The 72,089-nt window shown below is 42.2% G+C and overlaps 1 long non-coding RNA gene across 1 annotated transcript in view; it reads left to right on the plus strand.

Annotated features, from left to right (window-relative positions):
* Positions 1-71,574: 71,574 nt before the first annotated feature.
* Positions 71,575-72,089, plus strand: part of LOC115519426 — a 1,747-nt gene continuing 1,232 nt past the window's right edge. Inside the window, exon 1 of the long non-coding RNA XR_003970510.1 lies at positions 71,575-72,016. This is a non-coding gene — a long non-coding RNA (uncharacterized LOC115519426). The remainder of the gene's footprint in view (positions 72,017-72,089) is intronic.

Genomic DNA, 72,089 nt, shown 5'->3' on the forward strand with positions numbered 1-72,089 from the left:
GCCCCTTCCTCCATCTTTAGAGTTCATCCTTCCAATCTCTGCCTCCATCTTGACATTGTCTTCTCCTCTGACTCTTCCTGCATCATCCTTCTCCTAAGGACCCACATGATTATTCTGGGCCCATCAGAAACCCAGGAGAATCTCCCGGTCTCAAGATTCTTAATCACAACCGCAATGTCCTTTTTGCCATATGAGGTAACATTTACAGCTTCTGAGCATTAGGACATAGACATAGCTAAGGGCCATTATTGAGCCGACCACACTCAGTTAAACTTGAACTTCAGGTAACAAATATGCATCAGATATATTTACACTAAAAAAAAAAAAAATTATGCTCCGTATTCCTGAAATTCACATTTACCTGATGTGATGTATTTTATCTCACAGCCCTAGGCTCAAAACACATTTATGAAGTAGTTGATATTTATAGTTAAGAAGTGACAAAATTGATGTTTAAGTGATTAAATACCATGCCCAAGGTCACACATATTTTAGCGACAGAACCAAGTTTCAAGGCTAAATCTGTTTGGCCTGAAAGTCCATGTTCATTCCAGTTGTTTTTTGTTTCTTCCTGTATTTCTCCCCCGTTTCTTCCTTCTTCCCTCCTTCCCTTCCTTCTCTCCTTATTTTATTTTTTATTATACGGATACTTAAATATAGTCTCCCGATAAGATACAAACAGTTGTCTGTTTTCCTTTGGCCACACAAGTTTGAACCTGAAACTGACACTTCAGATCCCATTTAAGTTTCCATTAATTGATGAAACTTTAATGAAGTAAGAATTCCGTATGGCTGAAAATGTGTATTGTTTGGCATACAGAGAATGAAGCACTCTGCTTAACAAAATGCTATGGTTAATAGATAATCAGATATAAATCCCAAAGGAGAACTCATTTCCAAATATCTAGACGAAACCCAACATATTTAATAGACTTTTATGTGGGGAATAATTTAATCTTTTCTTGGTGATCCAAGAAATATTTGAGGATCATGGAGGATCTCTGCAGTTTCATTCTGAATATAAATATATTATAGGTGTGGCAATATCATAATAATAGTTAATAGAACAATATACTGAACTCTACTGTATAGAACTTCCTATCGTAAAGTTCTTAGGATCTCACACATTCCGACGATTTCTATCATCTATATCAGGGTCAGCAAACGTGTTCTGTAAAGGGCTAGATAGTGAATAGTAAATAGTTTTGTTGAAACTGTTCAGCTCTGCATTTATAGTGCAAAGCAGCTATAGATAATATGGAAACAAATGAGAACAGCTGAATTCCAATCAAACACCTTACAAAACAGGTGGGAGGCCTGATCTGGCCTGAGGGCCATAGTTGGCTGATCCCAGACCTATATGCTGATAATTCCCAAATTGCGACTGCATTTTTAAACACTTCTCTCTAATTTGACAATTCTACTTCTAACACTATCACCTTCAACTCAAAAGGTCTCGAATAAAACTCAGAATGTCTCTCTAAATCGGATGGCTGTACACCCAACCTGTTTCTCCTCTCATTTGTCTCCAATTTTTTGCTCTCCGCAATGCATTTCTCTTCCTCACCTTCCAACTCTTCCAACCAGTTCTCATTTCTCTCGTTTCTACCTTCACGAGGCACACTTCACATCTGTCTTCGTTCCAGCATCTCCTTTGTCGCTGTCCTTCCTGAACTCGTCTGGACTCTCCCTGTGGTCCCCTCGTGCCCCTCTACTTCTCTTTATCTTATCTTTTCTGGTTCTACCCATCTTTTCTGGTTCTTATCCTTATCTTTTCTGGTTCGACCCATCCACCACTGCCCGTTGCATCTACCCACAGCAGAGCGCTGGCCTTGCCACTTGTTAGCTTGGGAACCGTCATCAGCCCAAAGTGAAAATCTTCCATGAACCAGACCCAGTCAACTTTACTGAATATTATTTCTCCTTTCACTGCCTTATGGGCTCGATTCCACCAGAGGTAGACAACTTGCTTTATCTTTCATGCAAACCCCATGCTTTCCATTCGTCTCATCCTACGCATTTGCTTATGCCGTTTGCGTTGTTATTTCTCTAGAACTGCGATGGTCAAAATGGTAGACATTAGCCATATAGTTGTTGAATTAGCCACATTTCAAGGGCTTCGTACTCACGCATGGCCAGTATCTACCATGTTACACAGGAAGACAGAGAGCATTTTCATCATTGCAGAAAGTTCTGTCTGTCAGCACTGGCCAAAAAGGTCCCTTTCACATTGCCTCACATTTGGTCCCATAGGATCCATACTGCCTAGCTCAAGTAACATCTTCCCTATCGACCCACTCTTCTTTGCAGTAGTGTTTTACCTGTGTTGGTGTTATAGCACTCACCACTTTCCATCTTGGAATATAGTGACTCAAAAATATGTAATGGTCTGGGGCGCCTGGGTGGCTCAGTCGGTTAAGCATCCGACTTCAGCTCAGGTCATGATTTCACACTCCATGACTTCGAGCCCTGCGTCGGGCTCCGTGCTGACAGTTCAGAGCCTGGAGCCTGATTCAGATTCTGTGTCTCCCTCTCTCTCTGCCCCTCCTCCACTCATGCTCTGTCTCTGTCTCAAAAATAAATAAAAAAAAATTTAAAAAATGTTTTAAAATATGTAATGATCTAGACTACTGTTTCCATTTGTTTCATTCTTTTATTTCCTTGTTAACAACTAAGCCAATGCCATGTGCATAGTAGGTGTTCAGAAAGGATTCGTTGACAGGTCCCACAAAAACATTCTCTATAGTTTCGTAACTAGGGAATATTTTCATAACGAACAATGATAACTCTGCCTCATAAATTTACCAGATAAAATTAGCATAAAATTTGGGACATGGAAACTGTATTTGTAGAAATGATATATTTTAGAAAGCCTAATGATACGTCAACATGATTTCCATAAATTGTGATTGATTTTATCGGCTTGGGGAAGCTGCATAGTGCAATGAAAACAAAATTGATGTCAGTACCAGATTGCCCTATATTAGAATCCTGCTTCCATCAATTACTGGCTAGGCTTGGCCAAGTTGCTTAATTTCTCAGAGCCTCAGAGAGATCGCAACAGCTACCTGCATTAGTTGAAACTCCTTGATAGCAAATGCCAGAAATAGAAATCAAACTAGCTTCTTAAGAAAAAGGTATTAATGGACTCATGTAACTAAGAAAGTCCAGGGTCTTTAACATGACTGGATCTGTGTTCTCAAATAATGGTATAGTTCCATTTTCAGACAAGCTCTTGATACATAGCAGTGAGGTGGCCACTAGCAGCTTGAAGGCTCACGTGTTCCTTACAATCAGGATCCAAGAGGAAGAAGAGATCTTTCCCTTTCGCTCCAGAAAATGTCCCAGGGGTACTCTCATTGGTCTGAGTTTGGTTAAAAACGTCCTTAAGTTAACTGTGGATATGGGATGGAGAGCTGTATAGACAGAGCCTGGGTCAAATGACCAAAGTGAGGCAAGGAAAACAGGCCCGTTGAACCATGTGGATGGTGCAAGATTGTGATGGAATGGAGGCTGGTTCTGCAAAGAAAGGAGCTTTGGTAAATAAAGCAGGTTCTCTCCTCTAATTTAGGGGTGCTGCATTGTGTGGCTACGGAGACACTCCCCGCATTGTATTCTACACAAATGGTGCTTATTGGAATCAGGCAACATTAGGATCGCCCTCCCTTATAGGTTTGGAGCAGTGATGGCATGGTATAATACGGATAAAATGACTAGCAATTCGTAGATATTTTCTTCACTCTTTATTCTTTTTGTACCCATGTTTTCCCGCTTAAACTGAAAAAAAAAAAGCGTATTATTTAATAGTGGTTAAGGTCTGGATTAGAGCACTCTGGATTTACTAGCATTTGCTCTGAAGTAACAGATAAAGAAATTATACCTCCCTCCAATATTTTTGCCTTAAGGGCATTCTACAGTCAATATGGAGGGGCATGACTCTAACAAGATTAAATGATTTAGAGATGGCCCTTTATTTCATCATTGGTGCCTCCAGAAATGCTATATTAACCCAAAGTTGCTTGATAAACATCTTATAATTCAAATATTATGGTGGGTAAAACTCTCTCCATTTACCTGTACTTCAACCAGAGAAGTGTCCTATTTGTCAGTTTAACATTCAATAGGTTAACATTTAACCTATTAACATTAAATGGCCCTTTTTCTGTGAACGTAGAAACCTTTAAATAGGTAACATTAAAAAATCAATAACATAGAGAGATTTTCCTATGTCCCATAAACAAGTCCACAAGTAGGCAGTTCGGGGATTGGTCTGGTAGTTCCCTGATATCATTAGATACCTAAGTTCCTACGGCTTTCTGTTCCTACTTTTTAAGAGTATGACCCCATCTTCTTGTTCTCAAGAAGGCTGCCAGAGCCCCAGCCATTGCGCCCACAGCTCAAGCAGGCTAGAGGGAAATGGAAAGAACATAAAGGTACGCACCAGATGATTTAGCCCTCTTTCATGGCTTTTCTTGGACACCTCTATTACATGTTCTTTTGGCTAGACCTATGTCATTTGACAACCTTTCGATAAAAGAAAAGCTGGGAAATCTGGGCTTTATTATTTTAAGCTGGGTATATTGCTGCCCCAAATAAGAGTTGGGGCTTCCTCAACAAGAAGAGAGGGGAGGTGCACCCGAGTGGCTCAGTCGGTTAAGCATCTGACTCTTGGTTTTAGTTCAGTCATGATCTCACACTTCAGTTTGTGAGTTCAAGCCCACATCGGGCTCTGCACTGACAGTGCGGAGGCTGCTTGGGATTCTCTCTCCCTTCTCCTTCTGTCCCTTCCCCTCTTGTGCTCTCTCTCTCTCTCACAATAAATAAACTTAAAAAAGGAACAAACAAACAAAGAAGGGAAGACTGTATATTGAGTTGATAACTAGCAGGCTGTGTCTCACACAAATTAGCATTTTCTCTAAGATTTTGTCTGAATAACAAGGTTTCAATCCTTAAAGAAAATCTAAAAGCCATGGATGCAATTAAGCTCTAAGAAGTGAACAGCCATGTATGTTGAATTTAAAGGGATGACGCTCAAAGAAGCCAGGGTGGTTGTGACATTCACACGTTCAAAGCATTAATCCCAACTCTATTCATGGTGGACATTTTGAATAATAAGTAAAGCTGGTGGACGCTTTTCGCCACTTCCTGAAGAGGCCTTTGAAAACGGAGGTTGTAGCCTTAGGCATGTGTTCCCATTCGCCATTTCCTTCTCCCGGTGTCCCTGAACTCAAATGGACCAAGAGGGTGGTTGAAAGGCAGCCAAATGGGAAACGGGTGATGTGCACAGCTCCACACCTTGGAATTGTCCCTGAAGCCCAAACTGCCGTCTGGGGGCTCCTTGACTGGCGCTCTGGTTGCTCCCCAGCTACGGAACAGTGATTGTGTCGGCAGGGCAAATGGCTCAGAATGTGGTGGGGAACCGAAGAGAACATTTGGAAAACCCCCACGTATTTGAATAGACTAAAATGGGTTTTCTGCTCAAGCTGCCAAGCTGGTTTGCCTCTAACATCGGCTTGCTTAGAAGAGAAGAGGAAATCATTCCTACGAGGACTGATTCAGATTGGAAAAAAAAAAACCCAAAACTATGCTTTGCTTCGATTTTCGCAGTCTCTCCGGCGAAGGGTTTATTGCGCAATCTGCTTTCTTCAGCGCCTGTTTGAATTCTCCATGTTCTTGAAGAGCCAACTCTCGTCTTGAGGCAGTCTACCAGATGGCTGAAGTCCTCGGCAGCCTCTCCTCCTAAAATGTGGCCCCTTTCATGACGGCGCAGATCACGTATTTGACATTCATCACACCCTGCTTTGTTGTGTTTGTCGTCTTTTCCGGTTGGTGCCTCCTGTCTCCCTAACGGAATTTGAGGTCTCCCAGGTCTAGGGGACCAGATCATTTATTATCTAAATTGGGACACTTTGGGGGAGTGAAAAGAGATATTGTTAATAATTACACCAGGAAACCTGCCACAGACCTGAAGTGTCCAAGCGAATTACGATGTGTGGTCCTCTGCTAAGGTCAAAAGCCACTATTTACTGCTTCTCTTCACCCACAGGGCCCAGTGTAATTCATATACAAATGGACGTTAAAGTCTTAAAAACAAATACCTTAGCAAGGCAGCAGTTTCTCCCACAACAGCTGAGAAATAGGTGAAGGAGACGGGGCCTTACCGGCGGGAGATTTAATAGTTCCATACAGGAAGTAACCGCAAAGTAGAAGGCTTAAATAATTGGGTAAAGACGTTCGCAATAGAACCCGGCCTAGAATTTATATTCTTACCACCGAAAGCTGCGAGGTTCAAGTGGGCACTCTCACGACGAGAATAGTGAGGGAAAAGTGTCTTTCATGGGCATTTTTGTGGAGTGCGTTCTCGTTTCAGAAGCGTTACGCTTCCTACCCATCACACTGACGTCAGCATCAGTCTGAGCAGGAGGAGATAGGAGCAGAATTAGACAGAAGTGTAGATTCAAAGCCAAGACATTATGAATTCTCTGCAGTTAGTGCCCTGACTGACGTCAAAGTTTCGGATTTGTCTGGTGTGGCTCTGCCGAAGGACCCCAAACAAAACAGATCTTCCTCCATGGAGAATGACACCTGAACCACGGCTCTCAGTACCAGCACAGGGTTTGCTTCGATTCCGACATCTTTGATAACGCATCGTTGCCGTGGAACACGACATAAGGTGATGTCTTCCTCCCTCGTGAACCCCAACTAAATACGTATTTCTAAACTCCCAAAGCATTTGCTCGCTGTTGTTTTTAAAACAGCATTCGGAACATCCTGCTTTACTTTATATGTAGGAATCCTCTTCTTCTGCCTCCATCGTATTACAATCTTGAGGACGCTGAGTTTTTCTTGATTTTGTCCCTATTCCAACCAGGTTGACTGTGTAATTGTTGAAAGGGAAGGGGTCAGTGGCTTTAAGCGGACAGGACACTCCTGGCATAAATGAGGACTATTCTGGGCAAGACAGGATACATGTCCCCCCCCCCACCCCCCCACCCCCGCAACTTAACACCTACACTATGTCCTGCACATTCTAGGGACTATGTGGATATTGGTTGAGGTGACCTTACATCACATCCTCCTGAAAGTATTTTGGCTTAACTTAAAGCCCCAACTCCATAGCTTTGTCTACCACAACTGGTTGTCCTTAGTGACTCAGTGTAAGATAAATTCCAGGTCGAGTCCAGAACTAAAGGCATTGCTTCCTTCTACCCTTAACAAAGAGAAACCCAAGGCTGCTAATAAATGCCATGCTGTTTCTCCGGTCCCAAATAGTTCCCTATTGACATCCGACACACATGAGGTTCCTTTCAGAGAACTCCAGGCTTAGAATCTGACTTATGCACGTGATAGCTTGCGAGAGCTAAGCAACGTTGGCGTTTTGGTATCAACAATCAGACTGAAAACATGATTCCGACAAAGATTTATCCTAGCGCATGCTAGATTTTAGAAATGTGAAGTGGGAAAATACCAGGAATTAGAAGCAGAATACCTGTGCTTAAATCCTACCCCTATCACTTCTGAAATAGTATTTCATCCGAAAATCAAGGATAATAGTACTACCTCTATCTGCAGGAGCCTTGGGATAATTAAGTGATTTACTGTATGCAGAAGTTTTATAAAATTTAATGGGAAAAAGTCTGCAAGGATGCACATTCTTCTTTTCATTGCCTGCTTAAATCCACTCTATCAACTCTGTCTCTCTCGGGTAGCCTAAGGCTGGGGTCACCAGAACACAAACGTGCTGTTACAAGGTTTTAAAAAAATCAGCAAAACAACTGGTTGTTACATGATCTCTGACAACAGTTGGATGGACTTTTCCCCCAATTAAATGAAGTGTTTTGGCAGCCTGTAAGTAGAGCCGAAAGTGTAGCTAGAAAAGGGAATCATTTTCCTTAGGGAGAGTATAATTTTAACAGAAGTTCAACTTCCACCATTTTAAGATCTGTACTTTGGATGTCTCCGTTAAGTGCAAATGAATATAATTAGTGATGAGACACCTTGCCGTCGGCTATAGTATGCATTAAGCTACAGCAGAATATCACAACCTATCATGCTCTGTGGTGTATTTCGGAACTTCCTGCGCTGTCGTCTCTTAAAGCAAATACTGTCTATAAAATTTCAGAACCTAACAGTTGCTCCTTTGGAAGGGTTAGGAGCGGGAGCAACACATCTGTGGCCTTCAAACGGTCAAGCCAGATATATAAATCTCTTCGGGACAGGATCCATATCTTTTCACGCATGGGTCCCTCACGTGTAAACGAAACCCGGCCCAATGAAGGAAATGGGTGTAGAATAAATAGCAGAAGAGACAGAATCTCTGCTGAAATATTCCAGTGATATAGTACACAGAAAATGACCATTTTGAAGTGTCTGAGAGCCCCAAGTTACCTAGAACCTCCATTTCTCCCCCATTTATGCGGCACAAGGATGCGTGGTGGCCCAGCTGTGATTAGTGAACGACTATGGGACAGTTGTAAAAGGACATGCCCTCCAGGTACCTCCTAATTTTGTAACTATCATCCCAGCGTTTTGTAAAGCATAAAGGTCCCAAAGGGTCACTGGAGAAAGAGTGAGCATGTGGCCCAGAGCCTGCGTCAATGGGGAGCGGTTTCTTAATAATTCATGCTATCAAATATGTTTACACACTGGACCCACACACACACACACACACACACAAAGTTGAGCTTCCTCTTAATGTGGTTTTCCTGAGTCCTGCAACCTAAAGAGCTAATGTAAAGAAAAGTGAAGGGCAGAGGATGTGCGATGTTTTCTGTTCGTGAAGCCCTAACTCAGGAAGTGATGCTATGTCTGTCTCTAGGAAATGGTTAGACTTGCACAACTTGATAATTATTTAGATACGAGCCCAGAACGCAGCTAGCCTGGGAGCTACCCGAAGGTAGAGATGCGCTTCCCTGCCTTCTGTATAACACTACTTTGCAATTCCTCCAAGGCACGTCTTGGACACAATGAGTGCTCAAGAAATGTTGAACAGTTAAGTAGTTTTAAAATCTTAAGAAAAAAAAAAATGACACTTTTTCACTTGTGACTTCATGCCCGGTTAAATAATAGTTTTTAAAAAAGGAGAATCGGAGTTAAATATACTTCTTCACTGAGTAAAAACCGTATATCAGGGACCCCTGGGTGGCTCAGTCATCTGGCTCTTGATTTCAGCTAAGGCCGTGATCTCATGGTTCATGAGTTTGAGCCCCGCATTGGGCCCCGCACTGACAGCACGGAGCCTGCTTGGGATTCCCTGTCTCCCTCTCTCTCTCTGCCCCCCTCTCTCTCTCTCCCTCTCTAAATAAATAAAAAACACTTAAAAACAACAACAACAACAACAACAACATATATCAAGTACTATACCCCTGAAAGGGGTATGAAAGTTCTGAGCAAGTTACAGCTCCCGTCTCCAAGAAACCAAAGCTATCTGGATAACTGGAACAAAGCAAAACTCAAACAAAAGAACGTGTCACTTGACACCCTTTATACAAATATATTGTGTTCATTACAGCTGGACTTTACACAACCATGTCTTGTTATGATGGTGCACACTCTGTTTGATAATATAGGTCTAAAATGAACCTGTTTGGTATCTTATACATGTGACAGCAATTAACTTCTAGTAATTGACTTCTCAAATTATCTCTACCTAAATAGTCCCAGAAAAACGACCTGATTTCCCTTGTTTCAGTTCAGTAGATTAGGAGGTGATGGACTTGTTGGTCTTCAGCTTATGGGGGTGGCTTGTGGATGTAGCCCATAAAATCCCAACTATATATTTTTTAACAGTACCGAGTGATTACAGAAGTACACACACATACACGAATATATACGTGTATATAATTCATATGCATAGGTGCACACGCATGTCTGAAACTGCCACCATCTTTGTTCTCTCATTGCAACACTGAGCACAGATCTGTTGGTGACGCTTTTCGCCCAGACTACAATAGCCAGCTGTCTTTAGAAGAGTGTTACTGAGTCTCTGCCACGCAGACAAGAAGAGGAATATTGGAACGCGTAATGCCCGTGCCAATGCTCAGATATTCATTGCACATCGTGATGATTGCATCTGAGAATCTGTTCCTGCGTTATTCTGCTTTTTCTTAAGAAATAGTCTTATCTTTTGGAATGTGTGGAAGCAAAATGACTAGTTTATAACAGATGGTATTAAAAACTGTGAGTACAATGCAGAAATGCAACAGTAAAATTGCAAACTGAGAAGAGGAATCCAACGAGGGCAAAAAAAAAAAAGCGTAAGATTTGAGAATAAATTATGCACCGGACAAACTGGTAATCATTTTGAGAAGAAGAGAGCTGGGCTTGAGCAGTCAGATAATATAGAAATAACTGTTTGGTAGAGGCTGGCTAGCATAGCGTTGAACAGCACAGACCGCCCTCTGCTCCCGGAATGGAGTTTGAATGCTGAATCTCCACTTACCAGGTTGTACGACTTTGTACCGGGAGGTCAACTCTGGACATCTCTTTCCCCCTTGCACTCTGCAAAGAGGGAGAGGTGTGCACACTTAGTGGAAATAATGGCTCATGGCAACACGTAACTTTTCACAAGCGCTTACTATGTGCCAAGCACGATAGTAAGCATATTACATACATATGTTCATTAACTCTCACTATAATCCAATGAGGCAAGTGCTACTACTATTATTATTACTAATATATGAGGCTAGACTAGATTGGGTGAGTTGTCCAAAGGGATAAAGCTGGCAGAATGATTCTAAAGTCTGTGGCTTAAGAACCATGCCATCACATTGCCATATCGAGTGTTTATCCCAGCTTGGCACAGAGGAAGACTTCAACATATAATAAAGAGTCAACCACACAAGATCCATTAAAAACTCACCGAGAAGGAAAACCAAACCACCTTCCAGGTGGAAACAGAGTTGGCCCTTTCTTCCAAATTTATCGTGTGATGTGACAGATGGAGATGGGAGATGATGCCGAGATGGCTGATAGAGTCCAACCGGGAGTCACATGACGAGCTTACTCCCATTCAAATGAACCCACACGGTCCGCCACAGTCTCAGGCTCAGTTAGCTGATGCGTCCTGTCCCTAGCATACGAACACCCACCCCCTTCCACTGCGTATATTCCCTTGCCTTCCGTAGATCCTAGTGCATATTTCAAAGGTAGAGAATTGAGCCTAATGAAGTTAGGACAGGCTTGGGTGTTAACAGCCTCGCAGCTGATTCATAGTTGTTTTCATCTTGTTAGCAGGCTGTGAATGTGAACACCGAGTTAGAAGTTGAACTTGAATCCAATTCAAAGAGCAGATTCTGTTAGAGTATCTGACACCCTAAAAATGTTCAAGGGGAGGTGGAAGAGGAGAGGGACGGGTAGGGGGGTGCTGGAGGCTTTATTCTACCGCCACGGCCCCCTCTGCCAAGATGAAAGATGGCGTGGCTTAAGCTTTTTGCCCATCTCGTTCTCTCAGAAATATTCACACTACACCAATCAAGGAATGGACCACTCCTGCCACCTTGTCATCCTTCTTCCTCCCCTGAAACGGTGCTCATCCCTCACAGTTGCCCTGATGGCCAGGAAACCTGTTACCCCAAATAACTGTCACATTCTCATGCGCTCAGTCACAGGGAAGAATTTCGGCTTCTCTCTTCCCTACCATTGGAGAGGAGGCAGAGGTCGCACGACTGAAAGGATCCCGTCTTGTCTCCCAACAAGAGGGGTCTGTGCAGCTGCTGTGCCCACAGCAGACAGAAGGCATGCGGCAGCTGAGGCTGTTCAGAAGGCCCTTTCCAGCCACTTCCTGTATCTGGCTCTGATTTCTTAGAGGGCAGATGCATCTATTCCAGAGTCCCTCCCTGATTCAGCTGGAAAACAAAAACAAAACCAAAACCAAAACAATCAAAAGTCTAAAGCAATCCTTTCCTTTTCTGAAGTTTCTTCACTTTGTCTCAGATCCTCTTTTCTGGCTTCTCTGCTACCAACTCTCTGTCTCTCCGTTTAAAGCAGCACGGGGCTGAGTTTTGCTGAGTGTTTAGTCATCGCCGATCTTAATGGCAAACGGCCCTAGCTGAGAGGGATGGTTTTACCAGGAAAGCCAAGCCCAGGAAGCAAGATGGGTAGTAGTAAAATGGAACCCAAACTAATTTCCCAATAGAGAACAGAAAGAAAAGAAACAAAAAAGTGGAACCAAGATTCAATTCATTCCCCAAGTCGAAGAGCTCTGTGAACTGACTCCTGGCCCGTCTACTGCTCCGGTTCAGTCTTCCTTTACTTTTCCTTTCAAACTTGATGCTTCAGCAACAGGGCTGTTTTTACCTTAATAAACAGAGCTTTTTCATGCTTCTGAGCCTTTGTGGAATCTTTTCTCTGCTTGAAATGCCTTCTCACTCTATCTTCCTGGAAAGATCTTATTTGACTTTTAAAACCCGACACAGACATCACTTCATCTCCCCCCGGTGATTCTGATTTAATTGGTCTGGGTTGTGGCCTGAGCTTTGGGGAGTTTTAAGCACTCCCCAGGTGAAACTATTGTGCACCCGAGTTTGAGAATGACTGCTCTAGGCTAGTGGTTTTTGAACTCGAGAGCAAGCGTCAGGATCAGCTGGAGGGCTTGTTAAAGCACAGATTGCAGGGTTCACCCCCTGAGTTTAGAATTCAGTAGTGCTGGGGCCTGAGAATTTGCATTTCTAATAAGTTCCCAGGTGATGCTGTTTCTACTGGTTCTGGCACTGTATTTTGAGAATCGCTGCTCTATTCCAACTTGCTAACTTGCACAGACTCCCTACGTTGCCTGGATACTTGCACTATGTAAACTGCGCTCATAGCACGGTTACCGCACTGCAATGTTGCCGGAGTATTCACGAGTCTATTCCATCATTAGAAGGTAAGGGCAAGAGCTTTTTCATCTCCCCACCCAGCACTGCATCTGGTGTATCGTAGATGCTCCATAAATGATTACTGAATGAGTAAATATTCAACGTCTGGTTATCACAGAGAAACGAAGCCACGTGCCAGATTTCTGCCAGTCTTTTTGGAGTGTTGGATGGAACCACTCTTCAAACATCAGAATTTAAATCTAGAAGGCAGTTTTCTTGGTTTCTATGAATGACATCTTGGATTTTGGTGATAGGATTAGGTTGGCAAAGTCCTCCTAATACACTGGGATAAAAGGGCTTACGCAAAAGGGGATTATATTACATTACATCAACAACACCTCTTTTTAAACTGACACTTAATGAGTATCTCTATCAATAAAGGCCTTTTGAGAGCTCCCCGTAAAATGTTGTGAAAATGAGAACATTTTAAATACAGGCAAACAATAAGCCCCATTCATACAACTTCTTCACCTTATTTCTCTAGTATCATGAATCTCAAACAGGCTCACTCACCCTCTTCCAGTGAAGTTGGCACATGTTAGCCATATTGATTGTCTGATTACAAATATACACTGTGGCAGTGAGGAACCCATTTGTCCCTGGGGCTCATATGTAGATCTCAGACTTAACACACACTCAGTTACAAGGCAATGGAACCAGATAGTAAAATGTTACTCCCAAGGAGATCAGACTCTGATACGGAACAATGATTTCATTGTTACATACAACCTTATAAAGTAAATCCAAAGAGATGTCTGAAAAATCGTTTCCTAATCCTTGCTAATTTCTTAAATACCTACTCTCAGAAGAATAAGTTGGCTGTTATTCACTGATCTGTAGAACATAAAAAAAAACACAAAGTGTGTTGACACAGCCCTTTCTAAACCCCAAACCCAGAGCTGATGATGTGGTATTTGTGTGTGTGTGTGTGTGTGTGTGTGTGTGTGTGTCTTGCGTATTGCACATTTTAACTGCCTTTTACCTTGATGACCATCTGACTGTTCTGGAAAGGCAGTGCTATCCTTAGTGTGGAAAGTAATGCCATTTGACATTTGAATAGCATCTAGGTAACATTTTTCAGTGAATCAGTGAGGGACTCAAGATGGGAAATTTGTTCTTCCGAGTCTCTGGTCAGTCTCTCTTAATTGCAGTTCTCTGTCCCTGGTCACCTTCAATCACTATCTATGATTCTAAGAATGTCAAAGTACCTGGATATTGACTTTCTGAATTAAGTATTTCACCATTGAATTCCACTTCATTAGGTGGCCAACGGGTTGAACATGATCAGATCAGGAATGAAAGATTCTGTAGGCTGTTCCTGCCTTTCTTTTCAAAACCATAACATTTTAAAAAGGGCAAATTTGTCTAAAATTATGGGCGATGCATTCAGAGTTCAGAGCAACTAGGTTTCGGATGTAAAGGCCCTGGTGTGAGCAAGCAGGTGTGGCTGCTTTCTGTTGGTATCTGTTCTTTCTTCGGTTGGTTGATTGGTTGGTTGGTTGATCCCTTGGTTTCCAAGTTGGCATGACTGCCTTCATTCTTCCTGTTTCTGTCTTATTAACCTCGAATGAGAGGACTATACACCCCAGCAGGTGTATTTGTACCCAACCTTGTTCCCATTTGAGGAGTACAGATGGAAGCCTACCTACCATATGTCTAAACATTTAAAAGTGACAAACATAAAGTTATAAGTATACAGACTTCTCAATAAAATACATTTTCCCTCACCTTACCAAGTATATCTTCCTAATGGTAAAAAAAAAAAAAAAAAATTTAAGTATGTAAAGCTATTATCACATACAATTGAAAGTCTCTAAAATAACAAGGATGACTGAACTTAATATTGCACATGCCTGGATATTCATTTGATGGGTTGCAAGAGTTTGGGTGGGTGAGTAAGTAAAAGCATGCTTAATTTACAAATCATTATGTATTTATTTCATAAAATTCATTTTTACCTTCCTTTTGAATAAAATTGCTAATTAAATTATTTTTATCAAGCTTTTCACTGAGTTTGAGTCTATTAATAATAATGATCTAACGTATTAACAATGGAAATGTAATCATGTCCAAAGTACACAAAATTTGTATTTTAATCAAAAATATCAAATAAAGCAAATCTAAAATATAAGAAATTATTTTTCATGTGCTTTCAAAAGTGTTTTTTTGATCAAATATCCAAGTTACTTAGCAAAATGAAGAGAAAAATACAACTTACAATTAAGAACTATCAACAACATAAATGAAAATTATTAAATAAACCTTACATTATTTATTTCCTAAAAAGGTAATTAAATATCATTCAAAGCTTTTATAAAACGTACACCATCCACAATTCCACCTTCGGTCGCCAACGTAAAGAACCAATATTTTGCTTCACACGTACTTCATTCAGGAAGAATTTGAGAAGTTAAATACTTCGTTTTTATATTACCTAAATATGGCTGCCACTCCAATGCTTCCTTCCTTCCTAAGCTGTTTCTGACCTCCATGCCAGCAGCAGCATAGCCCACAAAGCTTCGTGGCTTGTGGAGGTAGTATCTTTTCTTCTGAAGACTTAGGTCAACTGAGTTGGGGAACTCTTTTCCTGGGGCCTTGATGGATGTTAGTAGCCATGGGCACGCGTGTTCTAGGGTTCCTGCCATGCTGTGCCAGCCCTCAGGTCAAGATTCCAAATCACAGAGGCCCCCATATGTTCTCTAATAAATGTAGTTTTTTTTTCTGTCTCTCTGACATGGAAGCTGCTCTAAAGCCCAAAAGCGATGTGTTTTGTTGTTGTTGTTGTTGTTTTGCCCTCACATGCCTCTTCTTGGTTCCAGCCTTTAGAGATTCTCCCTGAGATTATTGTAGTAGCCTGCCTGCAGATTGCTTTCCTTCTGCACTCAAATTTTTCTTTGTCGCCATAAAACTTTACCGACATAGATGAGCAAGAATGCTGACTGGTCACTTTCCCCTATTTTAAACCTGAATTCTGAGGTCACTTGTGAATAGATGAGATAAAGCAAGTAAATAAAAGCACACTCCACTGTAGGTGTGGCTAATGAGCCGCTCCTATTCCTTTACCCCAAATCCATCATGAAAAAGCGTGAACTGCCGAACTTGGCAGAAACAGTAGTGAACTGGTTCCGGCTACTGACAGGAGAGCAGTAGTCAAGACAGAAGTATCGCTTCATGATTAGTGCTTACCATTATTGTACAACTGGGCTCAGCAACAAAGCAGCAAAGAATTGCCAATATTAACTGAGCATTCATTATGCGCCAGGTACGTTGCTAAGAGATTTATATGTATTATCTCATGTGATTCCCCCCCATTGCCTTGGAGCTAGGTAATCCGATGAAGCTCCTTTTCAAGACAGAGGATCTCAGGCGTCAGAGGAGTTAAGTGGCTCACCTAAGGTCATGCGGTGTGGAAGCAATGGCAATGGAATTTAAACTCAGCCTGTGCAACTCCAAAGCCTGCATACTGAAAAACGATCACCTTAAGTTGCCCATGTCTTACGGCCATTGGGCAGAGGGATGGGAAGTTCTGGGACTAGGTGAGGCCAAGACAGGGAAAAATGAACCAACTAACAAAGTGTCCCCCAAGGGAAGCAACCACCAATCCAGCATAACAAGTCCAAAGGAATAAAATCACCATGTGTTTGTCTGGGCTGCTGTCACTTTTAAGGAGTGATGGAAGTGAACTCAGGTGGAACTCAAGTAATCATGTAAGGGAGCTGGTAGGTGGACATTGCAGTAAAGTGTAGATTCTAGTTAATTCTACCCACTGAGACCAGTGAGTCCACCCACTGGTGGGGCTACTAGCTCGGTACATGCAACCTGGGTCAAGATTGACTCACCATTTGGGCTGCATTTGAGTTTCAGAACAAGGACCTCGGTGATGGGGCAGTTAGGGACCATACATACTGAATTCTGTCCTATTGACAGGGACCGTACTGGGACACTTAACCTACTTGTCCTTCCAAAAGTGAGATCATTATGGTTCTTTCCTCCAACTTGGAAAATCCTCGAAGCCCTCGAAACCATGCCCCATGAGACCTCTGCATGATCGACCTTGCTGAAGTACTCAGGACTCAGAAGGTCCTTGGAAGATAAGGCCCTGCATTGTCAAAACTGTACTTCCTGGGCAGAAAGAGCAAATGGGGCGATTTCAAAGATACGACGCAAAGTGATGCATTTATTTATGGAACTGAAAAGAATTTGGACCGTCATTTCTAAATTAACCTCTCAAATGAATTCTACAAATATTTGTTGAACATGTACTAGGAGCTAGGCCATGCTAGGTAGCTGGTGCTATGAAAAAGAAAGGAGCAAGAGGAAACACATTCAAATACAAATCCAATTGCACACAGCGGGCTACACACACTATTGTAGGAGTGTGAGAGTGTGAGTCCAATGAGAAAAGGAGTTAATTTTTCTGGGAGGGCAGGAGGATGTTCTTCTAGGTCTTTGCAAGCCTTCAAGAGGTTTATAATCTCTGCCTCTCCACCAACACTGAATAATAGCTAGTGATTTTGCTGAGTGTGTGTTGAACGCTTGCTATGTGCAAGGCGTGTCAATCACTTTACTTGAATCAGCTCCTTTCATCCTCACAACGACCAAAGATGGGTGCTATTATTATCTGTGCCTCCTGGGTGAGAATTCGGAGCACTGGGGATGTGACAGGACCCTGCTACTGTCCCACAGCCAGTAACTGGCAGGGCTGGAGTTGAAACTTAAATCTCTTTGACCAAAGACTCCAGGTCTCCGTCTCCACATTTGAGAAAGTGAAGCTTGATAGGGAGCAGAACAGAAAAGGAAAACGAGAACTACCCACTCAACGAACAGTGAGTAGGCGTCAGGCCCGTGTGTGGCCAGGAGACACCATGTCTCATTTAGAAGCGCATCGCAGAAGACAGATAGATGCTGGAGCCCAAGGCGGCCTCCAGTATTGAGGAGACCATACATCCTGACCTGCCCAAGGCAGTTGGGGTATGCCTGCTATCCTAGGAATAGGATCCTTGGCTTGGTCAGTAAGCTCTGTGGTCACCCGGGCAATATTACCATGGAGCTCTGTAGCACTTGTGTCCGTCCGGGTGGGAAAAACCATCCTGAGAGTGAAAAAACAAAAAAAAAAAAATCAGGGATTTAGTTATTTAGCCTTTTTCTTTGTCTCCATCTCTCCATTCAATTTCCGTTCACTGAACAATGCTTCCTCCTGTGGTTTTCGTCACTTTGTCATTGTCCTCAACTGTTCTAGAATTTGTGTATCCCCAGCCTTGGTGTCAGCACCGTGGAGACACAGAGCCAATCCGAGTTCACTACAAAGCAGCACAGAGAGTTACCCAGAGAGTCTCCGTGGCTTCTGGGAATCACTACAATGCTGGCTGTTGCTGTTGGGAGTGACTCTCCCTTCAAACCAACCAGCAGCCACAGCAGTGACAAGGGAGTGTGAGACAACAGGATTTAAAATTACCAACACTTCAAAGAAGCAACCTAAGTGTCTGTGGATGGGTGAGTTGATAAAGAAACATTTTATATGGGAGAAAGACAAATACTGTACGATCTCACTATTTAAGTGTGAATCTTAAGAAAAAAAAAATGTCAAACTCATAGAAACATCCAGTAGAATGTTGGTGCTTGCCAAGGGCTGGCAAGTGGGGGGAATGGGGAGATGTTGGTCAAAAGGCACAAACTTCTGGTTCTAAGATGAATAAGTTCTTAGTATCTAATGTACACGTGATTACAGTTAATAATACTGTATTGTATAGTGGAAAATTGGTAAGAGAATAGATCTTAAGCATTCTCCCTGAAAACAAAAAAAAAGTGGGTGAGGTGATGAATATGTTAATTAACTTTATTATGGTAATATTTTCACAATGTATACTTACAGCAAATCATCATGTTGTGCACTTTAAATATCCACAGTTTTATTTGTCAATTATATCTCAATAAAGCTAGGGAAGATAAAATAAGTTAAATTAAATAAGGTAAAAATAATCAACACTTCAAACATTCAAGAGTTTTAACAGCAGATAATCTTTAAGAGAATGAACACTCCCCGAAGCGTAGGATTGTGCTGGAAGGGGATCTTGCCTGAAAAACTCTGATGCTTGGCAAGAGAGGAAGAGAGGGAGGGTGTGGCTCCTTGTCCCATCCTGTGGGGTCTCTGGAGAGCCCCTCACAGCGACTCTTCTCCCCTCTAAAATGTGGAAGTTGGGCAGAGACACAAGACAGGCAGGCTGGAAAAGTTACTGCGAGCTCCACGGCATTTCTTTTCCAGGGAGCTTCAGAGGATCAAGAAAGTTTCCCTAAGGACTTCACTTCAAGCTAACAATGGGCAGAAAGAAAGAAAGAAAGAAAGAATTTAGGAGGAGAGCAGAAATCCAGCAAAGACTACACACAAAAGCAACAATCCTCAGAGATCTAGCCCTCCACACTTTCCAAAACATTCCAAAATGGGAGCCTGCATGTGAATCTGAGCCGAAGGAGCAAAGATGGTGGTGTCCCTGGATTTGGGTTTTAGCCCTGGCTTTTCCACTCACTGTGTGGCCGAACCCTTCAAGCGTCAGTTTCCAATGTCTCTACCACAGGGATTTGTTGTGGGCAGAGTGAGGTAATGCACGTAAAGTACCGACAACATGGTATGTGCTTGAAGAACAGTACCTCTCCCATAGTTCATAAACTTCATCCATGGAAGTTTGTGGTAGAGATGTTTGTTGAAGGACTAGCTCCATTTTGCAGATGAGAACACTGAGACTCAGAGAGGTCAAGTGTGACCCAAGGTCATAAACTTCATCCATGGAAGTTTATGGTAGAGATGTTTGTTGAAGGACTAGCTCCATTTTGCAGATGAGAGCACTGAGACTCAGAGAGGTCAAGTGTGACCCAAGGTCACAGCTAGAAAGAGGATAGTTTGCCAGCTCCAAATCCTGAGCTCCACGCGATATTTTTCTAGGCAACCTTTGGGGCTGGAGTTGTATTTCTATGCAAGTCAGACACTGAATAAGGAAAGGTATTCAGAGGGGTCCTTTCTTTGAAATCAGCCTGTGATCTTAACAAAAATTGCCATACTATTTTCAAATAGAGGACTTCGCAAAACGCTTTTTCCTTGGAAGCCTTGGTTCAAGCCTCATACTCCTATAAAATAGTTGCTTTATGCCTTGAGACTGTTGATTTGTGTGAATTCAGACATTCGGTAAGTAGGTGATGTTTCTGAAGTTACTATCAGTCACCATGTCTTCCACAGCTGGATGAAAGTGTCGTATCACAGCCCTGCGGCTTTTCTAAAATGCACCATGTCTTATCTCTGACAGCAGCAGAGCACGTCAGGCAGGAGGGCACTGGCAGAACACTCCTGAATTCCTTCACCTATGCTAAAAACAGATGAAGATACGGTTGAAAAAATCTGGCCCAAGTATCTGAGAATCATTACCACATCAACTACTGTCACACGGAGAAGCTGAATTGGGTGATATTTACGGTCACTTTTAGCTTGAAAATACTATACCATTGTAGCCTACCCTGCCTCTGCCCCATGCCAGTTTTATTATCGACCTCTTAAACATTTGGCTGGATCTGGGCATCCTACCTCAGTGCTTCCCACTGGAAAAGTAAAACTGAGGTGAACCCAGATTTAGTCTGTCTAAAATATGTAGCCCCAAGTGTCCTGCTCCTTGTATAAGAGGACAGTATTGCTACCCTGGGGACAGGGTTTTGTTTGTGTGTAAAGCTTAAAATCTAAAATTCACTGGCACCACTTTTTAAAGACCGAAGCCAACAAAGTCATTCATCTTGCCATCCATCTGTCCCTCCATGTGACCCGTCTATTCATTTATTTACTCTTCCAATATTTATTGGCTACCTCTTATTTTCCAGGCACAATGCTAGATGCAGGTACTACAGCTGAAATTTAGACCTTGATCCTATGGAAGTTATCGTATGAAAGATGGACAAAAAACAAATAGTTTCGCAAATAATTATGAGGATAAGTGTTTCAAGGAGAAGGATGCCAGGAGTGAGCAGATAGGGTTTCCTAAGAGAGACTGTTTGTTTAGCTGAGTGGTTGAGAAAATCATGGGCTCTGGAATCCAAGAAGGAGGCCCACATCTTGTTCACCAGTCCTGCGAGAGTGGGCCAGGTGTTTATTCACTCATGCCTCAGTTTCCCCAGCGATGCCCTGGAACTATAGCAATAACTCCCCTCCAAAGGTTGTTGTAGGAATTAATGAGATCGCACATGCAACGCATTTACAATAGTGTCTGGAAATAGCAAGTGTTCAGCCTGGGGTCGGTGGCGGGGGTGGGGAGGACACACATGGCCTGTGCTGTTGGGGGGAACTAAGAAAAATATAAGCAAAGGCAGGAAAAATAAATAAGAAAGGGTGAAAAGAGGTTAGAGAGGAGAGGGAATGAAAGGAAGGGATGAGCAAAGAAATACAATGAAAAAGTGAAGATCCTGAAACAGAAAGAGCCTGGTCATAGTTCCCTGGAAATGACACAGAAGGCCAAGCGTGGAAGAGCCTGGAAAGCTAGACAGCAGTGCTGGACAAGGCTGAGAGGCCAGAGAACCAGACCCTGTATATCATGTTTTAGGCCAATTAGGTAAGGATTTTGGAATCCATCCCAAGAGCATCAAGTCACTTGACCAATCATCTGTTCAACTAGAAATCCCTAAACAGAAACCCAAACATTCCATTTCTTATCTTTAGAGGAAAATATGCTAATTGATAAGGAGTCAGCTGGGAAACCAGCAGTAAAATATCTTGGATTTCTCTGTAAATGATGTCCCTTCACACGTTTCTCTATCTGGATTTTTTTTTTCTCTGTCCCTGGAGGCCATCGTTGCTGTCCTTGAATATCAAAGTAGACTTGAAGAATTCCATTTCATTGTCAAATGATCACATCCAGATAATTACACTATGGCTTTTAGGGACACATGATCAATTTTTATAATACATCAAGAAGAATCTTGAAGAAACTAACATTTAATCCTTGTTCAGTTCTATTTTTCTCTGCTCTATCTTTTGCTTAGGGCTATAAAATATGCTGTATTCATGATTTATATTTTTAAAGTTTTTTACTTTCTTTTCATTAGCTTGAAAATTAACTTTTAATAACCTACAAAAGACATTACTGTTTTTCAACAATGATTTTTTTTTTTTTAATATCAGAAATAAACTACTAAAACGAACTGACTCTGGATCTTGGGGTCTTTCAGTCCTGGGTTTGAATTCTGATTCTACTGTGTTACCCTGGGCAAGTTATTTTATATATCTGAGACTCAGTTTCCCAAATTATAAAAAAAAAAAACTATAGTAATACTTATATTTCATTGTTGTAAGGTCTATATAAAATGGTTACGAATACATCTAAGTCTAGTGACTAATAGGAAGGAAGGAAGGAAGGAAGGAAGGAAGGAAGGAAGGAGGGAAGGAGAGAAGGAAGGAAGGAAAGAAAGAAAGAAAAGAGCTTGTAGAGAGGAATTAACTACATGGGCAACAAAAGATGCAAATAGCACCATGAGTGAAGTGATGTGTTCAAAGATCATTCAGATTCTGAAATTATATTTAAAAGTTATTTGGGGATGCCTGGGTGGCTCAGTCAGTTAAGCACAGACTCTTGGTTTTGGCTCAGGTCATGATCTCACAATTTGTGAGTTTGAGCCCCGAGTTGAGATTCTCTCTCTCTCTCTCTCTCCTTCTCTCTGCCCCTATCTTGCTTGCCCTCTCTCTCTAAAAATAAATAAATAAGCATTTTTTAAAGTTACTTGGTGTTAAAATTTCTTTAAATGTACTTTGATATTCTTCTAGGATGGGCACTGTAAACCTATCAACCCTTACTTTCCTGAAAGATTGAAAACTTCAACTCTTCTTTTGATGGACAAGTAGTAACTTGAAGAAGTCATCTTTTGGGAGTCATTTGAAACCTCTCTGATGTGTTTTTGTGACACCAGCAGCCAAGTTTCTTCTTTACATCTGTTGTCTTCTAGAACTAAAATCAGATTGTGGTGCTGGATGCATAATGTGTGATGTCAAAGGAAGTGATTATGCAGAGTACTAAGTGGAAGAGAGAAATTGACATCAGTTTAGATGTCAGTCATTAGTTCATTCATTCATTCATTCATTCGTTCATTCACCAAACATTTACTGGGCATAATCCTAAAAACAATCTTATTTTATTTTATTTTATTTTATTTTATTTTATTTTATTTTACTAACGTTTATATTTTTTTGAAAGAGAGAGAGAGAGCTCAAGCAGGGGAGGGGCAGAGAGGGAGGGGGGACAGAAGATCTGAAGTGGGCTCTGTGCTCACAGCAGAGAGCCTGATGCAGGACTCAAACTCACCAACTGTGAGATCATGACCTGAGCCAAAGTTGAACACTTAAATGACTGAGCCACCCTGGTGCTCCCAGAAAAATCATTCCTCAAGGAATGCTTTGCTCGTGATCAGAGACTGTAATGCTGATTAGATTAGAAGGTTATGTTTGCAGCCCTGGTAACGCAATAAATTATTCTAAAGTATAGGTTTAAATGCTGTATTTTCAGGAATTTGACATGCAAAGGTAATGACTTCAGTTGACTAAGGCTGTTCTTTGGAAATGATGGCACTGACTTCTAGATTTCTGACTTGCCTGCTTAAAGTTCATAAACACTATCGGTTGAACTCAAGAAAGTTCATGTAAGATAAATGAAGGCCACTAGCTCCTCTGTAGCCAAAGAAACAGAAATGTTAAGATAAGGTGTTACCTGACAGAAACAAGAGACAAGCAGTCACTTCCATGGTTGTGGCCAGGGGTCTGATCTTCCAGAATTTCAACAGTGGTTCCCTCCCAAGCCGGAAGCACATTGTCCCAAACTCAGCATGTAGGAGTCTCAGGACCTCCTACATTTCTCCTTTTTTCTCCACTGGTAGGACAACATGGGGTTGATAAAAGTGTATGGTCCCATTAAAACTTCTACCCTCCATTCAAAGATCTGGAACAGCAAAGAATGGGTGTGTTTGAATGGCTTCTTTTGCTTGGTGCTTTCCTACTTTCCGGGACACTGATGGAGCAAGATTTAACAGGGTTTTAATACAGTTAATAAAGAGAATCTTTCCTGATCCTTCCATATGGGTAGAACACCAAAATAACAACAACCTCATGCATTTGGGAATAAAAATACAAATAAATCTCAGTCTCTTCTCTTAAGGACACTAGTAGGGGGAAACATACAACATAGCATATATGATTAAGTGTGAAAAAATATTGTGTATAGGAGGGTAGAGGAGTAAGTACAGGCACCAGGTGATCTGAAGGAAGGAGCCACCAATTCTACCTGAGAAAGGGACAGGGGGTCAGAAAGAAATAAAATATCTGTTGTGGACTCCCCATAAAATAAAAGGGTTGTAGGGGTGCCTGGGTGGCTCAGTAGGTTAAGCATCCGACTTCGGCTCAGGTCATGATCTCATGGTTCGTGGGTTCGAGCCCCGCATCAGGCTCTGTGTTGACGGCTCGGAGCCTGTAGCCTGCTTCAGATTCTGTGTCCCCCTCTCTCTCTGCCCCTCCCCTGTTCATGCTCTGTCTCTGTCTCAAAAATAAATAAACGTTAAAAAAATAAAAAAGAAAAAAAGGGTTGTATAAAACCTTCAGTCTCCTCACTCTAGGTTAGGGGAGAGAGGGCAGTTGCAAAGTATAGTAAGAATGCCCAGGGCGTTTTTAGACATCTTGCCACAGGCAAAAGTGAGTGACCTTTTATGTATCCCACCAAGGGAATTGTTCCCACTCTGCGCATGTCTATGAACTCAATGCCCCTTTGGAGAAGATTCTCATTTCAGAGCTGACCGTAGAGCAAGGAGAACGGAAAGCAGACACCCGATTTGAGGGACCTGCCCAAAGACCTTTCAGTCTCTAGGTCAGTGTTTATTGACATCACTTCCCACCGCCTTAGAATTATACTTCCTTTCCGTTTCGAAACCTTTATTCTCTCCTTTTCGCCCTGCAATAGCTGGGTCATCTTTTAATAACCTACATTTTTTTTGAAGCTATCAGTATTTCAGATACTATTTGGCTGAAAGAGCAGCGAAAGAGCTGTAGTTAGAGACAGAGAATCAAGAGAACCTACACGCCTCTCTGTACTCATTGAGTAGAATGGAGATGTGTTTGATGTGGCTCGTTCGGAGCAAAGCCTATCCATCAATCACATGCGGGAGACGCCGACCCGCAGCCAGAGGAGAAGGAACAACGCTGAAGTTGTCAACGCCATTTTTAGACCCCAAATGGAATTAGCCTAAGAGCGAGTGCACTTTAAGTTCACTTAGAGGGAATTTTGAAGGCACCACTCGAAAGTACATGAGGAGCCAGCAGGACTTTTTTTTTTTTTTGAAATGGTCCATAAATTGAATTTTGGAAGAAAGACCAGGGATGAATATGGATGCCTGAAACCCCTTTCCAATAATGTCAGAATTTCTAAAAGGTCCTGAATTAAACCATGGGTGCCAATCAAAGTATGGATGTCTGCAATCCACTGATATTAGTATTAATATGTATGACCCTCATCTATTTTTATTTAACCTCACCGGTCTGAAGTGTGGGAATATTTGTGCTTCCCATTTAAAATCTTCGAGAGGATTACATTGCCTATCTCAGGGTTTTTTTATTTTTTATTTTTTTTGGGGGGGTAGTCTTAGTGAAAAGGATCGTGTCTGTGCATGTATGCTCTATCAATGCTAACACCAGCTGCTACTAAGTGCTAACAACATGCCCTCTGTAACATCCAAATCAACGCACCAAGACAAAATCGCTTGGTTCTATCCTTTTCAGACTATATGCTTCGTCGTCTTTTCTGTATTCTGAAACTCTCTCTTCAAACTCAGCCAAGGAAATGATGAAAAATTATTTCCTCAATCACAAGATAACTTTAAAAATGTCTTTTCTATATACAGTTCCATCCCTTCTTCATCATGCAACATTCAATTCAGCCTCTGCAGGCCTGGGACGTCCTTAGACATTTATTGGAAAGCCACCTGCAGAGAGAGACATAAAGGAAGATTTTAACCTTGATCTGCTGACAGTGAAGTCGTTACCAGCTTCACCGAAAAGAAATCTTTGTGTCCATTTTTCCCCTTTATTCATTCTCTAGGGTCTCCTTTTATTTATTTTCTATACTCTTCCATTCTTCCACTGATCACCCGTTTGGGAGACTTAGCTTTGATGGGAGACAATAAAACAACTCTGAACATGTTTATTGAGCATTTACTATGTGCTAGGCATTGTGCTAAGGGCTAGGGACATGGAAATAAACAAGTCCTAATTCTTCCTTTTTTTTCATCCCACCTTCTACAACCATCTAATCCCTTAGGGAGTCCTATTCCATGAACTCCAAAATATTTCAATTCTATTTGTTTCGCTCTTTTTTTTTTTTTTTTTTTTTTTTTTTTTTTTTTGCTGCCATGTGACTACAAACCAAAATCAGCTTTTGTGGGGAGAATGACAACAATTCTATAACTGTTTCTCTGTTTTTGTTTTGGGCCCGCTACAATTCATTTTCCCCACAGAACTCTGAGTGATTGTGAGTGATATAAATCACACTTGCGCCTTAACTTCTTCCAATGGCCCGCTATCAACTTTGGAATCAAATCCAGAAACGTGGCCCCTGCAGTTTCTTGTAAGATGTCACCCTTGGTCCCTCTTAAACCTTCCCGTTAGCTTCGCTGCCCCATTTACCTCACTGCAGCTGCAATCTTTCCGTTCAGCTTCCATTTCACCCCATAGGCAAATCCCTCTTTCTAGAACATTCTTCCCCTCAGGGTTTTGGCACACAGGTCTCTTGGTCATCCTTTGTTCTTAGTTAAAATATCTCTCTTCAGAGACGCCTTCTCAAACTGACTATCTGAAGTGCTGTTCCCTTGTTTGTTTGTTTTTGTTTTTGTCTCTCGTCTCTAAATAAAATGAAACCAATTTGAAAGAAACATTATATTGTTGTTTGTTTGTTTATTGTTTGGTCTCCACTTCGAGAATAGAAGTTCCATGAGAGCAGGGATTCTCACTTTCTTATTATCTCTGTGATACACCCGGTGCTTAGAAGATTATTAATTATATAACAGCTGCTCAAAAACTATTTGTTGAAGAAGTAAATACAGACACCCCCAGTGCTCTGAAGATTCTGCATCTCTCATACAACTGCTAGGCTAGAGATAAGTCTAGAAGGTTGAAAAGTATGCCATAGGAGAGTACAGCCAGCTTCCGTTGCTCAAAATGTCCTTATAAATGAAGAATGTACTCCATTTTAATATCTTTTTATAGAGTTTTAGGATTTTTAAAATAGTTACTCAAACACAATTATCTTTTTTATCCATACAATAATCACAATATTTTGTGGTTTTGTTGCTCTACGTCATATTGCTGAGTGATGAGCCACCTTATGGATGATGGCTAAGGCATCATCACCTTAGAATGTGAATCACCAGGAAATGCTGAGACTATGGTCCAAATTCCAGCGACACTAGAATCTTCTGGAGCTAAACTTACAGTTGCCCTAACTGTCTAAACAGAGACAAAGGTGGCAGAGAACTCTAGAGTCAAGAGACTAAATCCAGATTACAGTTCCAGAGACTATGCTGTGAGTCAGTCCATATATGGTAAGAAGCGAGCTGGGCTGGTGCCAGTTTAAATATAGCTCAGGCCACATATAAAAAAAGAGAAAGAGGAACTTGCTGGAGAAAGGAAAATGGTTTCAGAAACAATAAAAACGACACAACTCCTCAAAGCAACGTTCTTCCTTCATCATCTGTGCATTAAGACAATGAGTCCGAACGAGTCTGAATCATTTGTTGGTTAGCTGATCTATCACTGACTTACGAATCTGTTATAAAGTCTTGTCTGCAAACCTCAGAAGTTAATTCATTTACATAAAGCACACTGAGGCTCAGAGACGTTTAGGAAATGCTCTCAAGGTTCCTAGTAACTGGAAGATCTTGAACTAAAAAGTTCTTTCGACTCCAAACCTGGTGCTATCGTTGCTGGTTAGACAGTGGGGCTAAATTTCCTCCGATGCACGCATTCATCTTGACAATGCCCTCAAGCACCTGGTGATGCAATTTTCATACAACCTTAGCAGATCAGCAGTGTGTTTAGAACATCCCAATAGGATATGTTGATTTCTGTAGATACAGGTGCTGTCTGAGTGCATGTGTTGCCTTAAACCACGAATGCACTGGGCTGGAAATGGGAAAAGATAATTTTAGGCATTTTCCTCATTTTGTTAAACAGACTGAAGACTGAGGAGTCTTTTTGGCAGGAGGCCTATGTTTAACCAGGGTTACTGAATATAGAATAATCATGGGTGGGGAGTATGTTTTCCTTAATGGAGTATGTTTTCTTGAGATAAATGTGGATCTCAGGCTCCTACTAGTCAAAGCAAAAGTCTCCAAGTTGTCTGAGGTGGTGAAAGCCTAGGAGGCAAGCCTCGGCATCCACGCAGAGGCAAGAAACACCAAGCCAAAGTGCCTCCAAGAAGGTGAAAATAGCACGGACGGATGGGGCCACTTCCAGTCTGTTTACTAACCGCATCCTCCTTCGCCTCCCGAGCTTCTCTCGTCACCTTCCATCAGATCACATCCAAGAGCATAATCCCCAGGAGGCTTCATTCAGTGCTTCTTCCTCCACTGGCTCACCTTTGCTACCTGCCTCCCCATAGAGCTAGCCACACGGAGGGGTTTGTGTCTGGGCAATTTGGCCAGATGTAAAAGCTGAGCAACTCGTTGAACTCTCTTTTAGGAGCATTCAATTGTCTTTACTCCAGTGGGATTAATCCTTGAACCAAAGAGGAATAGACTGCCTCTTGTCTTCTCCCCTGTCACTATTTACCTAAGAGAGCAGAGAAAGCCAGGATGCCCACCTTGGCAGTCTCCCCACATATACACCTAACTTCCCCATCACCAGCTCAGCTGCCAGAGATTGAAAGGCAGAGGGCCTTTGAACGTTGAGCTCTAGGAGCTCGTTTGGCAACTGGGCCGACCTCTTTCCTTCTTAGATAGGGTATTAGTTTCCTAGGGCCGATGTAACAAATGACCACAGACAGGATAGTTTAAACAGCAGAAATTTATTCTCTCTCGTTTCAAAAGAAGTCCAAAATCCAAGTGTCTGCAGAATGTGACTCCTTTTGGGGTCTCAGAGGGAAGATCCATTCCAAGACCCTCGCCTAGCTTCTGACGGTAGCTGGCAATCCCGGTGTCCTTTGGCTGGTGGAAATATAACTTCAGGCCCTGCCTCCATAGTCACACAGCATCCTCCCTGTGTATTTTATTCTGCACTCTTCTCCGTGTCTGTCCTCTGCGTCTCCGTGTGGCACTTCTTATACTTCTTATAAAGACACCAATGATTGGATTGGGGTCCACTCTAATTCAATAGAACCTCATGTAACTAGTTACATCTACAAAGACCCTATTTCCAAATAAGATTCTGAGTGGACATGAATTTTGGAGAACATCATGTATTGATTTATTTTTACTATTTTTTAAAAATGTTTATTTATTTTGAGAAAGAGAGAGAGAAGAGAGAGACAGCGCACGAGCAGGGGAGGGGCAGAGAAAAAGGGAGACACAGGCTCTGTCAGCACAGCAGGGCTGGAACCCACGAGCGGGAGACCATGACCTCAGCCGAAGTCGGACACTTAACTGACTGAGCACCCAGGTGCCCCTGGAGAGCATTATTTAACACGCTATTTCCATATTTGATGGGGGAAGAAACGGCCTGTTTTCAGTATTCAGTATTTGGGTTTTTTTTTAAGTTTGTTTGTTTGTTTATTTATTTATTTATTTATTTTGAGAGAGAGAGAGAGAGAGAGAGACAGAATGAGTGGGGGAGGGGCAGAGAGAGAGGGGGAGAGAGGGATAATCTCAAGCAGCCTCCACACTCCACTCTGAGCCCAACTCAGGACTCAAGCTCATGACTGGGAGATCATGACCTGAGCTGAGATCAAGAATCTGACGCTCAACCAATGGAGCCACCTAGGTGTCCCTCATCACTTGTTTTAGCCAACCAGCCGTTGACTGGCTTGACATTGTAAATGCCTATCTAGTAATTTCCAGACTGCCAACAAAGTATCTTTCCTCCTGCTTATATCACCTTAAAATATTAAGCCTCACATTCTATCCATGAACCAAGCTCCTTTAAATATAAAGTTTCTCCTCGACTGAGACACACACGGGTCTCTTGTCACCAAAACCTTAGTTTGAGTTAATGTAATTAATTTTAAATGTTGCATATGAGAAATGCAGCCATGTGAGGAATCTCTCTGGCAACTGGATTCTATAACTGGATCAGGATCTGATTGCTTGCAGGTATAGACTGTTAGTATCCCACTGAAGAAAGCAATCTTCAAGTTCCATTCCACACACCCCCTCCCCGCCCACAAAAGAATTAAAAAAGGTTGGTCAATTTGGACAGCTAGTTACCTAGCTTCTTATTACCCATTCTATAGACCCACAGCATTAGGGCCTGTTAGAAATGCAGAATCTCCTAGGGATACACTCAAACCTATTGAATCAGGATCTGCTTTCTGATCTCCAGGGACCATCGTATGCACATTGGAGTTGGAAGGTGGCACACTAGCAAAACCCTTATATAATTGAACTGGGGGAAGCCATGGAAAGGCTTCGTTGGGCCATGCTTAGAGCATAGGCTATTGCGTATCATCTTGAGACCAGGCGAGATTGCAAAGAAGGATCAGGATACCAGAAAGGCTTGGGATGAACAGGAAAAGAGAGGAGAATTCGTAACAGTGACTACCAGGGGCAGGACAATAATCTAGGCATTTGTTTTGCAGAAGGTTCTAATGTCTCTTTTAATGTTACAACAACCCAGCGAGTTGCGTACTAGTAGTTTCATGATTACTATTTTTAAAAAATTTTTTTTAATGTTTATTTATCTTTGAGAGAGACAGAGACAGAATGCGAGTGGGTTGGACAGAGAGAGAGGGAGACGAATCCGAACAGGCTCCAGGCTCTGAGCTGTCAGCACAGAGCCCGACGCGGGGCTCGAACTCACGAGCTGAGAGATCATGACCTGAGCCGAAGTCGGACGCTCAACCGACTGAGCCACCCAGGCGCCCCATCATGATTACTATTTTTTAGATGAGGATACTGAGGCAGAGAGACTCAGAAACTTACTGTCTGACTCCAGAATTTCTTAACACCCATGATCCTCTGCCTACCAGAGAGTAGGTATAGAAGACACTGGCAGACTGATCAGCACGTAATTCTTAGTTCATAGCCTTGTTAGAACTTGTGTTTCAGCCCACATTATTTTGAAGACATGAATAGCCCTGGCTTTTATCCATTTTCTTCATTTAATCAAGTAGATCAGTTGTGCACAGAACTCGCCTCACATCCCAGACCATACGTGGGGCTCTCACACCTAGTACTTCTCCCACATCCCGCCAGCACATGAACAGTGGGAACCAATCCTAAACTGTATGTCTTCCCTCTCACAAGTCTGCCTTCATGACACATGCTTGGGGAAATGTGACTAATGCTGTGTTTTTCCAATTTTGCCCTCTCCTGGATCACTGGAATGATTTATTCTTGCTCAGTGAACCCGTAATTGTATGTTACATGTAAGTGGTAAGATTTTTAGGCAGATGCCTGATGTGGTCCTCAAATGGCCCCAATATTTTGCACAATTGTTTTCAATTTAGTACGTTCGTATTGTATTTGGGATAAGAGATGTGTTTTTTTTAGCTTCTTTTGTGCTTTGGGGGGAAAAAGATCACCATGATTTTTTTGTTTGTTTGATTCATTTACACTCAGTACCGAAAAATACTGCCCTCAGGATAGCTGTTTGTTTGCCATGTCAAGAGTGTTTTATTTGGTTTCTTTTTAGAGAAAACCCACATACAGCCAATTTTCAGCTGCCTAGAGTGCCCCAAACATGTTTGCAAATTTTAAAACTCTATTTTTTCCCCAAACACCTTCAAAACATATGTGGGGCTCTATAGAGGGGTACGAAAGATGAAATGGGGAGCCTAATGAGAATGTGCAGAAATCAGAAAAAGAAAATGAAACAGAGAAATGCATGATTTCTACTAAAATACTCATACTTTCAGGGGATTGACTTTCAAGTTGCATCTGAATGACCTTTAATTTCAGTGATCTTTTTTATTCCCACCATATTATGAACGTCCACACTTATTAAACTTACGGACATTAGTAACTTTGCATTGGTATAAGTTTATTTACCACTTTATTTCATCCTGACTTTGGGGCTGAAATAGGTCCACTATTATATCTTCTTTCACAGCTGGAAAACCTGAGTCCCAGAAAAGATATGTGACTTCCTCTTGATTATCCACCAAATGCATGGCAAAATCAGAACCAGAGGGTAAATGTCCTTCGTTCTCAGGAACTCTGTTTCCCACGACACCCACACATTGGCAGGCAGGTTGGGCAAAGAGACTGGAGAAAAACTGGAACATATAAGATTTGTCAAGATAGAGTTATCACTACAAATATTCAGCATTAATTAGCTGACTCATTACCAGTAGACTATAAAACTTCCATAGAGATCTTGACGACTGTAACAAAGCCCACGGGATTCTGTAATCTCTAAAATATCAGCTGAAGTGTCTTTCATGGGGAGGTGAGAACTGCAGATAAATAATTGCTTGCAGCAAGATGACAACTGTCGAGTTGAAAGAGGGCAGAGCTTGCAAGAAGGTGATTTTCCCTTCCCGACATCCTAAAACCGTGTGTCTGCTTCTCTCCACCCTTTGTTTCATTTCTAAGCAGAGAACCTAGAACATTCTGCTATGCGAGCCGAAACTCCCTCCGGTCAAGTGACTACCTTCATTACGGATTTCCCCCAGTTTAGGTAAATAAGCATTCAGCGTGAGTTCTGTTCATCTGGCTAGGAGTTAGGCTGTGTTTACTCTTTGCTGTCACAAGGGTGTCAGCGGCTAAAATCTCCTTTCACGTCCTGGTTTTGTCTCCCTGGTGGTCTTTGGGTTTTCCTAGAGATTCCTCCGTTAGAGTGTGAGGGGCCTGTCTTTTCGCTGTAATCCACTGTGATTATCAGGGGCCTGATGGACGTGCTGACCAGGTGTGGGGTTTGGGATAGCATTCTGAAGTCTTATGATCAGGTCTTAGTCTCTTATTCAACCTGAGTTGGGTATTTCCCTTCTCTAGGTTGTCTAGGCCCTCGGTTAAAACCCCTGGTAAAATAGTTTCCCTTGAGGGCAGGTCTTGTTAAAGAGAATGAGGGGCTCAAAATGCCTACTTTTCCACTCTCCATGCGAGAAGCAGGGAAGGATCTCTCCACCTCCATCCTGGGAACCTGACGGGGCTCCTGGACATAAAACTCACAAAAATGCCCCCTCCCCGCCCCCCCTTGCCCCAGAGACCGGGACTCCTAGAAGTTTTTCATTTTTAAACGTATCCACACAGAGCCTCTAGCGACTTGTCAATCACGGTCTTGGTTTTCTGCCTCTGGTACCAGTTTCTGCAAAGGCTTCTGCTCCTGGTAAGCTGAAAGTCTCTCTATTCATCTGTCTGTCTGTCCAGTTAGTGGGGACACTGGTTTGCCCAGTGGACCTCAGTCCTCTGAAGGATCTAAGAAGAGTCGCTGGTGTTCGGTTTGTTCAATTCCGTTCTGTGTAGAGATGGGCTTCCAGGCATCAGACTGGAAACCAGAAGTGCCCTCCAACAATTATGTGTCCAGTGTTTCTCCCCCCCCCCACCCCAGCTTCCCTAAACCTAGAATCTTCCACAGGGGAGCTGTGGTCCCAAGTCTGACGATCAATAAAATCACGGGAATGAGGAGTCTGAATGAAACAAATTGGGTAAACCACAAGGCAGGGCCTGAACTTGAAAGCTGCCTCTGTCTTCTTAAGGTGCTCCGTTTCCAAATGGCCCCACTGAGGGTGGCACAGCCCTTTCAAACCCCCCTGCCTAACACGGGCGATGCTAACGCAGAACATTCTATTATGCACAGGTCAGTCGCTTTTACAAATGGCCTGGTTGTTTGCGGCTGCCTCCCGGGAAGGCAATTGAGTTGTTCCATTTTGTAGATCCGTGTGTACAAAATGCATTTGCTCCACATTCTCGAGTGTGACATTCACAGATCAGTGAATGCAGTGCAGAGCAAGAAGAGTGTGGACGCACGGAAGTTACAGAAAGAGGATGTTGGGTCTTCGACAAAGCAATAAAAGGAAGCATCACTCGAGTCCCTGAGGTCACCAACAGCCACCTGGGCCTCTACAGAAAGAGAAAGGAGACAGACAGCAGAAAGCAGTTTAGTCCTTTTCAGTCTTTTTTTTTTTTTTTTTCCTTTTTTTAAAGTTCAAGCTTTAGTTAGTTAACATACAGTGCAATGTTGGTGTCAGCAGTAGAAATGAGTGATTCATCACTTGCACACAACACCCAGTGTTCATCACAACAAGTGCCCTCCGATGGCCCGTCACCCATCTAGCCGTCCCTCGCCCACCTCCCTGCTGCAACCCTCAGTTCGTTCTGTCTCGTTAAGAGTCTCTTGTGGTTTGTTTCCTTCTCTTCTCTTCCACCTTTCTTCCCATATGTCTTCTGTTTGGTTTCTTAAGTTCTACATATGAGTGAAATCATATGGTATTTGTCTTTCTCTGGTTGACTTATTTCGCTTCGCGTCATCCACGCTGCTGCGAATGGCTAGTCCCCGTCAGTCTTTTTCTGGGATCTAAAAGAAGGAAAATGAGAGAAGAGTGGATGTACTTCGCTAAGGCAGTTCTTGTCAGACTTGAACCTGCCTCCAAATGGCATGGTGAATCTTGATAAGATACAGATTCTGATTTAATGGGTCTGGCCACAGCGTCCAAGGCTCTGCGTTTTTAACATGCCCCCGGATGGTGGCGATGGCACCGGTGCGAGCAAGGGTCTCGTGGACCTTCCAAAGGGACGCTTCTCAGCTCCCCTCCTGAGCGCACTTCTGGAAACAGCAGCAACTACCAATGGCACCCACCTCATTCCCTCAATACAGCACGTATATTCTTAGCTCAGGATGATCCCCTTTCTTGGACAGCTGCGGGACTCTTCTCCATGTTTCTAAGTCATCAGGTTCCTTCCCAGGCTCACTCCAATCTCTGTCCTTCACTGGGACCCTGTCATCAACGGCTCCTGGAGCTCCTATAGCTTTGCTGGTACTGCTAGCCTCGTGGCAAGCATCGGTTGGTCTCGACTTTTTAAATCTGTTTGTCTCCTAGCTAAATTGTAAACCTCCTGAGGACAGGACGGTATGCTGTCTCCCTCTTTAACCTCCCAGGCCCAAAACAGAGCTCTGCTTTGAGGAGACTGTGCACTGTAGTGAAAACAACCCAGGGAGACCTGGGCCGTTCAAACACGAGCTGCACCCGCCCCCCCCCACAGCTAGTTGGAACTGAGGACAAGCACTGCCGCTGAGTTTCCGTGGTGGTGGTGTGTGCACGTAGAATGTTTTAACCTTGCAGAACGAGAGACGGTTGAAGGAACAAAGCCAATGTCCAGCTACATGGCTGGCACGGTCAGTATCAATAATTTTACGTCCTCTTGTCTCCAGCCCCCTTTCCCCCTCCTTGATGTGGATTATGATTCCTCTCCCTGACACTCTCCTCTTTAAAAATACCACATCACAGGGGCACCTGGGTGGCTCAGTTGGGTTGAGCATCCGACTTCGGCTCAGGTCGCGATTTCACAGTCATGAGTTTGAGCCCTGCGTTCAGGCTCTGTGCAACAGCTGGGAGTCTGAAGCCTGCTTCGGATTCTGTGTCTCCCTCTCTCTGCCCCTTCCCTGTTCACTCTCTCTCTCTCTCTCTCTCTCTCTCTCTCAAGATAACTAAACATTAAAAATAAATCAATAAATCAAAATAAAAATATCACATTCAACAATTTAGGGGTCCCAATTCAACAATCAGGGATCGTTCATCTCAGTTGAACATCCATGACTAGTTGGGGAGAGAGTCTCCTACTTCATTAAAGAAAAAAAAAAGCTCCTGAAACTCACAATTCAAAATAGCAACTTGCATGAGAGCATTTTCCGATCTGATCAGAGATGAAAAACAGAGATTTGTGTGTGTGCGTGTTTATTTATTTACTTTGAGAGAGACAGAGCCTGCACATGTCATGAGGGGGTAGAGACAGAGGGAGGGAGAGAATCCAAACAGGCTTTGTGCTGCCAGCACGGAGCCTGACGCCGGGCTCGAACTCATGAAACCAGAAGATCATGATCTCAGCTGAAAACCACGAGTCAGACACAGCCGACTGAGCCACCCAGGGACCCCACAAGCAGGGATATTTTAAACCAATATCATCAAATCACATGAAAGCTATCTTTGTCAATTTCCCATATTCTCCCCAAGGACCCCCTGCTTTTTGGAAGTGTGCATTACAGCACTTTACTTGTGCGAAAGACCTACATTTTACTACCTGTTTCTGTAACTGAAAGAAATTTGAATAGATATTTTGCTTTTACAAAAAAAGGTGGGAAGTAAAAGTAGTGTTCAGCATTGTTTTGCAGTGAGGCTTACAGAAGCGTGAGCACCCCGAGCAGAGAGAGCGGCCCCGCCAAGCTCTTTCCCCCTCCAGGAACCACACTCTGCGTCTCCGCATCCAGCCGCCAGAATTTTGAGCTGTGTCTGTGAGCATCTGTGCTTCATCTCGATTAATTTGTGCATCCGTTAGCACGATGAGTCCTAAGGTATTTTCCAGAAAATCTAAGAGAGGTATTTTGGGGTCTGGGAGTGCTTAAAATTTTTTTCCATATACATTAATAGTTAATAAAAATCAATTAATTAATTGCAACCTCTCTTGGCTTCATGCCATTTCGCCTTACAAAAGGTTTCCTAGGAGCGCTCTGCTTTCAGATAGCAGGGGAAATACTTGTTTGCTTGTTTCAATGAAGAGTGCTTTGATGTGGATGGTGACAGTATACCCAGTGAGCTGTGAGGCTGGCACTTATACCTCAGGGATGATCCGTCTTCTGTCAGGTGGTGAGAAACATAAATGCATAGCAACAGTTTCTGGGGGTGGGGGGTCGGAGGTGGGGAGTGATCTGTGAAAGCGAATGTGCATGCTTGGGAAGGGGCTCACCAGTGAGGTACAGGAAACTCCATATGGGACAAGCTGTACCGATAGCCCGAGCAGGTTAGAAAGGAGATACTGGATCGATCTCCTGACAGAACAGAGGTAAAGTGCTCACGAGATGGTGGGACAAGCCAGCATATCCGGTTTCAAATGTAATGAATGATTGCTCACAAATTGAATCGAATTCTGTCAAACCCTTGTTCCAGCAGATTCGAATGCCACCTTCTCGCTTGTTAGCTCTGTGATCCTGAGCAAGTTCTCAATGTTTCGATCTTAATCTACACAAATGAGAATAACATTGCCTGCACCATAAGTTTGAGAATTAAATGGAACTGTGCATCTAAGGCAGTCAAGTGCAAAATAATTCAGTAAAGGTGGGTTCCCCTCTCATTCTTCAGGGGAGGATGACCCTTGGGGATATTGCTGGGACAGGCAGTTAAAAGGTATTGCTGTTTTATGTCCTTTTGACTTGTTGAGTATCAAAGTGGGACAGCATCTGAGATTGGGTGGATGGAAGGCGAGGGGATGGGATGACTAACAGGCCCCACCTGTTGATTCCTTAGCAGGGTGGTGACATCGTCATTATCATCATTGTCTTCTCCTTCTCCTCCCCCTCTACCTCCTTGCCCTCATCCTGTTCTCCCTTCTCCTCACCCCCCCCCCACCTCTAAATTTGCTTTAAGGGCAAAATAGATCACTGTTAACTGAAACAAATGGCTTGTTCATAGTAAACAATGATTGCTCACAAATTGAATTCTATCAAACCCTTGGTTCCTCGCAATATAGTTGTTCTACCTGGTCTTTATGAACAAGCTCGCAGATAATGGACTTATTCAGAATTCAAAGATCTCTTTTGGTATCATTTAAATTCAACCCTCAACCTTTGGCTGTTACAAAATGAAGAGGAATGTATACATAGTTGTTTCTACCTAGAAGCAAGAGTAGGGAAATTTGTAGAGAATAAATTGGCTACCCAACTCCTTTCGTACAAGGTGCGTGAAGGCTGCATGTAACCACTCAAAAGGGCTCAGCAGAGGTTAGGGGAAGAATAATGATTTTTTTTAATGTTGTTTTCTTATATTAAATATTGTTCAGGAACCACCCGTTTAGACTCTCTAGACATATGAAATATAAAAATCATTACTGGGTTTTCATCATTAAAAATTACCAAAAATGCCACCCATATACTCCATTAGTGTTTCTTTGTGGATTTCTTCTGTCGATATAACTGTTCTTGGGCACGCCCAGGGAGTTTTCTTTAGATAACCATTCGCTTCGCTCAAAACTACGCTATATCCACCATCAAGCAAAGTATTCTCAGACCGAGGGTTCCCGTAGCTGTCACAGATGGAAGGAATGTTATCGCAGTGGACGCCCTGCCCTTATTCAGAAGTAATCCACTTCATGGCATTTGCGTCTCTAACTGAGGCAAGGGGGTAGAGACCTGAGGAGCTGTGATCAGATGGTATCCGAGCGTTTTAGGCAGGCTAAGATCCTCTAGCAAAGTCAAAAGCCATTCTTGCGTGTATCCCTCTCAAGGTCTTGGGGATCAGCCTCCAATGTGTTTCTACAAAAGGAAAATGTTAAGAAACAAAATAAAGTGGGGAAGGGTTGGGATTAAGGGGATTTCATTCCATTTTAAGCCCTAGGAAAACATCACATGGGCAAGTGACTTTGAAAAAGTCCAGCAGACTCTTGGATCAGAAGAAGTCTGCGTTAGGTGGAGGTGGCTGGACAATGGAGGCATCCGAGGCTGCTGGGGAGATGGTGCCTGATTAAGTGGAATCGGCGCACATCCACTCATCTCTCTGCAAATCGGCAGCTGTTGGTTGACACCCTTCCCTCACACAGGCTCTCGCTCAAGTGATAAGCGAAAAGAGCTCGAGGCAGGACGATTTTGGGTTCCAGGGGATACGTGTTGCTACGAGATCTGAGATTAGTGGCTGGTGCCGGATGTCTTCCAGTAGCTCGTCGTGAAACCTCTACGAGTTAAAGTCACTTCTCAGAAATCAGCTGTGCATGTGGGCTACAGACTGGATTGTTCTGTGTCTTGGGGTTTCCCCAACCCTCGGCCCAGTTCAGCTAAAGGGATTAGTGGCCTTGGCTCTGTAAGAATTGCTTTTTAAGCATCTTGTTAAGTGCTGCAGGATCTCTCCTTGTGTTCCTTGAAGGGCCCCTAATTCAAGTGTTGCCCGGCGCTCCATGCTGATCATTTTGAAATTACATCAAAACACCACATCAGCTTCTTCCCAAACGCTAGGTTAATACACAATATGTGGCAGCACGATACGTCCGAGTCAGGCGGACCTTAGTGAGAAGTGTCCACAGAAGGTGATGGGTTACATGGGATCTGAGACTTTACCCGGCCGTTCAGCAGGGAGGCCTGCAGCCTCTGGGGGTGGCCAGCCACAGGGCCTTTGCTCATTGGCGAATGGTGGTTTGCACTCTCCACTTCCAGCGCCTATCTTAACGGCTCTGCCGCTCTGGGTCCTTGGGCAAATTAATTAACATTTCTAAGTCTCAGTTTCTTTTCCATATCATGTGGTTGATAGGACCACCCAGTATGTTCCTGACACACAGTATGTTCTCGATCAGTATTAGCTATTAGTATTGCTGTCGTCGTTGCTGCTAGTATTACAGAGAAAGCAGTGCCTCAAACCATTCATCAAAGATGGACTTTAGTAGAGAAGACCAGAGATCTTGGTGGCTTAGGCTCCACAGGGTCAGGCTTTCATAGTGAACAGGATTGGTGATCACAGATGAACTATTAAGGAGGAAGAATGTCATTTTGGATCTGAAGGGAGAGGACTTAGAACAAGTATTTCAAAATTTAGAATGCTCCCATTTGCCAGGTTGGCACCCTGAGACCTCTGGAGCTGGAATCCACTCATGTTTGACACGGAGTCTTAGAATCACAGGTTTGCAAGGAGCCTACAGGGTCATCTAGTTCAACCACTGTTGGGTCCAACCCCTGCCTGAAGTGGCATCTGTGGTATCCACCTGGTTTTTTTCCACCGCATCTTTTGTCTTCCTTCTTGTCCTCCCCAAACCCACATGATATGGCAACACACACACACCCACACACATACACACCCTTCACAGAAACCCCTGCCCACAAAGAAGAAAAGGTCAAAGATAATCAGGTTGAGACAGTGCTGTGAGTTTCCATGCCAAGGCAGGATGTGCTGGTGTTTTGTCTTTTCTTTTTTTTCAACTTTTCAAAGATAGAAAGAAAAAAAAAAAAAAACAACCAAAAAACCCTAAACAACAGCTTAGTAAATATCACTGGTGTTTCTTTCTCGTGTACCCTGGGCCAAAAGAAATTTACACTAACGGATGAGTCTTAATCACTCTCCCGTGCGTGCAGTAAACTCTGTTAACCACTCCCAAGGAGCAGGAGAGCCCCAAGGGTGTAGTAACTTTCCCTTTTAGATTGAAAATACAAGATCAAATAGAACATACTAAAAATCTGTAGACAGAGGAGGCTTCTTTTGAAACCAAAAAAAAAAATTCTAGAGCAGTGGAAGAGACTTGGTTCAGCAATTACATTTATATGAAAACTTTTTTATGTAGAAAAATTAAAATTGAGTAGAAAATAAGATCGATATATGTCGACTGGGTGAAGTGGTGCCTGAAAAAGCTAATGTGATGGTTCGGCTACTTAGATACATGCATTCAACAACTAAAAATGATGAAGTTACAGTTTTGCTACTCTCTGCCTTGGTCAGAACATACTAGAATCTTATATTCTGGTAAGAGGGCCCTATTCTTCAAAGGGCAATGGACACACAGGACTACAATCTGAGGAGACTGAACATGATGAAGTAATGCTAAATGAGGTCATGTGAGGAACAGCTGAAAAATGCTGAAAGAGACCCAGAATAGGGGCAGAGATACCTTCAAATGTCCAAGGACAAGGATGTGTCTCTGTGAGGACAGGGGCAGAACACAGACCAGTCTACTGCATAGGAACAACTACTGAGAAGTGATTACATGTCAAGCACAAGCCAGGCAATACACGGATTGACTGATGAGGAAACAGGCCCAAAGTTCATGGTTGGGTTAAAACTCAAGCGGTCCAGAACCCATATTCTTAATGTGCTATCTTACCACGACTGCAAAAAATATTTCAACTCAATGAGAGGAGAACCCTCTAAACTGTCCAGGATGTTTAAAGATTACATATGCTCTCTTACTAATAAAACTAGTGAGGGGCGCCTGGGTGGCGCAGTCGGTTAAGCGTCCGACTTCAGCCAGGTCACGATCTCGCGGTCCGTGAGTTCGAGCCCCGCGTCGGGCTCTGGGCTGATGGCTCAGAGCCTGGAGCCTGTTTCCGATTCTGTGTCTCCCTCTCTCTCTGCCCCTCCCCTGTTCATGCTCTGTCTCTCTCTGTCCCAAAAATAAATAAACGTTGAAAAAAAAAATTAAAAAAAAAAAAAAAAAAACTAGTGAGTCCCCATCACTAGAAGAATTGCAGAGAGGCCATATAACCACTTGGAGGCTAAGGCAGAGAGCACCTCGTCCTGTACTTCGAACGCACTTGCACTCCTTTGCAGCTACGTGCAGGCCGGTGGCCGAGTTCCGGCTGATGAAAGTGAGTGAAAGTGGTCCAGGCTACATCCAGGCTGTGCCTGAACCTTCACCCCTACCCCACAATGTGTGACCCTCACACTCTTGCCCCATCTGCTGGCTGAACGGGGAAACCTTGGTTATCGAAAGAACAGAGCCACAAGATGGAAGGAGCCTGGGGCCCCGAATGACACGCCCCCCCACCCTGATAATCTGCATTTGACTAAGACTCGAGTGAGAAATGAACTTCACCGTGATGAGGCCATGCAATTTCGAAGCTGTTTGTTAAAGCAGTCACTCTGCTTTGACTAATACAGAGAGTGCACTGTGAGGAGAACTTAAGTACTCAACGAATGGTCGAAATACTTTTAAGGTCTCCTCAAATTTGACGTTCTCTGATTTTTAAATAAAAAAGCAAAGTGGATTTTGAGAATGTCCCAGTAAAGGAACACAAAACCCAATGATCAATGTATTCCTGAGCAAACAAAACAAAATAAAACAAAAGCCAGAACTTGGAAATAAGTAGATTCTTGACTTACAGGTGTCTGACCAGCTAGGCTCAAGACTGGAAAATCAAAAAGTAAAATGTATGAATGAGAATAAATGATAAGGTTGATTTTTTTTAATTTTTTTAATGTTTATTCATTTTTGAGAGACAGAGTATGAGCAGGGAAGGGGCCGAGAAAGGGGGAGACACAGAATCCAAAGCAGGCTCCAGGCTCTGAGCTGTCAGCACAGAGCCCGACATGGGGCTCGAACTCACCAACTTCGAGATCATGACCTGAGGCCAAAGTCGGACACCCAACTGACTGAGCCACCCAGGCACCCAGATAGGTTTGATCTGCTAAGTGACTCGAAGCAGTGAGTTTGGAAACACATTTCTTCAATGAATTGTAACGAATCACATGTCAATACCTCCGTGCCACGCAATTTTTAGGGATTAGAAACAAACTTACGGGAAACACCACACTCTGAAGAGTCATAATATAAGTCCGTGGTCTTCAAAGTTTGAGAATATAAAATTTATCTGCAAAATTTGTTAAAAATGAGGATTTCTAAGCCCACTTCCAGAGACACTAATTCAGAAGGTATGACAAGGGACTGCTACCCAGTAGCTAAATAATGCTCATCACATAGTATATACCCAGTAAACAGCTTTGATAAATGAATGACTGAATTTAATAACATGCCCAGTTCTAATGCAGAAAGTCCATGAACCACCTTCTCAGGAGACGTTGACCATCTGGGGAGAAAAAAAAAAAACTGAATCAGAGATTAATTAAACAAGATGCTTTTGCTCTGTAGTTCAAAATATTCTGGAAAAAAAAAATCAACACCACTTCTTTATGAAGTTGACACTTGTTTCCTTTTAAAGAAGCTGAATTCAGTCTAAAGTAAGTAAGAAAAAGTCTGGAACCAGAAGGAAGTAGAGACATATCCAGGATTTTAAGCAGAATGAGGTCATAGGAAGCTGTTCTTTTCCTGCATTTTTTTTTTTTCCTTTTCTTTAAGCAGGAAAATTCCACCCAAGAAGCAGACCAGTTGATCTTGCACCTGTGCTCCTGTGTCTGGCACTTATCTGGGTCAAGTCTGAGAAAGCAGCTCCCAGGCCCTGGAAATAGACAACCCACCCTGTCACTGGGACACACTGCACGTACAGCCGTTCTTATCACCAGACGTTCTCGTCCAGCATCCGTCTGGGAGCCAATTCCATGCCATTGGGGCAGCATACCAGACTGACAAAATTACACACGGCCATCTGACCAAAATGCTCTTCCCTTCGTACAGCCACCTCTCTATCCCAGATCCATGGGGCACTTCCCTTGGTGCCCGTGTCAATGTGTCTACTGTGTTTTGCTCTCAGGAGGATCTAACAAAGCAGTCTATGGATTCAGACTGCCCAGGCTCAGCTCTTACTGATAGTTTCCTAGGCATGTGCCTTGGGACCAATAACATAACTTCTCTGTGCCTCAGTTTACTCATCTGTAATTTGCAGACACTAGCAACACCTACCTCCTGCCTTGGGGGGGAGTAAATGAAATAATGCATATAAAGAGCAGTGGCTGGCCCACAGGAAGGTTGGAGAAACAGGCGAACTGTGGCTAGAGGTCATCTATTGGGAATTCTAGCCTGTTCTCTAGCCAGCCCACTACTCCAGGACAGTCCTGACTTCAGAGCTGCATGTCCCACTCTGAGGCTGTCTCAGGGAAGATTCCGTACCACTGCTGCCCAGTGTGGGTCCTGTGCTTTCCACTAAGCATTCCCGCATGGGGCACATGGGGGCTATTTACAGCCCCTAGCCTGCTTCATTGTGCACCTGTGCTCTAGGGCTATGTATTAATTGTGGCCATTTTGATAGAGGAAGGTGCTAATGTTAGATGCCTTGATGAGAGATACACATAGAAAAGCACAATTTTTTCAGGGTTAACTCACGGATTAATTCTTTTTTTTTTTTTTTTAATATTTATTTATTTATTTAGTTTTATTTTTTAATTTTTTTTAACGTTTATTTATTTTTGAGACAGAGAGAGACAGAGCATGAATGGGGGAGGGTCAGAGAGAGGGAGACACAGAATCTGAAACAGGCTCCAGGCTCTGAGCTGTCAGGATAGAGCCCGACGCAGGGCTCGAACTCACGGACCGTGAGATCATGACCTGAGCTGAAGTCGGACACTTAACCGACTGAGCCACCCAGGCGCCCCATATTTATTTATTTATTTATTTATTTGAGAGAGAGAAAGAGAGAGCATGAGCAGGGACAGAGAGAGAGAGGGAGAGAGAATCCCAAGCAGGCTCCACGCTGTGATCATGGAGCCCAACTTGAGGCTCAAATTCACAAACCATGAGATCATGACAAGAGTCAGCCAGGCACCCTCATGGCTTAATTCTTAACCTTTCTCTTGACCTCTGAGCCTTGCATTGTAAATTTTAATGATCTTTGTTCTATAATGTCCATGTCAGTCTCTTCCTGTGAAATATGGGGCAACTGAGGTGTGAATGACATCATTCAAAAAGCACCTGCAATTCTTTTCTTTGCCAAGCACTTGTAGATTATTCTCATTACTTCCAAAACCCATTGACATACTGTTACGTGTATTTTGCAAATGAGGAAATTAATATTCAAATGCATTCAGTATCTTGTCCAAGGTCTCACAGCCAGAAAGCAGAGAAATGGGATTTGAACCAAAGCTCTCTTACTGCACAGCTTATGCTCTTTTCAAGACACTGGGGAATGAATGCATGGAAAACCCTGCTTCCATATGTTCAAATGTTTATTGAAGGTCTATTGGCTGCTAGGATCTCGAACTCACACAGTAAGATTACCTGAGGCCCACTGATCACCATCATCGCTTCTGTGGGGCTTTACTCCCCTTTGGCAAGGTTTTCTTGTTATTAAATGCAATTATTTGACTATAAATGGATAAATCCTACAGATCACGTCCACTGACATGGCTAATGTCAGTATGCAATATCTGACAATTACGCAAAAAGCCTTCATGTCAAACAGAAGCAATGGGCAAATTAACTAGGAAAGGCACCTTTACAAATTGAATAGCCACATTTCAAACGGCTACTTCTTACAGTTGAAATTTATATCGACTATCAGCTAGCTTCTCCAGGTAGTATTTGGGATCTCCCTGTGGGCAGATGGTTATTACCACCCAACTTGTTGCCATTACTTGAAATCAACCCTCTTCACTTTTCATATACGAACCGTGAGTACAGTTTTGACTAAATTCAGTGAGTTATTTTTTTTTTTATTCTTTGGTAGAGTTAACAATATTCTTTAATACTTTGCCTTCCACAAGCGAATTGTAATTGCTAGTTCTTTTTTCTCCCTTATCCTATCAGAGAAGTTACGGGTGAAAATCAGCATGGCTGGGCAAGAACAATGAAGGAAATAGATTTGACTGGGAAAGTGGGCGTGGGGGATGGGGGGGTGGGAATTCAATGTGACTCAAAATACTGTCTACTTATGGGTCACTAGTTATGTCCTCTGTTGGAAATTAAAAAATAACATATGTGGTCTTTCTGGGTCTCAAGCACTTAGGATCTAGTTGAGAGGACTGGACTCATACATAAAATAGAAGCAAACAACATTGAGTTAGAATCTCCATGAGCCAAACAAAGCCTTTGGCATAGACACTTGGTAATATGAGAAGTCAGGAAACGGAGAATTTCTGTGGGCTGGTGTGGGTTGAGAACATGAGATGGGGAGCTGATGTGCGCCTGGAGAAAGGGTGAGACTCCGAGACATGAACGAGAGAGAGAAGTGAGGAAAACCACGTGGCCAGGAGGAAAAAGAGAAGCAGGTAGTCGGTGGGTTTTGCTCTAGGGAAGGCGCCGTAATGAGAGGTGGCAATTCTTAACGGGCCATGTTAAACACGATGCACTCTGTCCTCACCGATACGTTCAGAAATTCAGGTTTGGGAGTTCAGGCTTGTAGGATGGTAAATACAGGTCTGCGGGAAAAAATAGCCAGTACACATTTACTTCAGGTTTTTTTTTTTTTTTTTTCTAAAGAGAAATATATTCCACACTATGAAATATTTGTAAAACCCTGGTTTCAAAATACTTGCTCTACTTCTCCAAACCGCATGAAGGAACATTTTTTTTTTTCTGCCAAAACCCTCTAACCCTACAGTAACCAGTTTCTCCACTGCATCTACTCTTAAGCTCTCTTTAGTGCTATGTGTTCTTCATCTTTAAATAACCCCCCTGGATGATATTCTTACAAAGATATTCATGCAATTTGGTGTCCACTTGTACATCAACTTTACCAGGAATGGCATTTTCAGGCATTTCCATGAATCAAAATGGTCTCTCTCTCTCTCTCATACATATATTTAGACAAAATACTTTGCTTCCTTAATGGTCACTAAAATTTGCAAGGTACTTGTATTAGTACAGGGAGATTTAACTTGCTTCCCAGACACATTCAAATTTTATGTGAGTTCTGTTACCATAGGTTTCCTTTCATGTTCAGAAACTCTTCTACACCACAGACTAATTTGGGGAATCAGTGCATCGGCTCTGGCTAAAAATAAGTGGAACTGCCTCATTCTGGAAGGTCACTAAGAGAGTAATGATGCCATGAATGATACTAACAGCCTGTTCGTTATTAGATGCGCGTTTCATTGTGATGGCATAAAAATTAGCTGGGGACTTGTTAAAAATGAGGATTTCGGGGCGCCTGGGTGGCGCAGTCGGTTAAGCGTCCGACTTCAGCCGGGTCACGATCTCGCGGTCCATGAGTTCGAGCCCCGCGTCGGGCTCTGGGCTGATGGCTCAGAGCCTGGAGCCTGTTTCCGATTCTGTGTCTCCCTCTCTCTCTGCCCCTCCCCCGTTCATGCTCTGTCTCTCTCTGTCCCAAAAAAAATAAATAAACGTTGAAAAAAAAATTAAAAAAAAATGAGGATTTCCAGGCCCACCTTCAGAGACACTAAATTATCTTATATGTGTATCTTATATGTGCCACCTAGACTTTAAGATGTCAATGTGAGGGGATTATACCTCTTAGGATTGTTGGATGACTTAAATAAAATTCTACATGGAAAGAAACTAGTAAGCTTTACATACTTCACACAGAAACCAATGAACCTCAGTTATCAAGATTCTTACGATTCAAATATTTGAGTGCTCAGCTCAGCTAAGAAACGCCAACCATAGTAGACTATTTTGACAGGTCAGAAGCTCCTGGCTGGCCCCCCATGTAATGCTGAATGTCCCTATATTAATTTTCCACTTTTGGATGACTTCCATTCAATGGTAATTGTGTTCCCAAACATTGGATGCATTTTTAACTGAGTTTCCTACCACTTTTTTTGGTCAACTTTTGTTTTAACCGTGATTCAGCTTAAAACAAAACAAAACAAAAAATGATGCGTTTTATCTTCATTATGAATCAAGTTAGTGGAAAGTTGGCTTTATGAACAAAATCCTAATTTATGAATATTCGAATTTTACTTGCTAAGGACATTAGAACTTGACTATCTCGGAGCAAAGAATTAGAATAGTATGAAACTTTAGTACAAACATCTTTAAGTAATAGAATGTATTTGATTTCACCTCATCGCCCTTTTTAGTGAGTTATTTAATTTCATTTTAATTCTTTTTAAAAAACATTTTATAGCTATGGATTCTATAAATGATTTTATGGTGTCGCCACAGATTCTCACCAACACATAGGATTACAACCATGGCTTAATACCTTTCCATAAACTATAAATTAAAGAAAGACCTGTCCAGACAGAGGCAAGCACACGTAAGTGCTATGCTCCTTACAATATTCAAGATCTCCCATGAGAAAATCAGTAACTGCTTATTGGGACCTGCCGTTCCCAAAGTCACCACCACACTTTACTCCATGTGGAAATAGGTGGAAATTCGATGTTGCATTCTAGTGAGAATGACACCTCTGAAATCTCTCAGCTTCACAGCCCCTATCAGAGCCCTCAGAGACTCTCCCCACATAACACCAAGCAATAACTTTAGGACGTGACGTTCCTAGAATGAACTGATTTCAAAAGTCAGAAAGAAAAACAGGTACGGCGAGTGTGGAAGGGTGAGGTCATGTTCTACAGGAGGGAGAGGGTAATGCTCCCCAAAACCAAAAAAACAGTAAAACCTACAAAGATGGTCCAGAAACTCAGGAAAATGCAGGAAGAAATAAATGATTGACGTTTGTACCACGCTCTTTGACCTAGCCTACATAACAATGACTGACTTTCATGCAGACTTCCTAGCAAAGTTATTTGTGACTAAGATGGTGATATTCCCAACATTGAGGGTCTCAGATAGGAAGACCAACCATCCCTGTGTGCCCCGGGCTGAGGTGACTCTGGGGATGTGGGATATTCAGCGGTAACACCAGGAAAGCCTCAGGCACACCCAGATGCATTGGTCTCCTACACGAGCCTCCCCAAGTAGGCCGATAAGAGCTTTCCCAAGCTTTCCAACACGTCGCTCCATTGCTCACCAAAACTTCCCTACTCAGGTTGGGCAAAAGGTAAATTGCAACAAAAGGGAATGCTTCATTGTGTCTTCAGTTCCCTTCTTTGGCTTCTGCTCCTTCTTTTCAGTACCCCTAGCTATTGAGGGACCCAGCGTTGTTTTCCTTCTCTAGATCTGTGCAAGGTGACCTCTTTTCCAGCTGATTCCCAAACCACTTCTATTACGTCAAAGCAAAACAGTCCTGTGTCACAATTGCTCATGGCCTTGTTTCCTGCCTTATGAAGATAGAGATCAGCTGCTGTTTCTGACGTTGGGCTAGATGAGAAGCACCCTCTCCTGGGTAATATAATACCACACGGGAAAACGTTACCTTTAAGGTAATCCTCAAGAAGGAAACATTTTGGTAGTATGACAGAGGTAGAGGGAACTGGGAAGAATATTTGGTAAAGTAGGACTTTCACCACCCCGGAAAAAAATGTCTACCTCTTACCTACAGACCTTCCATAGTGTAACACCATCAGAGGTGCACAGCGGGTGGATGTGAGATAAATGCCAAACTTCACAATGGCTAGCTTCATAAAAAAGCCTTGCATCCAACTTTGTGAGAGTCTCCAGCTTTCTTCCATCCAAATATGTGTCTGTTATAAATGGATCTCGAAAGCATAATTGCCAAGGAAGTCTACGTCCATGAATATTTCAATGTCTCTCGTGAAATATGTTCCCATCATTACCCACACCGTGGTATGGACAGTATTCTGCACAAACGAGGCACTCGATAATTATTGATTGGCCAATGAAGGCTCATTATCTAATGCACCATGATCATTTATGCAAGGGGCCCACAGGAATCAGCATGATCCCATAGGCGTCTATTTTTTTTTTTTTAACTTTGAGAAAGGAAAAGATAGTGGTTTATCTTGAGCTCCTTGTGGGGAAAGGATATAAAAAGAAGTACAATAATAGCATAAGTAAGGGGTCACAAGACAGGAAAGAATAAGAAAAAATAAAACATAAGATCAGAGGCAAGCAAATCAAACCTATTAAAAACTGATTTTTTTTCACAAAAATGCACATTAATTTAAAGGAAAGGATTCTAAACAGCAAGGCTTCTCTGTTCTTGGCAGCAAAAAATTCACCACCACAAGCAAACTGCCTCAGGAAATGACCTATAGAGTCAAACCTAAAGCACCTGAAATTTAAAACAAAAGCCAATTTACATTTCACGTAAGGGAAGCCAACAGATGGGCCAAATAATTTCAAAATCTAGTTTACAATGAGAAAAAGAAATCTGGAAGACAGAGTCAAATAAGTTTGAAATAAAAAGCAAAGCAATGAGAAGAAATAAACACGTACAGAGGCTATGACTACCTCTTTTGGTGGATATAATTCCAGGACTTCTCTTTCTCCCCAGCTGTTTCTCATGCCAGAGGCAGGGGCAGGCGGAACACTTCTAGGATTGTCACTTCCCCAGATGGCACCAAATTCATATATCACAAACTCCAGGGGGATTCAGAATTCTTAGTCAAGACCAAAGTTTTCTTTTGTCTCCAATATGGATCTTAAAGCAAACCCAAAAAGTTTGCTTTAGAGTATCTTTGCATCTATTAGTCTGAATCACGTGAAATGGCAGCTTTCACAGATAAAAAATAAACGCATGTTGATAATTTCAAAAGCTTGGACCTAATACATTCTGATTTTGATTATAGAAATATTAAGATCCCAAACATACGCAGCTAAATATAAAATGAGGTACATACCTACTTCTACACTTAAACCAAAGATAGTAACCCTTTGGTCACTAATTCTTCTAACACAAGGTGTGGACTCAAGTTCAGGAGCTCAAAGGGTCCAGGTCTGGGCTATTTCTCCACCTCTCACCTGTTCCACTGTCTTGGTCAATCATCGTGTTCTGAGTTGTCACATGAAACGTCTGTGTGGCTCCATTTTCTCTTGTTGAGATGGCTTTCCTTCTTTGGGCCTCATTGGCTTTATTCATCTATTTCATATGCTTGTTCTAGCTTCCAAATTAGTATTATTGTTGTCATGAGTATTGCTGCTTGCCAGAGTTCACATCTCTCTCCTGCTTTCTCACCTGGACATACCTTCCACTTCCTTCCGTGCTGCCATTGTGCTGCGGGCACTACCTGAGCGTGTCGCTCTTTCTTCTCCTTGGGCACATTTCCACTGCCTGCCCTTATGTACACAGAGGTAGCCTCTTGCTTTCCCCCAGAAATCTCATAGTTTGGGAGGCAAATTGTTTACCAAGACCACGGAGAAGAGAATTCCCCCATAAAAGAAACACGATCACTATCAATCTCACTTCCTAGTTTTTAGGAACAAGACCCAAAGACCTCATTTCCTCAGTACTTTTAGCTCAAGTTCAAGTTCAGGGTGAGCTGGGATGATCAAACTGAACTTCTGAGTGCTGATTACAACCTTTGGGTAGCTATAAAATTAAGCAGACCATCTACAAGCCTTCACTATCGATTACATAAAGAATTAAGGAGGGGTGCCTGGGTGGCTCAGTCGGTTAAGCGGCCGACTTCGGCTCAGGTCATGATCTCACGGCCCGTGAGTTCGAGCCCTGCGTCGGGCTCTGTGCTGACAGCTCAGAGCCTGGAGCCTGTTTCGGATTCTGTGTCTCCCTCTCTCTCTGCCCCTCCCCTGTTCATGCTCTGTCTCTCTGTCTCAAAAATAAGTAAATGTTCAAAAAAAAAAAAAAAGAATTAAGGAGTCACTAATCAGCCTGTAGGTTATATATTCCTAACAACTCTAGTTCAAAATTCAAGTTTTGATTAAACAAAAATGGAGCTGGGGGATGGGCATGTGAATGGGGGTAATGTCTTGCTTGTGGGGGATGGGGCATCATTTGGGATGAATTCAGGTTATTGGCCTGTGGTTATCAAGGGTTCCATAAGAGTATTTAAAAAAAATTTTTTTAATGTTCATTTATGTTTGAAAGAGACAGAGAGACAGAGCACAAGCAGAGGAGGGGCACAGACAGAGACACAGAAACTGAAGCAGGCTCCAGGCAAAAAGCTGTCAGCACAGAGCTGGATGAGGGGCTCGAAATCACGAACCGTGAGATCATGACTGGAGCCAAAGTCTGACACTTAAGTGAGCCACCCAGGCACCTTTGTATAAGACTATTTTATCACAAAGCACTCTCAGGATCTGTCAGAAGTTATGAAAAAAAAATTTTTCCAATACCCATTTCTTTATTACAGATGATATTTGATGAATAAAATTGAAGTAAGCAGGATTACTTAAATACTTTTGAACACTGACCCTCATGTCTTCTAGGCACCGGAGCTTCAAGTTCAGAGCCACGGGAAGCTCTGGTCTAGGCAATAGGAGACCACACTGTAGAGAATCTGAAACGATTAATAATTCCATCTGCTATCATTATTGCTTTGTTCACGATTCTAAACAGTAGCAATAGTAAAATATTTCCCCCCCGAAAAAAAATCTTTCCTTGCTCTGCATTTTAAAGAAATGTTGTGGTTACTAATGGGTTGTAGAATGTATGGATAAGCTTCCAATTAGCATATTTTCATTACTTACCTTTTAATGAACAATTGAATCTAACACGAAAATTATTTTGGAAGAAGTTCAGGTATATAGTCAGTCTCTAGCTCACATAGACTCGGGAACAGGCTTGGGGCAAGTTCATGACCCTCGTCTGTGTGACACTGTGGTACCATGCATTCCTGCTTTCAAACCCCAGATTCAAAATCATCGAGAACAATACAGTAATTATAAAGACAAAGAAACTGAACTAGAGTTGCTTCAATTCTGTCAATCTACGAGACAGCTTGGAATTTTTTGTGTTTAAAATTTCAAACAGTGAAACAGGGTATGAACTGCAAGCTGTAATATCTTTGGTCTTTAAGCATGAAATTTTAACACATGAACTATTCTTCAAAGCTTTACTAGTATCACCTAAAAGCATGATTTTTCAGGGCGCCTGGGGGTCTCAGTCAGCAGAGAGTCTGACTCTTGATTCTGGCTCAGGTCATGATCTCGCAGTTCGTGGGACTGAGCCCCACGTTGGGCTTCCTGCTCAGCAGGGAACCTGCTTGGGAGTCTCTCTCTCTTTTCCCCTCCCCCACTCTCTCTCTCTCTCGCTCTCTCAGAAAAAAAAGTATGACTTTTCTTCTTTTTAAACTTGGCATTTTCTTTAAAACTAAAAAACAAATCCAGAAAAGGATCATTATTAATGGTTATGACAGAATTAGTACTGAAAATACATTTTGGCCAGTGGAGGAGGGAGCTGAAAATCCTCCGGTCTGGGTGTCACATCACACGTGGCACCCCACTGCTTCGGCAAAATGGCTTCCGAGGAAGCCGGAACCTCACTGTCATTTTTGCCGTTCTCAGATGCTCTGTGACAGGTGGCTGGGCACGGGCCACAGGAGACCCGGGAGAGGACCGCCACTCTAAGCAGAGACCGAGGAAGGTAGACCTCAGATTTTTCAAAAAATATTACATCAATTTATGTTATTCAAGTATATACAAAATAATTTTAAAATGTATTCTTAAAATACATTATCTTTGGGGCGCCTGGGTGGCTCAGTCGGTTGAGCCTCCGACTTCGGCTCAGGTCATGATCTCGCAGTCTGTGAGTTCGAGCCCCGCGTCAGGCTCTGTGCTGACAGCTCAGAGCCTGGAGCCTGCTTCAGATTCTGTGTCTCCCTCTCTCTCTGCCCCTCCCCTGCTCATGCTCTGTCTCTCTCTGTCTCAAAAATAAATAAAAACGTGAAAAAAAATTAAAAAAAACCACATTGTCTTTGGAGATTAAAGCCCCCAGACTTTAAATGATGCAGGGGAAAATGAGGCTGGCCGTTCCCACGTAGACATTTGGAAGACAAAGATGCGACAGAGCGCCGGGCAAAGAGCAAAGGTCCTGCCTTCTGCTCGGTTTCATCGGGAAGGCCCACTCCGGGAGGGGCCTGAGTCTGTTCTCTGTCCCCAGATCACTCCTGCCTCACAGGGTTGATGGGCAGATGTAGTGAGTTAGGTGAATGAGCAATACTTCGCTCGCAGTAACACTGTGACACAGCCAGCTGTATACACAGCAAAAAAAAAAAAAGACAGAAGCCATCTGGAATGCTCTCATTCTAAAGATGATTGAAGGCAGAAGGTAGGTGTGGAAAATCCAGGAAGGAAAGAACCAGGAGCCCTGACTGAGGAAAACGTGTCCATAGGTCCTTATCTGTCTGGAAAAGCCCTAATTGAGGCTGGCTAAGCCTTCGCCATTATCATGGTTCTGAATACCGCCCCCGCCCCCCTCCTTTATTCTCAGAAGTGTCCCCATTTAGATAACACTAGAACTATTGTGAGGATTAAGTCCTAGAACTTTCCTCCGTTTCATCAAGAAGGAAGATGAACTCAGAAAGCAAAGGCGCGCCTGGGTGGCGCATCGGTTAAGCGTCCGACTTCAGCCAGGTCCTGATTTTGTGGTCTGTAGGTTCGAGCCCCGCGTCAGGCTCTGGGCTGATGGCTCGGAGCCTGGAGCCTGTTTCCGATTCTGTGTCTCCCTCTCTCTCTGCCCCTCCCCCGTTCATGCTCTGTCTCTCTCTGTCCCAAAAAAAAAAAAAAAAAAAAAAGGCATGAAACGCCTTGTTGATGATCACATACAGTAAGAGGCAGAAACCCCATCTTATCCTGAAATCCTTTTATGTATCCTATAGCAGATGGGGATGACAAGAATCTCCTAGTAATCCTAACGTGCCTTATTTTGCTCCAGCCAGGACTAGAACATGTGTATCTTGTTAGCTTTTCTCTCCAGCTACACTTGTGTTCTAGAAGGACATCTGTAATGTCAGAGCCACCGACTTTCTGCCTTATGAATAAGAGGCTGGACGGCAAGCAGCCTCAATGCCAGGGTCAGGATTAGGTTGGAGTTTTTGTTCCCGGCATGATCATCTCCAAATCCACAGCCACGTGATTCCCAAACCATTGGTTACCCAAGATCCTTCTGTTCCGTTCTGCTTTGACTGATTTCTTGACTACTCTCCTGTCATCTTCCCTCAGTGTCTACTGAGGAGTCTTTCAGCTGCAAGTGGCATAAACACAGATCAAATCCGCAAGGAATTAGGAGCTCAGAGAACTGAGAAGTCCAAGAGTGAAACCGGCCTCAGAACTAGTTGGATCGAAGAACACCGGGCAACGTTACAGAACGTGGTTCTTCCTTCCCTACTTCTTTCACATGCTTCCCGTTCTACTGGAATCCTTTTCAGACAGGCTCTCGCGGATCACAATGCAAAATAGAGACTGGCAGCCCCAGACTGATATTGCCTCTCCCCATGGTCCGGCCCAGAGACGGCATTATGTCTCACTGGACTGACCTGGGTCAGGTGCCCATCCCAGCAGAAAGCACAGCCACCCAGGTCACGAGGGCTAAAGAACAAGGCCTGGGTGGAAGATCAAGTTTGGGACTCTTCGGCCAGTTTTACAAATGACCAGTTTTTCGGTGAGTGTTTATAAAAACAGGCCAGAGAGTATTTGTATCATTAATTCTGAAGTCAAACTAATTTTACTTGTATTGAACAGCAAAACATGTCAATGCATCCTCTTCCTGAAAAAACGTGAAAGAAAAACCCTAACTCCTCGCAGAGAATGGATTATGAACAAATACTTGGAAAAGCAAAAATATCAAATGTTGCATCAACGTACGTTAGAGTTCTAATAATATTTGTCGAATGAAAAGGAATTGACAAATACTTGGTTGAATTGTGTTTTTTCTTTCTTTTTCCCAGATGTGGAAAATAACCGCACACACACACACACACACACACACACAGGCCAAGCTTTCACAAAGCAATGATTAACTTACACTCTGAATGGAGTTTTCAAAGAACAACATGGGGGAAGGACTGAGGAATAAAAATGAGATGCCCAAGGGCGCCTGGGTGGCTCAGTCGGTTGAGTGTCTGGCTTCAGCTCAGGTCATGATCTCACAGTTCATGGGTTCGAGCCCCACATCGAGCTCTGTGCTGAGAGCTCAGAGCCTGGAGCCTACTTCGGATTCTGTGTCTCCCTCTCTCTCCACCCCTCCCCTGCTCACACCCTGTCTCTCTCTCTGTCTCAAAAATAAATAAACATTAAAATAACAATAATAATAAAATAAAAATGAGATGCCCATATTTAAATCTTAAAATTGTACTGAGCAAGCCCTCCTACACCTCACATTAAGTGCCCCAGCACTCTTTTATAGTGAGTCTGTGACCTCCCCAAAGACGCTCAAATGTCACCGATTTCACTGATTACTGGATCTCTGTCCCTTTACCAAGCTTTATTTTTTTCTACATTGGATTTACGACTTCCTGATGTTATATTACATATTTATTTTTAAATTTTTTTTCAATCTTCTATTTTCCTCGCTGGAATAGAATCTCTAAGAGCCGGTTGCCTGTTTACCACCATCTACTTGGGCCCTCGATAGAGCGTGGCATGGAGCAGGTGTTAACAGCCATCTGTTGAAAGGATTAATTGTAGAATGGACATCTGGAAACAGTATTGATAACCACATTTAATAATTAAAAAGGATAACACCTGTAATCATTTGTTATTACTTTAAGTTTAAATTTAAAACATAAAGGCTGGTGGAAATTTCTACCAGTTTCTCGACTTACAAAACTCTGACTTCATGCTCCCTAATGTGACCCTGAACGCAAATGTTTTGGTAAAAAAAACCAGCTGTTGGTGTCTATTTTCCCCAATGGTTATCTCATGGTTGGCCCATTCTTTAGATATTTTAAAAGAAAAACAAAAACAAACCAAAAAAAAAAAAAAATCCAAACTTTCCAACTTTTAGGCACCACGAGAAAACCTAATTTCATTTTGAATAGATGAAAAATTATATCTTCGGAGAAACCTTTCAACAGTTCAACAACTAGGTCAGTCATTCTCTGTTGCTTTATAATCTCACCTAAAATAGTAGCTAACTGGAATTTTAATTCATTTTTCCATTCACTTTAGTATTCTTTAGTAGATACCACATAATATAATGCAACAGAATGGAAAGATTAAGAAATCAGACCTTCTGGGTTATAAATCTGCAACCACTGTTTGTTTGATAGCTGTGTGAGTTTCAGCAAGTTACCTTTCCTCTAAAATTCTATTTCCTCATCTGGAAAATGGAAAACAGAGAAAATAACAAAAATTATAGCACCTAAGCCATGGGAGCAAATAAAATAATGTAAAACTAAAAAATAAACAGCAACAAAAATCTCCTTTAAGGATCTTTTAAAATAGGGCCTGGCCTTGAGTAGGTACTTGCTAAATGTTTTTTTATTACTATTACCTCTTTCTTCATTTTAAGGTGTTTTTTTTCCCTAAGAGTTTAAAATTTCAACCTTCTTTGGTGTCGGTAACTTGAAACAAATTCAACACAGTTCTCCTGCTTAAAAATCCCAGCCCCTGTACTTAAAACATAAACCTTGAACCAACTAGGCTACATGAAAACCAAATTTACATGAGATATTGTAGACCAAAATAAAATAAAACAGTCTTCACCACAAGAAAATGAAATGCATTTCAAAAATTCTGTGTGTGTGTGTGTGTGTGTGTGTGTGTGTGTGTGTGAAAGAGAGAGGCAAGAGAGATACCCTTTGGTTGTCTCCGTAAACTGGTTGCTATGATTAAGACTAAGTTTTCTAAAGAAGATGAGATAATAACAAAAGGCCTCTTTATGCTTAACTTTTATCAGGGGCAAAAAAGAAAGAGACAAAACAGCATGAAACGATGAGACCAAGTGATGAAAATTCATTCACAATGATTACTTTCAAGAGTAATTTCTCTAGGGTAATTCAGCGGCCTGTTACTATGGCTCTCCAGAGTGATAGCTAATGTAAATGAGACTACTAAAAGTGGATTATCATGGTAAGAATATACTCAACCAATAATGCAACAGAAATCCATCCAAAGCATTCGGGGAAAATTCAAAAGAAATGTCCTCCTTTTTTATTTTTATTTTTTTTATTTAACTTAATAGCCTAAGACACACTTCTTCCCTGACTAATAACCAGCAGGCACTTAAAAGTATCCAGCCAGGAAAAAGAAAAACAAACTCGTTTGGATGAAATAGGAACCCACCTGGGTTGTCAGTATCTATGTTTGGTCCCAAGACTCAGATTCTAAGCCAGGTTCTTTGAAAGACTATGGTAAATGTCTCAAATTATTTTTACCAACTATTCTTTATCTCAGAAAAAGTAATGTTTCATGGGTGGGTTTCAGGAAATCCACAATGTATGAATTTCAAAAGCTTTTCTTGCAGATGTGTATGGCTCTCTCGAAATTGGGTTAAAAATAAAATTAAGTACCATGTAGTGTGAAAAAACTTTTCTCTTTCACAAGCTCAGGCAAAGAGTCTTTGGAATGCTTGTCTTGAGTAGCTATTGTTTTTGCTTTGTAGATTCTTATACACTGGCTATTACAACTAGATTGGTTTTAAAACAGCCAGGACCACTCTGCATGGAAATATTCGTGGAGTTAACTGGTTTACCAGTTTAAGTAATGGCTCTATGGGCAAGACCAAAGGAGGAGCACCAGGAAGGGGAGGAGCTGCCAGTTGTGTTTAGAAGAATACCCAGGGAGTGTCATGCAAAAGAAGACAAAGTTTAAGGGAGGCTTTGCATGAACAGAAGAGGCAGGCAAGTCTGTGTAGGACAGAGCCTCTTGTTTAGAATGACAGAAGCAAAAGAGGGGATTCGAGAGGAAATATACTTTCCATAGACCAAATCTGCCGGTAGGAGAACTGGTTAAAAGAAAGGAAGTCATCTTGATTGAGGCTCATTGACGAACTCTGCAACCAGTAAATTAGTAAACTAGTAAAGAAAACTGACCAGATTAATCTCATTAAGGACAGAGAGAGGAGTCGTGAGCGATTGTCTAAAAGTCACTGGGGTTTGATGTTAAAATTATTTTGAGATTGTTCCATTTGAAAGGAGACGGCACATGACATACTTTAAATTCCTTTCAAGCAAAGGATTAAACCAACCTATGAGTTGACTCAGAGAAACTTTAAAAGCACTACAACCCTATTCAAACTTTTATCTCATTCTCCTTACTTCTCATTCCATCATGGAACATCATGGAACATTCCATCATGTCAGAGCAAAGGACTGAACAATTGCTTGGGCTCTTGTGGAAGGCAGCCTTCAAGATGGCCCCACGTGAGTGAGCTTTTCCATGTTCCCAAATTCCTCATCCTCTTCCTTATCCCCTTTGCCATTGTCAGTGACGACAATGTCTCTCTGCTCAGCCCTATAAGGTCCTGTCCCATTTATTAAAACCTACTTCTGGGAAAATGTTGGAAACTTGTCCAGTAATATCTGATCGGGTTCCTCTCCTAGAGAATGAAGCTAAACTTGCACTAGAAGAAGGAAGCTAAACTTGGGACTTTTGGGCATCAGTGAGCCAGAAAGTTATGAATTAATGGCAAGATTTATCACTTATCGATTGCCTAGCGTGTGCAGGCACCACCGTTTATATGTGCAGTGGGAGTGGTAGGACCAGTGGGACACATACCTTTTAAGAAAGTGCTGTCTCATCCTATATAACCATGAAATTCAAGAGTCAGACATGATCTTTATTTGTACTCAGTAGATTAGAGTACACAGTGGAAGATCCCAAGGGTCAGACAGAAATGTGCTCAACTTGGTAAGGAATACCCATACCAGGAAAAAATGGAACCAAGTTAGCAATATAAGCTAGCAAAATATTGACAGCATAGCCTAGTAGTTAGGAACCTAGACTCCAAACCCGACTTCTGGGTTCACTTCCTGCTAATGAGCTGTGCGGTCTTGGGGCACTCCTTAACCTCTTTGTGCCTTAATTTCTTCATCTGAAGAAGAAGGATGATGATGATGATGATGCTATTTACCTTACAGGCTTATTAAGAGCATCAAGTGAGTTCATAGTCATGAAGTGCTTAAAATTCTGCTCCAGAAGAGGTTGTTAATAAGTAAACATCTGAAAGACTGATTCACTCTCATCTAAACTACAGCTTTTGGTCACTGGAAATGTTCAAGCGCAGGGCTTCGGATATAAGCAGACTCCATGAAGGCAAAGATGTTTGTCTATTTTGTTCTGCCCTTTGCCTAGATCAATACCTGGCATAGATCATACTAAAAAAATAGTGTCGAGTGAATTAAATGAACCTACCTCAGTAGTTACTCAGAAGAGTTTTGCATGTATCCAAATCTGGACAAATTATCTCTCAGGAACTTTCCATCCTTAGGTTCTATGATTTCTTTAATGAAAATGCACTGAAATGGTACAATACTAAAAATGTGTCCAAATGATTTTAGACAAAATTATGTCTTCTTTCTCTCTTCTCTTCTCTTCTCTTCTCTCCTCTCCTCTCCTCTCCGCTCCTCATCTCTCCTCTTCCTTTCTTCCTTCCTTCCTTCTTTCCTTCCTTCTTTCCTTCCTTCCTTCCTTCCTTCCTTCCTTCCTCCTTCCTCTTTTCTTTTTTTTCTAGCAGACCATTTCTATCCAATGAGTGCATTTTTCTAGTTAAAAGGTTAAAAAGGAACATAAAGTATACTCTCAATGGCCTCTAGTCATCTCCACATGTGTCTACTCAGTAACTTCTTTTACAGTTTCGTATCTCCAGGCCTTTCAGTTGGGTCAGGTTGGCATTTCACTGCCCTTTATGTGTGTGACAAGTGAAAACAAGGAAAGAGAAGAAACTCCAGTGAAGAAAACCAGAAATCGCACAGCAGTCTGAAGTGCTGTTCAGTGGGTCCCCACTCAACCTGCCTCATCAAGCCCGAGGGTCATCCCTTTGCTCACTTTATAGCCCATACCTGTGACAAGCTCACAATTCCTTTGTCAGGAAGAGCCCTGCCCACACTTCCAGTCATCATTCCCAGGTAGACAGATGAGCAATCAATACATGCAAAGATGACTTGCTTCACCTGGGAGCTGAGGTGAGCTGTGAGTCCACCGCTTTCACACTGGGGACCCCTCTCCCAGCAACGAAACCAGAAGAAAGTAGATGCCTCCCAAAATAGGTTGTCATGCTTCCCCCAAGAAGTCAGAATGGGACTACTCCCCTCTGCAAGGAACTGAGACAGACAATTCAGCTACTTAGGTCAATTTGAAAAATCCCGACCCCCACAGTATTAAATCATTGTAGCTGGAATGACGAAATAACTAACTTGCTGACAGTTGCTTGGACTCTCTGTAGACGTAAGAAAATGATACTTTTTATCGGGTCAAATCACTCTGCCTTTGGGGTTCTAAACCTACTCATATTCTCAAAGAAAAATATTCAGTTATAGCGTGGAAAAATATGATTATTCTTTTAATGTAATAGGCAGTCAAGAGTTCTTTCCTCCAATTTTGACATTTAATGTATCAGAAATGGGTTTTGGAAAACTGTTTCCTGGGACGCCATCTCTGCCTGTAGGATTTTTCTTGAAAAATCTGGACTACAGAAGGAAATTCACAACCTGAAATTTGACAGGCCATGGCATCCCACCTGTGTCTCACACCTAACAGAAGATGTTGCCACTGTTTCCTCCTTATGTGCCCTACCTGTTATGAATATTTGTTAAAATAAAAATATTAGGCAGCTTTTATTTTCTTTGCCCCTAATTATATGATCCCCTAAATTTGGCTCCAATTTAAAAATATCGGCAAAACGTTTACCAAATTAATAATGTTTTGTTTATGGGTTGGTACCTTAGCATTTTTCAGTTAAGACAGAGGTCTTACCATTCTCTCAAAGTTTTGTAAAACCGAAGATTCAGAGAACGTAAGAGATGATCCCAAGATCACACATAAGTAACAGCGGTGGGCTTTAGTTCATACCTATCTGTCATAATTCCTATGACATATTATGACTTTGGTGAGAAAGAGATCTTCAGTGACCTAAGTCAGGAGTCAGCAAATATTTTTTGTACAGGATGAGACAGTAGCATTTTATGCTGTGTGGGCCATATGGTCTCTGTCACAAATACTCAACTCCGCTGTGTAGTGCAAAAGCAACCATGGCAAAATACAAATGAATAAGTGTTTCTGTGTTTTTTAAAAAGACCAAAAAAGGATTTAAAATTTTATTTACAATGGCAGGTGGCTGGGGTCTTGGTTCATTTGCATTTGGGACTCTTCATTTGGCCTGGGCTTTCTCATAGTAAGGTTGGGGTTGTAAGGACAAATGTTCTAAGAGGGAACCAGGATGAAGCTTTAAGACCTGGGCTTAAAGTTAATGTAGCATCATCTCCATTCTATTTTTTAGAAATGAGTTAAGTCCAGTCCGTATTCAAGGGGACTGGAATTGGACTCTCTCTTTTGACAAGAGCAATGTCAAAAAAATTGCACATATGGTTTAAAATTCCAAAGTGAACTCCATAGCCACAAATTACTTACATTTCTCCCATATGCAAAATACATCTGTGAATTCATTCCTTCCAGGACTCCCCAGTGTCTCATTAGGCTTAGGTTCAAGGTTCAGAATCTTTTCACCTAAATCAGATCTAGGTACAAATGAAGTCCCTTGGGTGAGTTTTCACCACTTTCTCAATTTGATACTTCTATGTGGTCTTTCCAAGTGGTGGACACACGATAAACGAATCTCTTACAGGAGACAAAACTTTCAGAGTGACTGCCTCAGGAGACACTGGCAGAGGGTGCATGGACTTTTCCTAGCTAGCCTCAGAGGTCACCGAGGATTTTCTTTCTAGCATTCTATTATCAAGGCAGTCACAAAAACCTAACGGGTTTAAAGGGGGATGGGGCATGAGCTCTCCCTCTGATACAGAATTTACAGACATGTTACTACCACTTGAGAAATGCTTTAAGGGCTATTAATTTTAGCAGGAAAGTCAATCCAAAATTCTAATGATGGAACTGATTTGTGCCATTGTTAGAAGCATCCCGCGTGTGAGGCAGTTGATCTGTGTGGACAGTCAGGAGAAAGAGATGGCACCCTTTTTTAAAGAGTTGATGACATCTCCACTTGAAGATGTGATCAGGAGAGAAAAGTGGAGGCGATCTAGAGAAAGTGAAGATATCAAGTTCTTAACACATACATAGATCCATCTTTTTAGGGAAGTTAGACAAAGTTATTCAGAACAAGAAAGGTTGAAAGCGATACTCTCCTTTCAGATTTAGGGACACTCCATGGTGTAACACTATGTTCCAAGAATATCAGCTTTGCAGAATGTGCTTTATTGGAGGCAGACAGGATATTCCCTGCTGCACAGTGATCCATATCTTCCTGCCCCGACCTACAAATGCAAATAGGGAGCTTGCTCTGAATTCTTGTTGCTGTTCAGAAAGTTACAGGGCGTAATTCTTTATGTCTTCTTTATTTCTATTCTTGATGGAATCCAACCAAGGATTCAGTTATATCATAATTTAACGTTTATTTTTCTTTCTTCTGAAAGTCCCATAACTTGTGTACAGGAGCGACCAAGTTAAGGGTCATAACAAAGATTAGGGAGGCAATATAGAGTCAAGACACCTGAAGTTTGCTACTCTATTCTTGGGCTACTTTAATTGGTGTTGCTGAGCTCCATTTTCTTCTTATGTGTATAAGGGCTAGTGGATATTAACTTTGACTAGATTTATTTCTGTAAACAATGCGTATGGGACTTGGATTAAGAAGCAAATAGAAAACAGAAAATATCTTTGAACTGATTCTTCTAAGCCTTCTCATGGTGTTACCTTTGTGGGATTAGGTAGGTGAAATTATTATTTTTTTTTCCTTTCCTCTCCATCTTTCAAGTGGTCTAGTTTTTGTTTCTTGTTTTTGTTTTTGTTTTGTTTAATGTTTAAACCATCATTAGATTTAGCCTAACCTCAGAAAACAATGCTGTCTGGAACATTCCACTTTTAAGGAGGTTTTCATTTCTCTGAGGGTAAGTATTGGGTCTGTGACTCTGAGAGCAGCCCTCTAGCATCAGCTGTTGCTTTGTATCTTTACACTCTTGACCTCCACCTTTTTTTGCACTTAGTGTGGACCATTTTGCATTGCCGTTTATGTTTACAATGGCTCTGTCTTTCTTCTCCATCTATGTACCACATGCCCTGCAATCCCTGGTGTACGTGTAGGTACTCAATAAATATTTGAAAAATGAATGTATTCATTTTTCCAGCCCCTTCCCAAATGCCTGTACGTATTAGGTCTGGGTTAGAGGTTGAAGATGGTGATGTTTCTAAACTGAGTACAAACACAGAAGCTCTTGTTTCTGCCATTTCGAGAAAGTCATGTGAGTGCTGGCAATCAGATGAGATGGGGCTGGCGGATGCTTCAAGGCCAGTCTATTCTACAGGACCCCAGGGAGCGCACTGGGCTGCCCTTCATCCCACACAGCTGCAACATGAGTGGCCAGGGTTGTTTACCAAGCCTGATTCATTTCCCATCTCTGACCCACTGACTCTCTAATCCACTGATATCAGGTCACTACATATTTTAATCTCACTCAGTTTCCAGGAAAAGACCCGTTGTCATAATCAGTTCTCAGCTAAGGAGTGAAAGCCATGATATGAAAGTCCAGCATTCTGTGACAAACAAACTTGGATCAGGCCAGGATTGCTTAAATGTCATTGTGAAATCCACGGGCAGCATTTACATACATTTCCTTAATGATGACCTGTTAGATTTGGCTTCTTTAAGCTACAATCAACTGAGAACATTCCATTGTTGGGAATCTTTTATCTGCTAATCAATCTAGCTTGGCAGATCTTGTTATTCCTTATTATATTTAAAACTATTCAAGTAAACAATAAGTGATCTTTCAGGGAAATGCTGTAAGGGAGGCTGCTTTTGGAGAAGGCCTCTTTATAGTTCTATTTCTGATATCTAATCAGTTCTGTTCCCTCTAAACAATTAGCAAGATTGTTCTATTGCTCAAATGACCTCATTTGGGACGGGGATTTTCCCCTTTGGCTTCTTCCTCTTTAATTTCTATTTTTAATAAATGTAAGTACAATAAGGACTTACAGCGCTGATCTTCCCTATAGTTGTTACTGTCCCTATAGCTGTAGAGGTGTTGTGGGCATTCTGTGTTCACAGTAGGGATTCTTACCAATTCTTGACGTTACCTTGCGGAAGCACAGACCGAGCGCAGAGAGAGAACAAGACATCTGAGTCTCACTCTTTCCTGAAGTACAAAGGCCTTATGGAGTGGTCAGTAGCAGCAATTTTCTTTAGACTCAGATAGACCTGAGTTCCAATCCCCCCAAGTCACGCCACTTGGGTAAGTGACATCTCTTTAGGATTCTCAATGCAGGCGTCTTTCTAGGAGGGTAATTCCCATCTTCTGGGGCATTGTCTAGCTAGATGAGATAGTGCTGGTGAGGTATTTAGCACAGACCCAGGAGCATAATGAGTTCTATCAATAGAATCCATTATTATTACATCCCAATTAATGTGTGTCTTCTGTGATTCTACCGGGAAAAAGGATTCAACACCCTCTTGACATAAGAGATTTGACATCAGATATTTCAGGAATTATTTCCAGGTTCATGAGGTCCCTTTTTGAGGCTTTGCAACTACAGACTACACCATTTGGGCAGGCTGGCTTCAGTGGTGTGGGTCATTTTTGGGTTTCTCCACATCCCAGAACCGTCCTCTCTCTACCCACTATAGACACATTTAGGAGTTCCTGTCAGGGGCCGTGCTAATGAAATGAAATAACACAGGCTTTGTTAGCCAGAGGTCTAGGCGGCCATGGGGAATTTAGTGACATCTCTGAGCCTCTATGCTCTCAGTTGTAAAAGAACTTTTAAGCCTTGCTCTGAAGGGAGGTCATGAGTGTAAAAGAGAAGAAATGAGATCATTATGTAAAAATTTTAGTTAACACTGAGCAATGTATGAGAAGCACAATAAAGAGAATCTAGTATGTCTCATTTATTCCCACTTGTAAATGTTACTTCCCTTCTCCCCCATCTTCATGGCACAGGTCACTAGTGTTTGGAGCACTTAAACGGTAGTTGGTAATTCTCCCTTAGGGGAAGACAATAATGATGCTGAGTTGGTCTCAGCCACAGTAAACCTTTGCCCAGAGAGAAAAATAAAGTCTGCTAGCAAAAAGCTGGCACCCTCCCTTACCAGCCTTCAGCAAAGACCTGATTCCCATGGGCAAAATGAGTAATTGCTACAGGAAAATAGGCCATGTGCATTTATATAGTGAGAGGTGTTTTATGGGATTAGGTGGGTGATGAAAAAGTAATCACTATAATAATTTTATAACCTAGACATAAAAGAGAAAGAGTTGAGAAAGACCAGTTCTCTTGTTAAATATTTGCCATTTAATGTCTTTTTATCTTCGGGCAAGTCAATATATGTTCTTATAAATCAGCAAGAAGTAGACTCAGATATTTGAGAGGAGGAATGGATTTTAGATGCCATGTGACACAATCTGCCTTTCACAGAGAGGAATCAACCTGAGACCAGGGAGGACGAGTGAACGTGTCCAAGGTCAGGCACCGCCATTTGTTTTGACTACTCTAGAGAGATCTCTTGACACACACTGCCTCTCTCTGGCAAGTGAGGTAAGAGTTGCCCAACTGAATTCTGACGCAAGGTCAGCTATAAATGCCGGTGGCAGTCACCTTCTCTTTTATTATTGAGAAAATATTCATCTGAACTTATTATCAGAACACAGAGACTGAGGGAGAAGGAAAATATATTTTTTCGCATGTCAGAAAGCTGGGGCTAAGAGAACATCCACATTTTGGAGAAAGATGGGATAATAAATTGCCACGAAATACAGACTTCTCATGAGTTGTTTGTGAAATCCTGGCTTCTTGAAAACAAACCAGAGCAGCAGAGAATAAAATCCATAACCGTGTGCTTCTTGTGTGGGTGTGTTGGCCTGAACATAGATATGATTGCATCACAGAAATGATCCACTGGAAAGAAGAGTGCCCTGTTTCTCAACAAAGGGAGACAAGGAAAGAAACCAACATTTGTTGAGCTCTCCTTGTCCCCGGAAGCATTTGCAAACGGCAGCGTGAGGATTTGAACCAAGATTCAACTAAGTTTTAAACCCGGGTTCTTTCCCAATAAGTCAAAGCAATGTCCCAACTCCAACCTACTCCTGGGATCCTGCCAAGCAAGCTTCTCTTCCAGCAGGGTGATTATAGTTTCCACGGAATTGTGGACAGGGTTGGGGGAAAGGCCAGTAGTTCCAACGTGCTTGGCATGAGGGCTGTGTCTACAGGAACTAATCCAGACACAGTAGTCATCACAGTTGATTGATCAGGGAAGTTGATTTTAGCAAACACAAATCTGCAGGCATCCTCATCACACAATAATGTAGAAAGACTAAGCTGATCGGTGAGACTAATAGCTAAGGTCAAACCTTGTTTTGGAACCTCAATGTTTATTAAGATAAGAGAGAGGAGAAGCTTGGCCGAACACGACTGCCAACAGTTAAGAGGGAGATTCATAGGGAGGGAATTCCCCTTAAAATGACAAACCAAATATTTCAAGACTAAAATTTTGATGACACAATATATGGAGGATAGCCAATTCCCATATTATGAAAGGAATACATTAATAACTCATTCTTTAAAAACAAAACACAGTCCAAACTTTATACCCGAGCCTTCTCCCACCTTGTAGAATCATTGAATTCTAAGTATTCCTGTCCATCTTCCTTCCTCTGAGAAAGAGCATGCGCCTCCGAAAAATACATTCCCTAGGAGTCCAGAAGTGGAGAGTTTTGGGTGCTCACTGTTCAAGGCCACTTAGTGGACCTGAGCCTTAACAAGTTGGAGCTTGTTAATATTCACTGACCATTTACAAGGTGACATTCACCGTTTATAGTACAGGAGACTTGAGACTCTTACTCAACTCCCCTAACCCTCAGCATTTTCTTCTGTGAAACTGGCAATGATAAAGCCTACTTCATAAGCTTAAGCCTGCATATTAGATGGGATGACATATATAAAGCACTTAGCACATACTCTGACCCACAAAATACAGATTCGTAGGACAATGGTTAGAGTATAGCAGAGCCTAGTGATGCTGAAGGTTGACTCCCATCCTACTGATTCTCTCTCAGGCTTCTAGGACACCTTGACTAAGGCCTTAGACCCTGGATCTTAAGGGAAAGCTAAGTCTCTGCTGGAAAGACTTGATGTACCTTGCATTTTTATTCCGTGTCGGTAGAAATTTATCTCTTCCCCCTGTCTTACATTGTGAGCTGGCCGTTCCCATCTCCTGATCTCTAGCCCCCAGATCTCTTGTGTTAGTTTCCCTCTCATAGTTCCTGCCCAGGTCATATTTCACAGTTCTGTTTTTTTCACAGCTGCTCTTAATTAATTCAAAATTTCCCAGGTTTTCTTTCAGGCCTTATTTTGTCTTCTCCAACACTTCTCTTAAACTGTAAGCTTTGTCCCCAAACACTCGGGCTCCACGTTGATTCTTCTATTTTCCACACTTCTTACCCTAAACAATTACATGAGCATAAGTGAGCTTCTAAACATAGGTGGGTGGAAAGTTGGATGGAAAGTTGGGATATGTATGTGTTATTCATTCATTCATTCATTCATTCCTCATACACTACTTATTGAACACTGTCAGTACTTGGTATTTTTTTAAATTTCAGAGGATATGTATATCAATAAAAAATACTTCCAGTCCTCAAGAAACTTAATCTGAAGGGAGTTACACAAACATTTTATGTTTGTATAAATATATCAAGTAAAATATATCATAAGGTTTATAATAAATCAGTGGTTCTCAACATTGGCTGCACATTAGAATTATCTGGATTCATTAAACAGAGAAGCCTGATCCCAGCCCGGACAGGTGTAATCAAGCTCCCTGAGGAGGGCCTGGGAATTGGTTTATTTGATAGCTTTTCTGGTGACTCCATTGCTCAGCCAGGTTTGAGAATCTCTTGGACAGAGAGAAGCATGGGATGTTTTGAGAACACAAGGAAGAAGCTCTTATCCTACCTGATGAGCTACCAAAGTCTTCCAAGGGGAGACAGCACAGTTCAATCTTAGCAGGGGGGCTGTCCAGCTGAATATACGAGAAAGATCATTTCCAAGCACAAAGGAACAAGGTGAGTTCATAGAACTGCAAATCTGAATAGAGCTTAGAGAGTGCTAAAGTATTTGGACCCTATCTGGCAATGAAAGGGGAGCCATTGAAGGACCATAGCAGGGAAATTGTATGATTAGTCTCAGGCACATCTGAAAGGCCAAGACATCAACTGGGGAGGGAATTTTACTTTCATCGTAACTTTACTCCCGCAAGAACTATCTCCCCTTTAATAAAACCTTCAAAACTGTTGGCACCTCCCTTGGTTTCAGACATTACAAACAGGAAACTCTACCCATGAGCTAACCTTTGCCCCATCCTTTCCTGAAACAAAGAACAGCTGTTCTCCCACTTGGATATGCCTGGAGTAAAGGAGGGCCCCTTGGTATTCTCAGCTGACTGCAAATAAATGACTGGGCTTCACACAGATTAGTCACCGGTACATGCAGATGACTGCAGAGTCAAATGCATAAAAACATTTTAGTTTTTAAAAGTGTTTTGTCTCTGATAGGGTGCTGTCACCAATGGTGGGGGGGGGGCAGGGATCATAGCTGCTAGAGAGGAAATACAATTCATTCCCTGGAAGAAGAGGGTCTGAACTTTATTTAAAAAATGGAGGAGTAATGATACTTTGAGCGCTCTTCCCTTATTTTCACTACATCAGCCCATTCACTCATCAACCAAGCCTTTGGAATTGCTTTAGCTTTGTTTGTGGTTGTGGATGTTATGTCGTTTTTCATTTGGGCTTCATTTTTTGCTTTAAATCTGAGATACACTATCAGTTTAATGACAATATTTCAGGGCAGAAGAAGAGGAAGAGAAAGGAGAAGGGGAGAGGAAAGAGGAAGAGGATGAAGAAGAAGAAGAGGAGGAGGGGGAAAAAAGGGGGGGAGGAAGAGAAGGAAAGATTAAATTTGCAGTGTTTTGACCGTACAATAATCTGATTCTAAAAAGGTTGAAATATACGTGTGGGGGCAGGGATGGGGAAAGGGTCACCCTGTAATAAAAATGCCCAGGAGGAAAACCAAAGATTGTTAAAGGAACTAGGAATTGTACTATCAATGGCTTCCAAAGCTTTGGAAGACAGAGAAATCTGAGGCCCAGAAAGACTGGGAGATTTGCTTCCGGTTGTAGAAGGCGTTACTTGATAATGAAGTCAGAACCAGAAACCTTAATCTCTCAACCTCAAGTTTGGTTTGCTTTCCATGGAATACTCCAAAAAATTTCTGAGAAGACAAAAATAGTGGCATGATTTCTCCTCGTATTTATAGCTGAGGAAAGTAGTCAGAGATAAAGAATGCAAATAGGGAAAATATATCATAACTAAGTATAGGCTCGCAAAGCAACAAGCGAAAGACAGACGTGGCCCTCCATTCTCAAAGAGCCCTTTTGTTAATTTACTGAATGGCTGTTATCTTGAATCTGTGACACTCGCATATCAAATTGCATTTGGTGTGTCAAAATGACTGGTTTTACTCATTCTTTGGTTCCTAAGGCTAATTATTATATTTAACACCTTTTGATATGCTAAGTGAGGCTAATAAGAGCTGGATTCCTCATGGGTTTATTAGTCATCACCATCATCTCACATATGTAAATTTTTTGCTACTTTCAAAGTGTCAATAAATGATTATATTTGAGCCTTATAAGAGCATCATAATGCAGCTTTTACCTTAGTATAAATCTATACTTAATTGGCAGAATGCTGGTGAAACATACGGTATCGGACTACATCGTTTCAACTCCTTCCTGTGTCACTCGCCGGCTATGTAGCCTTGAGTAAGCTCCTCAACCCATTCTGTGCCTCAGTGCCTCATCTGCAATATGTAGCCATAGGAAGAGCTGTCACATGCACCTGCTTTGAAAACTGCATAGGGTACGGGCCACTGGGTGGCTCAGTCGGTTGAGCCTCTTGACTTCAGCTTAGGTCATTATTTCATGGTCTGTGAGTTCGAGCTCTGCATCACTGCTGTCAGCTAGGAGCCCGCTTTGGATACTTTGTCCCCCCCTCTCTCTGCCCCTCCCCTCCTGCTCACGCTCTCTTTCTCAAATATGAATATACATATATATATATATGTATATATATGTGTGTGTATATGAATTGCATGCAGTAATCCACACAAAGTAAGTCACCTGCTATATTCTAACTATCCTATATTGTTAGCTACACTATCCATTCATAAATGATATATGGCGGGCCTCTAGCAACTCACAATTAACGAATGCATATTATGTACCAAATATCCTTCTAACAATTTCATAAGTGGTAACTCATTTAATGTTCATAATGACTGTTTGAGGTAGGAACAATTATTACTATCTCCGTTTTACAAATGAGAAAATTGAGACACAGAAAAAAGTCACTTGTCCAAAGTCTCACAGCCGACAGATTGTAAAGCCCACACTCCAACTCAGTCTGGTTCTAAGCTCTGCTTTGCTGTCTTCTGGGATGGGCTGTGTGAGGCACAGAGGCAGTGAAAACCACACAGTCCTGCCCTCAGGGAGCTTACTGAAAACCAATGCAGTATGATGAGCCCTGAGAAAGGCAAGCCCTCTGCACGGCGGTGGCACAGAAGAGAGAGTTCTGAACTCTTCCTGGGAGCTTGGAAAAGTATCCTCTAATTCCAGCCCTCCTATTATTCAGACACCAAGCCAAGAATCCCAGTGTTACCAAACCTCACGGTCCTTCCCTTGACCCTTGGTACCCTCTGCTGAAAACTCGCACCCAGATTCCAGGTCCCTGATCATCTTTATATACCAGCTCAGTCATTTTCATGATAACCTTTCTAACGTCCTAAATTTCCTCTCTGTGGGTTGCCAAGCAAATACATTCTTGGCACTCAGCGAGAACTCCTGTTCAAAATGCCACACATTACAAAGTCGATGATTCAACACACATTTCTTGAGCGCACCCAACCCGTAAGTTGCAGTGCTAGAAATGAATTCACACTCCTTTTATGCTACCATGCCATCTTTCCCGAGAGTGAGACCTGCGTTTCTTCCGTACCTACTTTCTCATACGTATATTATGATTTCTGCTATTGCAAAACAGGACGTTGTTTAACCAAGTTCTTATGGGAGGAAGCACGGCCCAGCAAGCAGAACAATGATTTGAAAGTCCTGGGTTCTATTTTCAGCCCCAGTGTTGACTGGCTGTGCATTCAGCCCTAGGAAGGTCAAAAGCAGAATGGCCTTGTGTCGATGACTTTTTCTGTATGTACAGCTCTGGATGGAAAACAAATCAGGCATCTGGCTCTCAGCCTTGAAGAGCTACGGTCTTTGGAGAATAGATGTGTAGTCACACTTTGTTTTCCTTTTTAAAGCAAAAGAACAGAACAAACTCTCTGGGGGGAGAATGCGCTGGCAGAGACTAGAAGAGAGAAACCAAATAACGTTTGAAACAATCTGGGGGTTAAGGGATTGTCTCAACCATTCAGATCAAAGAAGGCTCTTCAGGGTAAGTTGGAGTTGTCTGCCTTTGAAAATGGAAGGGGCTAAGGTGTGAAAGATTTCTCCGAACTTGGACAACAGTAGGAGTCCAGAACGCCGTCTGTAGGGGCAGCAAGAATGCCAGTGGGTAAGTCTTGTGGGCAAACTGGGAAGCACAGGCTTGCTCGAGAGCGGTCTGCTTCTCCCCAGCACCAGCCGCT

This window comes from Lynx canadensis, chromosome B4 (genome assembly GCF_007474595.2).
Source record: "Lynx canadensis isolate LIC74 chromosome B4, mLynCan4.pri.v2, whole genome shotgun sequence".
NCBI classification, from domain to species: domain Eukaryota; kingdom Metazoa; phylum Chordata; class Mammalia; order Carnivora; family Felidae; genus Lynx; species Lynx canadensis.